Here is a 60,119-nt window from a genome sequence, read left to right as displayed (position 1 = left end):
ATTACTACACCATGCTGTCTGAGGTGTAAAAAATGTCTGAGGTGTAAAAAATAATAGCTCCAGGCAAACCATTGTATTAAAGGAGGTACTGCAAAGCTGAGACACCATAACGGAGAAGGTCATGTTTCTGACATTTGGGACACAGAACAGGGCCTCAGTATTATCTGGGCTGCTAACCTCCAGGTGGGACCTGGAGCTCTCCTGGAATTACAGCTGAGCTCCAGGCTTAGTTCATTAATTCACCAGTTTATTATTAGTTGAGCATAGTTCATATGACATCACATCCCTGCTGAGCCCACTCCCCTTGCAACAGTGAAAAATCCAAAAGAGGTGGAAAACGTACATAGCCACATGGAACAATTAAACCATAACCGGGAAAATGTCAAGAATATTAGTCCAATAATTACGATTCAGCCTCCATCAAAGTCCCATAAACAGCTGTCATTCAAGGCTGAATTGTAATTATTGGACTAAAATTCTTGTTGATAGACATGTTTTGCACTTCTTTATACTATACACTATTGCATTTTAATAAATAATCGCACTAAGAGCTCAAGTCCTTCTTGGCCCCTTCCGCACAAGCAGAATAATGCACATTCAATCCACTTTCACAACTGTTTGAAAGTGGATTTTGCTATTCCGCACAGCAAAATCAAGCTTCAAAGTGCATTGAAAGCAGATTGAAAGTGCATTATTCTGCAGGTGCGGAAAAGGCCCTTGTTAAAAGGCAGCCAGAGTACGGTGGGATCCCTACTTGAAGTAACTTCCCCCATACAGACCTGATAGGGTTGCTCACTCAAGGTTGGGAAACTCCTGGGGATCTGGGGGTAAAGCTGGGAAGGGAAGAAATTATCAAGAGATCCCTGTTTGAAGTAGTTTGCTACACTTTACCCAAGTGGTCTTGTTTGGACTTTCAGTCCCATATGGGGGAAGGCCATCTTTAAAAGATAGGCATTTAATGTTGGAGCTTTAACGGTGAAACCTAGAACTTTAAATTGTGCTCAGAAATGAATTGGCTGGCAAAATATGACAATTCATGGACAATTCGAAACCCTTGATAGAATATCTAAACAAAACAGGGGAAAAATGGACGACTAGATGTTTTGAAGGTTAAGGACTGCTAAAATATGATCCAATAGAGAAACATAAAACCTTTTTTTATCAATAATGACTCTAAAAATTTAATTTCACTGTGATGTTTAATGGCTTCGTGCTGAAAGTTTAGGGTTTAAGAATAAACGTTCAGTGCAGAGGAAACTGGACATCTCTATAAAAAAATCCTGGTCAATGTTTGTTTTTATGTATGTTTTGGATTTTGAATTTAAAGTACAAATTAAAAAAATTGTTCCACAGAAATGAACTGGCCGGCATTGCAGAGAGTTAAAAATGCTCAGGTAATACTTCACAAGGTGTCTTTTGTGGGGAGAGGAAGGGAAAGGAGATCGTAAGCAGCCTTGAGTCTCCTTATAGAAAAGAAAGGTGAGGTATAAATCCAAACTCCGCCTCCTCTTCTTCATGTCCCCAACGAACTCCCTCCCCTCCTCAAGCTCCAGCCTCCCCAGCCTTGGCCCCCAAACACCCATGAATTTCCCAAGCCAGAGTTGGCAACCATAACTGAAGTCTCAGCCTCTCAAACAAAACACACTTGAGGTGCTCTGTGGTTTCCGGGCTGTATGGCCGTGTTCTAGCAGCATTCTCTCCTGACGCTTCACCTGCATCTGTGGCTGGCATCTTCAGAGGATCTGAACACTCATGAGCTTGCTGAGCAGGTTGGGCTGATATGAAAGGTGGACTGGCAAAAAAAGGTGATTAAAGCTAAGGAACTGGCTGCGAGAAGAGTTGGGCTGCACCAGCCTCCAAGAAGTTTGGAAACCTCCTTTGGCTGACAATAGTTTCAAAAGGAATCACTAAGTTCTTCCAGTTAAACATGCAAACGTGCAACTTCCAGTTAAACATGCAACATCCAGCCAGATGAAGAGTTCTGGAGAACTCCAAACCTTGTGATATTTTGGTTGATCTTAATAAAAAGTATTATGTGGCTCATCATCATCATCATCGTCGTCGTCGTCGTCGTCATCATCATGTTATTTTATAAGGTGTACATTTTATAAGGTTATTTTAGAAGGTAGCTACAGAAGTTTTTCACTATAATCCCCTTTCTCCAGAGAAGCCAGAGCGCCTCTCCCCTCCTGCAATTCACCCTCCCTTCAACCCTGCAAGGTAAGTGTGTGTGTGTGTGTGAGAGAGAGAGGTCCATTTCACACAACCCATATAAAACATTTTGAGGCACGAAATGAAACATTTCCTCCATGGACTTCTGCAATGTTTTTTCCCCCTCAGCCTCAATCGGCCTTATTTGCGTGTCGTTCCCTAGCGATTCTTTTTTTCTGGAAACGTTTTGAAGACGTTTTCACTTGCTCGTGCGATCTCCTTGAGATGTTTCCCACGCTTCCTGAACTTCTTCGTTAGTGCCATTTTCTGAGCTTGTACCAGCCCTTGTGCTTTATTTCCATCATTTAAAAAACAAACATTCAGGGGTTGTGTCTTTGAAGCTAAGAAGACGAGACCCAAAGAGAATCGCAGCACGCGGCTTTGAACTTGAAGCCTTATGGCATCAGATCCACTGAGGTTTCTTTAAAAAGGGGAACAGCCACAAAATGGCGGCCGGGAATCATTCTGAGGGGGTGAATGTGAACAAACCGGCAGGAGAGGGAGGTTTAAAATGTTTTGCAAATGTTTTCAAAATGTTCTCAAGGACTTGTGCGGGAGGGGCCGGAGTCCAGATCAAAGCCACTCACCTTCGTGGCATTTTGAACCGAGGTCTCCTCCAGCCCTAGTTCAAATAAAGCACACTTACCTCAACACTCAAGAATACATTCTGCATCGACTGAATTGCCAGATTTTTCCAAGCAGTCCTGTGCCCACATGTACGTGCCCTTCCCCTGAGCCCGCAAAGTAAGCACTACGCCGGGACACGAGTGGCTTCTTCACATGCTACCTTATGTTACGCTTCTCTGGGGGTTTTTTGGGTTTTTTGGCAAAGGGGGTGATCCTCGGAGAAAGCTATCATCTAGACAAGTGGAAATGTGCACTTAAACAGCATCCTCCGGTGGTTCCTGTGACCGGCCCCGTTTCATTAGCCGCACGGAATGAAATACTGCCTGGCCGTTATGGCGAAGCTTGTAGAATAAAATACATGGGAGGCAGTTGATATAATGAAAGCAGTGTGTTGGCTGTCAGCATTTAATTGGGAAAACCTTTCACATACTTGCTGGCCCTGCCAAGAACAACCTTCTGGGGAAGGCATCGCGCTCTCTGAACAGCAGGCCAGGGTAGGCCCAGTCAGGGAACTGGTGCTTCCGCATCTCCCTTGGTATGGTGCATGGCGTTTGCTGTCTGCCTTCCCGATGGCCAGGCTGAGAGGTCCATCAGCTCCCCACCCCTCCAGTTTGCCTTAATAATGGGCAGAGACCACTAGAAAGACTTGGAAACGGGCATAGGAATGGTGAAGCAGCTGACTGAAGGAGGGAGAAAAGAGGACAGGCAGTTGTGGGAGCGAATGTGTGAGAAGCAAAACATGCAGCCCTGAAGTTAGAACATAGAACCTCCTCCTCCACCCTTCGGCCTTGTCCCAATTGTCGTGGCACAGTGCTTAGAGAAGCTGGTTCAGGACTGGGAAACCTGGACCGCATCTACGCATCTTTGCATATCAACACTCTCTTTGTGCTATAGCAGACCTGGGCATTATACTGCCCGGGGGCGGGCCGGATGACCCTGACTGGCCCGTATGACAGACCTGGCCCTGGCCTAAGAAGACCTGTTTAGAATTCTTCCGCTAACCCTCCCCCTTCCCCCCCTCACCTTGCCAATGCACGGGAAAGGACCTCTGAGAAAGGCTACTCCCCTCGCGCAGTGGCTTCTGGGGCGTTCCCCTCCTTTGAAAGCCCCGCAGAAGCCAGTTGCCTTGGCTGCCTGCTTCTGCAGGGCTTTCAAAAGCGCCTCGCGCCCCCCCCCCCCGCCCCCACGAGGTGCCTTTGAAAGTCCTGCAGAAGCTGGCAACCAAGGCAACCGGCTTCTGCGGGGCTTTCAAAAGCACCAGTTGATGAAAAAAGTAGGTCAAGGGTCTTAAGTCTCCCCACTTGCTTGATTGTCACAGTGGACAACTGTGCAGGTAGGTTAAGCCTGTGATTCTTTGCGCCAAATAGTGTTGTATGCAGAACTGTTGCCACTGATTCCGAGTTGATCTGTGCACCTGTCTGTCACTTACCAGCCCCTATTATGCAGAATGGAGTTCAGCCTTTTGGCCCGGCCCTCCACAATATTTTCTGTTTCTTATGCGGCCCCATGGAAAAAATAATTGCCCACCCCTGTGCTATAGCAATCCCTTGTGACTGGATTTGCCTGTGAGGAAATGATGAATGATCGCTTTAGCGTAACAACAACACCATATCGAAGGAAGTGTGGATGCAGTCCACAGCCTTTCAGTTCTTATTGTGCGTTTGGTCTAGTTTCTGCCTCTTGGTGTCAGCTCCCCATCAAAAGTAGCGGATGTGAGGATTGAATTGGAACTCACCCTGCTCAACAGAGGTAAATCTCATGAATATTATCTCTGGAACATGGGGTGGGTGGGGTGGGAAGGAAGTGACAGGAATTGCTACTTAGTGAAAGGACTGAACTGAAAAACCGTGAATGTATTAACTTTCTAGAGGATATTTCAGGTGGGTAATTGTGTTGGTCTGGAGTAGAAGAGCAAGGGCCTTTCCCCACTCTCTTCGCCCCTCCCCTATGCCGCACACGCGGCATCCCAGGCACGTGCCTGGGCGTCCCCACGACCTCGCGCTCTGCGCGGGGTCATCAAAAGGCGCCGTTAAGAAGAGCACCTGGGATGCCGCGCGCTGAGGGGGCGTGACAGCGGCCGCGTCGGGGCGGCTGCGCTGTCGCTGCCCCTCTCGTGGGGAGTGCCGGGGGACCCCACGCTACTCTCCTCAAGTAGCGCAGGGCTTAAGGTAAGTGGGGAAAGGCCCCAAGATTCAAGTCCAGGAACACCTTAAAAAACAAGAATTCCGAGGTATAACCTTTCAAGAGTCCTATCCTATGATGTTGGCAAACAATCCTATGATGTTGGCAAACAATCTCGCTCAGGGTCACCAGCAATGATTCTCCGTTCTACATTCCCTGCCACTGTGCATGCAAAAAAAATCTTCCATTTGGGTTCTTCTGGACATTTTCCTTGATCAGTTGCTATTGTCTCTCCTTTCTTTACCCATTATGCTACTGGGAGGGGTTTAAGAGAAAAAAAAACATGCAATGGTAATTATTATAGAATCACTAATGGAAAAAAAGCATCCCATGACCTCTTCTGGCAGAGAAAATGGCAGAGGCAAAAGACTAAGTGAAGGAAAATGGCATGAACATAGGTAGGACCTGTGGGCACTAGGTCTTGGCCCCCCAGTTGTCACCCCCAGGCTTCTGTTGCTGCTTTGTGGAGCTATGGGAGCAAAAGGAAGGGTGGGTGGAATCGGTGTTGCAGGACCGTCACTTCTGGTGCGAACTTGGACTTGGATATGGTGTCACCAAGCAAGGGTGATGCTGTAGGCTTAATCCGATGCTGTAGGCTTAATCCCAAACTCTATGGTAAAACCACAGAGTTTGGTATAAAACCTATAGGTTTGCCCTAATACAGTGATGCCACTTCTGGGTTTATGCTGAAAATGACATCAGAGCATAGGTAGAAGGCTGATGTTGTAGTTGCCCCCTCCTCCCCAGAGTCTTGTGCCCATAGCTAGTGGTGTTTGGTTGACAATCCTAGTAGGACCCTTGAAAATGTGTACTTTCCTATCCAGAGGGTATGTCACAGTGGTGGCGAACCTATGGCACTCCAGATGTCCGTGGACTACAATTCCCATCAGCTGGCAGGGGCTGATGGGAATTGTAGTCCATGAACATCTGGAGTGCCATAGGTTTGGCAGCACGGGGTATGACATCACACTTGGATTGTGCTGTTCCCCAAAAGTCTGGAAAAAAGCAGAACAGGGAAATAGCACGACTGAACCATGAACAGATCAGTGCATCATGAGGATGCTAAAAAGTGAGGGCTCCAACTGGGTAAATTGTTAGCAAGTACTTGGGAAAATCCAAAGCTAGTGCCATAAATGCACTGCAAACTCCATCCAACCCATTTGATGGCATCCTCTCCACGCCACAGTCAGGAAGACTCACAGCCTCCCCGGCCTTGAAAGTACAACCAGGAGATCAGAAATACTTCATGCTTCTGTTGTTAGGGTCCCACGATGCCTAATATTGGATCATTGGGAAGCGACAAAATCTTTGCTACCCAATAAATAAAAGAAAGCCCGAGGTAACTTTCAGCTCCCTAACCATCTTGGAACCTGCCTGCCCGGCATAGCAGCAATCACATGACGAAAGGAAAAGGGGACTCTCAAATGGCAATCCCAGGTACTAGTGATAGAACACCATGGACCAGAGAGGGCAAGTTGCTTTCCCTGAACAGACAGTCCTTGGCCAAAGTGATCCAAGAAGTGGTCACTCCTACGTAGCAGTGCCGTAGTGGCTAAGAGCAGTGGCTAAGAGCAGGTGCACTCTGATCTGGAGGAACCGGGTTTGATTCCCAGCTCTGCCGCTTAAGTTGTGGAGGCTTATCTGGGAAATTCAAATTAGCCTGTACACTCCCACACACGCCAGTTGGGTGACCTTGGGCTAGTCACAGCTTCTCGGAGCTCTCTCAGCCTCACCCACCTCACAGGGTGTTTGTTGTGAAGGGGGAAGGGCAAGAAGATTGTAAGCCCCTTTGAGTCTCCTACAGGAGAGAAAGGGGGCATATAAATCCAAACTCCTCCTCCTCCTCCTCCTCCTCCTCCTCCCTCTTCTTCTTCTTCTTCTTCTTCTTCTTCTTCTTCTTCTTCTTCTTCTTCTTCTTCTTCATTGTGCAATAGCCAATAGGTATACAGACAAAGCCATCCTGGTCAGCCCAGTCTGCCCCAGGCCCTCAGCAGAGTCTTGAAACACAGTAAGGTGTGATAGAAAACAAACTCCTTGGCTCTGCAAATGCTAGAGCGTCTGGATTTCCTTCTAGAGTTCCAACCAAATACCTAGGAAAGATGTGAGCTAGAGATCTGGAAGTTCATCTCTTTGTTACAGTCCATGGTATTCCGGGAGTGGATTTTAAGTCAAATAAAAATTGGGAATCTTGGTTCACTTTTTTAAAAAACAACCAGAAAAACATCCCTGATTTAAAAGATCATTAATTGTGCTTTGTTTTGGCCTGGGACAGTACAAAAAAAAAAACCCACTGGATTTTTCTGAGCCTCCCCCAAAGAAAAACGATTTATGCCTGTCAGTGCGGGGAAGATCAGGAAGCAGAGAGGAAGGGAATGTTTTCAAATGTATGCTAAAGTCACTGAGGTTGCCAGAATCACTCTGGCAGATATCAGGAGAAAGTAAAATGGGACCAGGACGGCTATAGGGTGTTTTTTTTTAATGGTGTCGATGGCCTGATAGCACCAGAAACGATTCATTATGGCCCCAGAAACTGTTTCACTGCAAAATGCCTGGAGTGAAAAGTTTAGAGCTAGACTTAAGCTCCAGGAACGTCTCAAGCCAGCCCAAATAGCTGGAGGAAAATAGGAAGAGCACATGTGGAACTCATTACTTAAGGGGAGACTCTGACAAAGAACATTTCTGCTGACTTTTCGTGGGGGCTTCACATTCAGGAAGTGGCTGTAATTACTGTGCAAGTCCGAAGCAAGCCTTACTTACGAGTTGCCTGCTCCAAGACAAAAAAGAACCCCCCACCCCTTTCTGAGTCCAAAAGGCCAACAAATGGGGGGGGGGGGAGAAAGAAATCTCAAATTAGAATAATCAAAGGGGAGGGGAATACTGTGTATCGTGCCCTCCCTTAGCCAATATTTACCAAAGAGAATTTTTGTTTTGTTTTGCAGACTTATATTAATTCACTCCGAACTGAACTCGCTGGAGGAAAGCTGCATGTCTTGAGTTTTTACAGCTTTTCCATAGTGGGGCCCACTTCCTGCCCAGTTGAAGAAGAAGGGGGGGGGGGGAGAAAAAAAACCTGGCCTCAAGATGAAATGACTGCTTAACATTACACTAAAACATCTGGTACCATTTTATACACAGACCCATGTCTGAGAGCAGGCAATTCCAGCGGTCTCACCAGCGGCACAGTGCATACCCAAACCTCCCTAGGGTGACATCATCCCATATATGGATGTTCGGGCCCGGCCCTCCCCCCTTCCCCTAGTCCTAAATTCATTGCCAGATCCACAGTCTACTGCAAATGTGCCACGTCAAGACTCGAAATCCGCTGCACTCCAGTTTGCATTTGTGAAAGAAGGCTGCAGAACTCGAAGGGAGGAAAAATGCAGATCCTGAAAAGCGGGAAGGGAGGTTTCTCTCTCTCTCTTTCTCTCTTTTCCCCCCTCTTCTCCCAAAGACTAAAGGAGGATTAATGTAAGATCTGAACCTGATCCTGTTCCGTCGCCCCAGTGTTCAGACTACCTGTTCAGGACAATGCAGTTGTACAGTAGTCTGCACATTGGTTAGACTGGGCAAGGGAACGCAACGGCATGGACACCCCCCCGAGACGGCCAAGCGGAAGACCGAGGGGACTCCTTACAGATCTCATATACCAGTATTTTCCTTCACAGGTTTGGCAAGCTAGGGAATAGGGGACCCTGCCCAGGGGCAATGGAAAAAAAAAGAGGACTTCTGAGTAATGCAAGGAAGATGTTCTGGTAAGGCCTCTGAATTTGGGACGAGCTTCCGGCCTATGTCCTGGAAATAGGCGAAGCTCCTGACCTTGTTCTAAGCAGGCAGGACAAGGTGGGCTAACACACGCGCCAGAGAAAAATCAAAGGTATCGCTCGGTCCAATTGGTCGCATGCTGCAAGCCACTGTTGCCGTTGCCCCTGTTGTATTGAAAACGGAAAGCAATTCTTCGCGTTTAAAAGAATGTAATTATGCATTTTCTTTTGTTGAATTACTAATATGTATGAATGACCTGTTGAACGACTAACAGCAGCGTTTAATTTGATGTGAAGTGAAGGTGCAGGGGAAAAATGTATGTTCAATATTTTATTTTATTTTTTTGCTCTTCAGTGTTTATCTCTAGATTTCAGAATTTTAAGTTCAGTTGAGTGACACGATTGCTATCTGTACAAATGGAAACGATCTATTATATTGGTTCCCAGGCTCCTAAAATACATGCTTATAAGAGGCTACAATATGTCTTTCTCCCTGACATCAAACGACGCAGGAAAAAAATTCTCCGAAATTAACAAAACTTTCTAATAACATCCCTATTGAAAGATACTCACACACCCCAAAGGGCACAGGCGTAGTTTCGTGCATGGAGGTTGCAGGACACGAGCGCACAGATTGTATCTGAGTGCAAAAGCTGAGACCCAAACATTGCTGAAATGAGAGGCACGGTGCCCAGATGGCATCTACATCAATATGTACATTTATGCCTTTGGAGACAGTTCAGGCTTTATGCATTCCTGCAGCCAGATCCCATACCAGGTTGCCGGCACAAAAAGCAGACTTGGAGGTCGGTCCTCCCCCATCCCTCCACCCCTTAAGCACTGCACAAAAAGCCCTCCGCATGCGGATCGAGAGACTCTGGACTGAACAGAACCAGAAGCGTTTTTTACAACAGACCTATTAAACTCTTGGCCGCATTCGACTAGTCGTGAAATGCAACAGGCCAAATGGGAGAGGTTTTTGGAGGATGCTTTTGCTGACCAGCTGTTAGCAGATAGATGAGAAACTGAGATATGAAATGAGAACTTCTGTCCCTCTGAACCATGACGAGTTGCTGAGGGAAATAGCGGCATTGATTGTACAGCCTTTCAGGCCAAGGGCTGGCTGTTCTGGCCCTGGGCCTAGTATCTCGCCGATAAATATGATTTTAGCAAATAGATGCAACATTTTATTTCGGTGTGTTTTCCAGGTATCCTGTATAGGTGGGCAGGAAGAGGCACATATTGAATGAGTAGTCTCTTATGGATAGAATAATGGTGTGTGTGTGAGTGGGAGGGGGAGTTCTGGGCTGTAATTTGATACCATCTGAACTGCACAGGCCATTTCTGTAAACGTAGTATGGGTTAATGGGCGACTACAAATGCAAAGACTTTTAAAGATGTAAAAAGTGTTAAAAGCGGATAGGCTACAACTCAGGATATATTAGGTCATAATTAGCAAAATGGTATACACATGCACATAATAATAACATTGATAACAATAACATTTGAACAAATTACATTTCTCCTTTATTCACTTATTCGATCCTGAATTCCTGCCCACCTCATCTTTCGCAGCCTTCATTTTTTTTTAAAACCAGGAATCTATTCTAAATTACTCTCCTGGTAATCTCATATTGATGAGGTCTATTCCTGAACTTGGGTATCAGCAACGACGTATGCCTGTTTTACTGAGACATAAGTCCCACAGATTTCAACAGGCCCAAATAAGAACGCATAAAATTGTGACCCTCAGATTGGTTTCAAACCATCATGGATTCTGCATCAGGTTTTACTAATATAAAAGCCAGTCTTTTAAAATATTTGGCCGTTTACTGCATTTTACCAATCAGGAAGCAACTTTAAATCCTATAGGAAATTTAAACAAATCCAATGACAAGTAAATAGAAAAGTGTGATTTAAAAAAAAAATTCTTAGGTTACTTCTTTGGATTTGCTTTATAACCAGTCTGTATATTTGTAAACTTTTATGGCATAACGGGAAGGGCAAATGATGGAGAAAAAAACCAAATCAAGTTTCCTAAAAGATTTCAAGAACGAAGGCCAATCATGCAAGTAAACAGTTTTGCAGAATTTTCTCATGAGTCATATAAATCATTTATTTCTACCCATATTTTACTCATTTAAATCAGGAGGAAAATGCAACTAACGTTCCAGTGGAAAATGCAGATTTGCTAAACATTATTGAGCCATGGTAACAGGAGTAAAACTGCCTTTGGCACGTATACTACTGGAAGGAGTATGCAGACATGGTGTCTGTTTACTACAATGTCTATAATTTTCCCTAACCAGAAAGAAAAAGGAAGGACCACTTCTAAAAGAGCAAGAGAACAGGGGGAAAAGAAGTTTGCATTGTTGGCAAACAGGAACATTTCGCCTCTTAACACAGCCATCAAAACATTTTCATTTATATATATAAATTTATATAAATTGATCTTTAAAAATAATCTTTGAAGACTAATTTAGGGTCGAAACAAGCACAGTATGTAAATACGGTTGCTTCCCCTTTCATACCGACTGGCTACATGTGAGCTGTAAGACACGAGAGCTGTAGGAGTCAGGTTATTAAAAACAAACAAACAAACAAAGCATGGCTTCAAAAATGTTGCAATGTAGTTATAGACTACTCAATCACAAAGCTGAAATAATAATAATAACTAAGAAAAGGTGGCTGGAAAAGTGGTTTGATGGAATGCATGAAATGGAACTAATGTTTATAGGTACCAGAACTAACTGTTACCTATTGCAACAAAGGAGTGCGAGTCACCAAGAAAAGTGCCACATTCTAGCACATGCAGCATATGGAATTCTTTAAAATCTCTGCAGTGAAACAGCAGTGTTTTTTTTTTAATGCCATGTAGCGTGTGCTGCTTATCCACAGAAAGGAGAGGCAGACAAAGAAAGTAGGAAACCGTCTGAGGACGGTGGCACAATTTGGATCAGCAAAAAGTCCCGAAACCCCATTTCTTTAATTAAGGAACACACACGGTGGAGGCTGAAATAACCTATGTAATGGATCTCAGCCACCAGCTGCCCAAACCTTGATAAAAAAAAACTCTGGTTAGGTTTGCTCTACACTTTCCCAGTGTTACTTAACTCCCATGACAGGACAATGACCGGCTGTTAATCTTTTGCATTTTAAAAGATTTTCTATTTTCTGTTTCCCTCCGCCACAGAAAACTCAACAGACTGCACAAATATCTTGGTCCTCCTCCAACCTACTCATGCACCCTGCCAGCATTTTTCAAATATGATTTTCAAAAAATTAACAAAGGTTAGTCTATCAGGCTTATAAAAAGTGTGTGTGTGGAGGGGGAGGGGGGAGGGGAGGAGAAACAATACCAGTACATTTTTATGTTCCCTACAGCATCTTGCATAAATCCTCAAAATTCTGTTTGTGCTGTATTTGGCAAAGATTTTACTTACAAAAAAAAAAACACACCACCTCTATGCAAAAAAGAGAGACAAGGGTCCCAAACAACGCAACACAAATGTACTCACTGCAAACTTTTTGATCAACAATTATCAGTTGGATCATTAAGTATGCCTTTGCTAAATCTGTCATCTATAGAAGCATTTTTCCCCATAACCCCCTCCTTTTCTCAGGAGCATGTTATTACCACCAATACCTTTTTCTACAGCACAGAAGCATTTGCAAAAGATGTGCCAGAATTAAAGAAACAAATATAGTTTCAACAGAATCTTGCTGAGTAGGTCATGATCAGTGACAGTTATCATAAAATTGAAAATCTGCTGCGGTAACGAATAAGTTTGATATCGTTTAGATGTTAATAGCCTCTTCCAAGATTGAAGCAATTGGACTAATGACATTCTAACAATGTGCTATTCAGCGTCTTCAGAATTAATAGTTGTTCTTCCGAGCAGAATGTTCAATCAATCCATTTTAACAGTCTAACGAGATATAGAAATATATTTTGAAAGCAAAGCGCAAAACTATTGTTTCCCGCGTAAGGAAAAGAGCCATTCGACAACATTTAAGCATCTCAAAGGAAGCGCTCAAAGCTTTTAGTTTACCCAGGTTCTTTGTTGGTAAGTATTACCTGTCTGCTTGCTTTTAAGATAAAAAATGGCACCCGTCCACCTTAGCTACAAACAAAAGCCTTTGTACAGAATATTTATATTGTTCCACAAGTAATATGTAATAGCAACTCCCATACCTCTCTCCCGCCTGTCCCTAGAAAGTAAACACTAATTTACTGTATATTTCTCAGTCATCACTGTCTAACTTGTTTGTGCATTTCTGGTATGTAAGTCTCATATTTAACTGAGCTGTGACATTACAGTCAGGACAGGTATTCCTCCCATCTCTTTCATGTGTAGCTTATATTGTCAGAAGAACGTAAAGTAAGAATAGTTGTACTCACTGCAAACTTTTTGATCAACAATTAACAGTTGGATCATTAAGGAAATTGCTCCATGCAGGCCCATTCACAATAATAAGCACGAACACTACACCGATACATTGCAATATCCTAGGCCTCTGGGTGAGGCTCAAAGTGTAATGAAAGGCCAACAACCAGCTAAAGAACTGGCAACTGTGATATCAAACACAATTTAAATAATAATAATAATAATAATAATAATAATAATAATAATAATAATAATAATAATAATAATAATAATAATAATAATAATAATAATAATAATAATAATTTTAAGCATGCATATTTGGGGCCTTTACTTTCTTAGCTAGAAAATGTGTCAACACATGCCTTCATTTTGAAACCTGGTATTTCATTGCTTGCAAGAGCCAAACGATGCCATCGCAAGGGATTACTTTGAACGCTAACTTTGAATATGACCAGTTTTATGAACTGCCTTGACTTTTAGGACATGTTACTGTGTCACCTCTCATCTTGTATATCTGGAAGGAAAATAAATGATCACGTTAAAAAAAATGTTTTCTGGATAAAGCAAAATGTCTTCTTTGTTTGACAGCATGCTAAGGTATTAAAGTTTCCTGTGCAAATCTCTCTCCTTTCCCGCCTCCCCCACCCCGTGCAACGAAGTCCTGTAAAACAAAGAGCAGAGAGCCCCAAGCGGGAGCCACGGGGCTGGCTGGACAGAGTTGTCATGTGTCTGCCTGTCTACACTTGCTGTGCAGAACATCCTCTCACCTGTACAGCAGGCACAGACAGGCAGTCACATGACAACCCAGCCTGAGAGACGGCCAGCCAATGAGAGAACAGCTCTGAGTAGAGCGCCTTCACCTTCCGGATCTCAGTTTCTTGGTTCAAGGACTTCATCCATGTGTACGGTTCACCACTCGTTTGTATGACCGGTCGAAACCAACCCAGAGGCGAACGGTTCCGACAAAATGCAATAAAACCCACTGCTGAAATTTTTTCTTACTGTGCTTTTTATAGTTCTCTTCTCCTCATGATTTTGACTAGCTGACTCTGAACGGTAGCATGCTCTCCGCTTTGTGGCTCCACCGCCAAAAGGGACGCGCAATCCTATGTTGTCCTTTTTAAAGGAGCATCTTCTCTGATATTAAAATGGGCAGTCATTTTTTTTAAAAAAGCAGCATAATATTGTTTCCCGCTTTTGGTGCTCGAGATATACATTTAGCGGATACAGATTTAAATTAAAACAAACAAACACACGTGACTTGTAAACTCAGTAGCAAGACGCTTAGAGGGAAACTGCCCTAAAACAATGGCAGAGCTGTCTGCCAGATTTATCATTTCCCCCCAAATTTATAGAAAACGCGCACATACGGAGGTGGGATCCAACCAGTTCTCACCACTTCTCTAGAAGTGGTTACTAATTTTTTCTGAGTGCCGAGAAGGGGTTACTAAAGCAACCTCCCTGCCCAATAGGGACTGGACGTGCGTGTGTGCGGCGGCGCCACTGTTTGAATCCCACCACCATCGGAACCTGTTATTAAAATTTTTGGATCCCACCACTGCGCACATATGTCATTGTTAACGTATAATGAAAGTTCATCCAGATGACTATAGATCTTTCTCCCTTATGCAGAATTATACTTAGGAAGCACATTCTCCTATCTCCCTGTAATGTAGGGAGAATGAGGCCTTGCTCCTGACGTTCTCTACCTCCATGGGGGGAAATAGTTCGCTACCAAAAGGAAGCATTTACACTTGAAAGAAAACCCTAATAAAAATGTTTTTTTAAAAAACAACAACAACAACAACAACAACTGAGCAGCAGAATTTATTTGTAGGGAGGGGTATTTGTGCTACAGGGGTAGAACATAAGGATCACCGGTCTCTGAAATGTTAAACATTTCTTCATGCAATGCGTGATTGGTGTTTGGAATATGCTGCCGCAGGAGGTGGTGATGGCCACTAACCTGGATAGCTTTAAAAGGGCCTTGGACAGATTTATGGAGGAGAAGTCGATCTATGGCTACCAATCTTGATCCTCCTTGATCTCAGATTGCAAATGCTTTAGCAGACCAGGTGTTCAGGAGCAGCAGCAGCAGAAGAAGGCCATTGCTTTCACATCCTGCACGTGAGCTCCCAAAGGCACCTGGTGGGCCACTGCGAGTAGCAGAGTGCTGGACTAGGTGGACTCTGGTCTGATCCAGCAGGCTCTTTCTTAGGAGAGAAAGGAGGGATATAAATCCAAACTCTTCTTCTCTTCTTCTTCTTATGTTCTTAAACAATAACAATGACAAAGGTTCATAACGTGTGGGTACTTTTTGGGAAACTGGAAGCTGCAACACTTGCTCTTGCTGTTGTCACAGGCTGTGTTCTACATTGCCCATGGGTCAGACTAGATGTCCTTTTCAATCTTAAAAGTACCTGTGATGAAGTGGGGAGGGGTTTGTATCAGGGTTAACACCTTGCCATTTTTTCAAATGCAGATTTCCCTCTCAAGCTACTACTTGCCCCACGGGAAAAACATATAACTACGCTGCTTGAGCCTTGACTTGGATAATCCAGATACTGGAAGCTAAGCAGGTTTGGCCCTGGTCAGAATTCACATAAAAGACCACTGAGAAGGTCCAGGCAGGTGCGGAGGCTGACATTTCAAACTATCTCTGTTTTCTCTTGCCTTGAAAACCCCATTGGGTTGCCATAAGTCAGCTGCAACTTCATGGCAAAGTTAAAAAAAGAAGAGATACCTGAATGTTTTTGCTGTGAGGCTGATAGTAACTTGGGAAGGGAGGTAATTTGCATTTGGGAATCAGCCTGAGGGTTACATCCCCCCCCCCCCAACACCGTGTTCCTCACCCAATCCCCCTCCCCAGACTCAATTGCTTTTAAACTTAAAAGCATCCTCAGGGGTTCTGTCCATGGATGGTCTGACATCACAGAATAATAGAGTTGGGAGAGACCCCAAGGGCCATCAAGTCCAACCCCCTGCAATGCAGGAACACATACTCAAAGCACTCCCGACAGATGGCCATCTAGCCTCTGTTTAAAAACCTCCAAAGAAGGAGACGCCACCACACTCCTAGGTAGTGCATTCCACTGTTGAACAGCCTTTACTGTGAGGAAGTTTTTCCTGATGTTTAGGTGGAATCTCTTTTGCTTCACCTTGAACTCATTACTCCTGGTCCTAGTCTCTGGAGCAGCAGAAAACAAGCTTGCTCCCTCAGCAACATGACATCCCTTCAAATATCACATCTGAAACCACTGTACTATCAAGATCCACGGGGCACTAGAAGGGGAGGAAATTGCTGGAAGAAAAATCCCATTTTGCGGGGTCAAGATCTCGCTTTCTGAGGCATAGCGAAAGCCCCAGGCCCCACAATGGAAGCACGACCACGCTGCACCCCAGCAACTTTGCATTACGATGCGTTCATTATGTGTACATGCTGAATGGACATTTACAGAGGTCAAAGAGGTCGGTCTCCGGTTCCCAAAACTCCATAACAACCTGATGCAAATCAGACATGTGAAAAAATTACAGACGCCACAAGAGGAAGCACTTCATTTATCCCAAGACACTCTATAGTAGATGTATAAAGACATAATTTTTTCTACAAAAAAGTTGCTTGGGAAGTTGCCAACCTGAAATGACAGGACTATTCTTCATTAGCAAATTCGACACTGGGTCTACTAGATGAAATGTGTCCGAATCTTATAATCGTAATTCAACAAACATATTGGATGGTAAGATCCTACTAGTGATTTTTTTCCCCCTTTCTTGCTCCTGCGCCATAACACTTTCCAGACGTAGGCTGGGATATTTTTTTTTTTTGGTGGATACTATTAAAATACCTTTTATTATAGGTAGGCTAATATCTCTATAAAATATTTGTGGAACTTGGGGGAGGGGGAGAGCCCATCTGGTCCTGGATATTTTTGTTTTCTTTAAAGGTCTACTTGCATTTCAAAGGCAGTCCCACATAGAGCACATTTCAGCAGCGCCGTCTGGCATTCACCAGGGCGTGCTTAACTGTGACCCCGGCCAGATTTCCCTAGGAAGTGGTAGGTTGGCTTGTCAAAGAGGCATTCCTTGCCATAGTCGGTACCTTAACATCCCAAAAAAAAGGTCGGGTTAAGTCATATGCCCACCCTGTGATGCTAACGTTTCAGAAAAAGGAGACAAAGAAGGAATTCTGGGTACCAGGACGTTTTTTTCTGGCTCAGACTAGGACAACATAAACCCTCCTCCCTCTTCTCATATTCACTTTCGACTTCTCATAGAGAAAGTCCCCTCCCCACTAGCAGCAGAAAGGGGAGCCTGCCACTGCAGCAAAGTTGTTTCAAGCAAATAACCTCTGCTAATGAAAACATACGTAGTCAAGCTGTGAAGCTGGGTGTCCGTTACCCTCCGAGCTGGGTCTACAGCCAAACTTTGTGGGAGGGCAGCTGGAACTTGGCTCCCTGCCCCCCCCCCCAACTGATCCTACTGGTGTCACCTGCACCTCTCTGCCCACCCACTGTTGTTATCTCACCTAGAAATCTGTCACTGAGAGAGAGAGGTGTACTACTCCCAAGTAGTCAGCATAGCTCTGTCGGACAATGATGAGCCAGCGCAATGGGACCACTCAGAGTGGGTCTCACAAAGATCCTGACCTGCAACAGATCATCTTTGGCCTGAGTCCTCCATTATCATTGGCTCTAGTCATCATCCATCATTAACTCTTCAAACTCCAGGATCAGGGGTTTGCCAACTCTGGCCTTCCAGATGTTCGTGGACTACATAAGAACATAAGAACATAAGAACTAGCCTGCTGGATCAGACCAGAGTCCATCTAGTCCAGCATTCTGCTACTCGCAGTGGCCCACCAGGTGCCTTTGGGAGCTCACATGCAGGATGTGAAAGCAATGGCCTTCTGCTGCTGCTGCTGCTCCTGAGCACCTGGTGCAATTCCCGTCAGCGCTGCACAGTGGCCATGTCGGCAGGGGCTGATGGGAATTGTAGTCTGTGAACATCTAGAGCAGCCATTCTCAACCAGGGTACCGTGGTACCCTGGGGTGCCGTGAGCATGTCCCAGGGGTACCGTGGCAACACTACCGCCCCCCTTCATTTTTGTGGTGCCTCCCGCCGGCACCAGCAAGGACATGGAGCTGGCCCATGGGGCAGGGCCTGCAACAAGGTCAGCAGCCACCCCCACCCCCAGTGCTTCCCTTCACCCTGGGAGGGGAAGGTGGGGGGTGTGGCAAGCAGGGGCAATGGGAGGGGAAGGTGGAGGGTGGCGGCAGGGGCACCCTGAGATATGAAGAGTGAGGTCAAGGGTACCCTGACCTCAAAAAGGTTGGGAAACACTGATCTAGAGGGCCAGAGTTTGCAGACTCCTGTCCTTGATGATCCAAGCAGCTGGAACTCTCATGTCAACACTCTGGGTCACCCTTCCCTGCCAGGGCTTTCATAGGTCCACCAGCTGCACCCACTGGAAACTGCCCCCTCCCCATCAGGACACCATTTTGATCCAGCAATGCATAGGTGTCAAACTTGCGGCCCTCCAGATGTCATGGACTACAGTTCCCATCATCCCCTGCCAGCATGATGCTGGCAGGGGGTGATGGGGACTGTAGTCCATGACATCTGGAGGGCCGTGAGTTTGACACCTATGCAGTAATGCCATACGCAGCCTGCTGGGGATGTTCGGTTTGAATAACTGCCTGCACGCAACAATCAACAATGCTCCAAAATCTGAACCAAGTTATTTCTGACATTTGGGAGCAATTGGAAACCTTCTGATGTGACAGCTTCCTGGGGTATCTCATCAGTCTGGTTTCACTTCTCCAGTTGGGGGGAGTGGGGGAGAGGCTTGGGCAGGGAGGGAGCGGAGGGGGCGTGCGGAGAACGTCTCTGCGTTAACAAGAGACGCTTGACAGGGATGGTGGAAATGAAGTCTTCTGAAATGGCGTTTCTGCACTCAGTGTTCCCGTTTCCTGGTCATCGCTGCACCTCTCACTGGCTTACAGAGCAGGTTCTGATGGTTCCCTTATGTTTGGGCAGAAGAGAAGAAGAGTTTGAAAAGTTTTGGATTCATACCCTGCTCTTCTCAATGGCAAGGAGTCTCCAAGCAGCTTAAAAAGGCCTTCCCTTCCTCTCCCTATAGCAGACACCTTGTGAAATGGTGGGGCTAAGAGAGTTCCGAGGGAACTGTGACTAGTCCAAGGTCACTCAGAAGGCTTCCTGTGTAGGAGTGGGGAAACAAATCCAGTTCACCAGATAAGAATCCCATTGCTCATGTTGAGGAGTGGGGAATCGAACCCCATTCTCCAGATTAGAGTCCATCTGCTCTTAACCACTAAGCCATATCGACAGCACTCTCTTTTCTTGTATCCACTGGCAAAGCACATGTGTGGGTGTTAATTGGGGGGGAGATGGTGCTATAGTTTGCTCTCTTTCCAGTAACAGGCAGTCCAAAAACACTGTAAGGGACAAAGGAGAACTACTGTACTTGTGCTAGTAACTGCTCTAGCAGGGATGCAACGATGAGTGAAACAGAGGCAGAGGTGCCCTTCCTTAGCCATCAGCAACCCACCTGCTCGCAGACTGAATGGAAAACACTTTGTCTAATAGTGTATTTATGTTTAGCCCTTCATTGTTTTCTAAGTGGGCAGAAGCAGAAACTTAATGCATCTCCTCCACCAGGCGGCAGAAACCCACCAGTCAGCTGAACAAGATGAGATTAAAAGATTAGCGGTGAGAGAGGATCACAGGATCCTCCACTTGTGAGAAAAGATGCAGGATCCGAGATCTTCCCATGTCTGTAATTGTACAACCAATGCCCCAAACAGCCATATCTTGTTTCTAACCACCACCATCACCGCCGCCACCACTGCCGCCACCGCTGCCACCACTGCCGCCGCCGCCGCCACCGGTTATTTGCCTGGTAGGAAAGTTAACCCCTTCCATTCACACATATAGAGAAAGAGTGTGCATGTGTGTGGAAGGAAGTAAACAGGAGCACAAGATGCAGGGGAATGAATGAAACATGTCCCCGTGCCTTGGGACAAAACTAAACAATACAACGTTCCCCGACGCAACTTGCAGTTACATGAAACGTCAAAGAATTAATGTTTCCAAGATCTCCCGGTACCCATTTGGCTTTGGAACACAGTGTAGGGTGGAGACGGTCTTCAGCTGCCTCTTCAGTGCTGGTTTCCTTAGCTGAAAAGGCTGTGCGTGATCCCTGCTTGCCCTGCTGTGGAACTCCATGTGTACTCTCTGTAGCATGTGGAGTTCCTTATTGGGGCGAGCAGGTCGCCCCTCTGGGAAGTTTTGGCTTAGGAAAATGGTGAAGGAGGGAAGGCAGGGGTACCCCTTGTCCCTGGGCGCCACTCTTCTGGTCAACGTGGGGGGCGCAAAATCGGGCCCCCCACGTGACCGGGAAGTCTTGCTGTCTCGTCGTTTTCACGTGCCTCGACCCGGTCCCGAGGCACGCAAAAAAGCGCCCCTTCCTGGCCCACCCCCTGGCTTCAGTGCTTATAAAAGAAGGTCTCCGAGGCCGGGACTGCAATCTCTTCTGGCCTGCCCAGAGGGGAGGTCAGAAGAGACTGCCGGCTGCTGGCTGGGAGCCCAGCCGGCAGGGGGAGTCTGGGGGGTGGGGGCAGGCATCCTAGACCAGTAGTGGCGAACCTTTGGCACTCCAGATGTTATGGACTACAATTCCCATCAGCCCCTGCCAGCATGGCCAATTGGCCATGCTGGCAGGGGCTGATGGGAATTGTAGTCCATAACATCTGGAGTGCCAAAGGTTCGCCACCACGGCCCTAGACCTTGCCCATGTCCATGGTGACATGGGCGGGGTCGAGGGCAGTGGGGGTGGAGCCTGGAGACATCAGGGGGTGGAGCTGGGGGAGGCAGAGCCTGGGGGGCATCCTGGAGACAATTTGTCTCCGGGCGTCACCCCTGGTACACTTCTGCTTACAACACCCTTATTATCTAGCTTGGTCCTTACTCTGGGGCTTTTTTCTCCCAGTCAGGCTGCAACAGAGGGCCTTTCCCCACTTACCGTTTGCGGCGCGCTACTCTCAGCGTGAGTGATTTCTGCCACGGGTGATTTCTGCCGCAGAGCGCAGGGCAGTCAGAAGGTGCCGTTTCTTCAGCGCCAGAAATGACGCGCGCTGAGGGGACGTGAGAGCGGCAGAGTCGGGGCGGCTGAGTTGTCGCCGCCCAGACTCGTGGGGAGCGCCGCTGGACCACGCACTATTTGGGGAGAGTAATGTGCAGCAAACGGTAAGTGGGGAAAGGGCCAGAGGTAGGCTTCTGAGCAAGGAGAAAGATGCTGAAAGAAATGTAGTGCAATGAGATGAAGTAATGGGAGGGATGCAGGGTTTACATTTAAATGTAGATTAATATAAGCCACGGCACATAGAAAGAGGGACAGAGGAACTGAGTTTTTATATGTATTGTCGAAGGCTTTCATGGCCGGATTCAACTGGTTCTGGTGGGTTTCCCGGGCTGCGTGGCCGTGGTCTGGTGTATCTTGTTCCTAACGTTTCGCCTGCATCTGTGGCTGGCATCTTCAGAGGTGTATCACAGAGGGAAGTCTGTTACACACTGTGTCCAGAGAGAAGGAGATGTTTGGGGTATATTGTCCATGTTCCAGGGTGGGGAACCAATCAGTAAGTGTTTGGGTGGAACTTGTTATGCAAAGATGTGGTTGATAGTATTGCATTGCGGGTGGGGCTTATCAGTCCAGGGAGCGATTCACATTTTCATGCTTTTTTTAATACTTGAGTTTTTATACTTTTCCGTCAGATTCTTTGCTGTGCTAACAGTATGTGTGTGGGGTGGGCTTGCTCTTTTTAATATATGTTCCATAACTTTTAATGCAGGTTGCTGCTTTCTGTACCTCTACAGTTTGACGTGCTGTTTTAAAACATGCACTAGAAGGGGAGGAAAAGTCAATTGGAAAGTTGCTACTGCCCCAGTGGTGCGTGCGTGCAGTAAGCTTGTCCCCATGGTAACCAGATGCTGGGTAACAGGAAACACAGACATAAAAAGAGACCTTAGAGACGGGCAACGCAGGGAAGAGAAGCTGGGAGCCTTGGTCCTCTCAACAGGTAATTCCTACAAAGGCCAGGTGGTGGCAGCAGTAGAAACAAACAGGAGATAAAAGGCCTCCAAGTGTTGGGAAAGCCAGGTAAGGTGGCACATGCCAGGTAGGAACCTTGGATGGCCACTGGTGCCCAAAATCTCAGAGGGCATTGCAGAAGAGCGCCTGCGGGTCAGTGAGGCTGTTCTGTCACAGCTACCATGGGGGTGGCTTGCCAGCTCAGCACTGGAACCCAGCAGGTACTTTATAGGGTGGGGATATTTTAACCTGCGTAGCTCCAACAGTGCAACATCACTTCTGGCATGAACCCAGAAGTGGTCTCACCCAGGCATGATGACATCACTTCCAGGTTTGTGCCGGAATTGATGTCGTGGCAACGAAGGGACACTGTTCCTCCCCTCCCCCATTTTTTTCTTGCCACTCGATCAAGCAGTGGCGGATGGCCAGATAAGTGTACATGGGGGGACAGGGACCAATCCCAAAATGGTGGGAGGCTGCAAGCCAAATGTCCTGCTATGATGGTGCTCCTCAGCAGACTCAAAGGCAATGCTACCACCTGAGCTCTTCTGAGGCACCTCCTGGCTCTAACAAGGTGGAGGGAAGTCAGAACTGGCTCTTTGCTGAGGGGGAAGAAATGATTTGTCAAAGACGGAAATCCCTGTCAGAAGGCACCAAGTGGGAGAGATCTGCTTTGCTGCCTTTCCAGGTACCTTCCCCTCAGGATACAGATGTTTATCCCAGATCTATGACCTCCCATGTCTAGGCTGCAGAAGTACGGGGCAGTAGAGGACTGTGAGCACACGCTTTTCTGCTTCTGAGCACATCTCCTGGCATGCTTCCTTGTTCCTGGAGGGAGCAGATGTGCCAAGCGTCTTTGATCGGTACTGGGCCTTTTGCTGCACCAACGGTACCAACACCTGACACACACAGAAATGCATTTCCATTCGACTTAAAAGAAATTACTATCAAATGAGTAGGTAATGGGGAAAAAACTGCCCAGTTTCCTAGTTAACACTATATTTATTTGTGATAATAAAGAATCGTATCCAACGTTTCTAAAACAAAGCAACGCATCATCTGATTCCGAATCCAGCTTTTTCTTTTTTGCACATCCCTAATTGCCGGGTAGAAACAGCAGCAAAAGATTTAAACAACAAAAAGTGGGAGAAATTTTAAATCAGTAAACAAATAACCAGAAATACTTTATTCTCCTAATCATGAGAAGCTCTGGGAAGAGATGGGAAACCTCCCCCTCCTCTGGGGACACACACATACCCACCTTCTTCACACCAACCAACAGCCCTGTTTCTCCCTAGGTGTGAGAGGTGATTCCCATATAGTAGCTGCAAGGACTTTCAACCAGATGTGTGCTGGGCGTGTGCTGCTCTGAATTTAATTCCCAGTTTGGACCAGGGCCATAGTGAACAGAGAGGGGAGGGGGTTAATTAGGCTTGCTAACTCTGGATTGGGAAACTCCAGGAGATTTTGTGGGGGTAGACCCTGAAGACCGCAGGGTTTGGGGAGGGGAGGGACTTCGATGGGGTATAAAGTCAGAGTCCACCTTCCATAGCAGCTGTTTTCTCCAGGGAAACTGATTTCTATTACCTGATTTCTCTTGCTGTAATCCTGGGACAGGGATGTCCAACCTTGGCCCTCCAGATGTGCAAGGACTACAAGTCCCACCAGCCCCTGCCAGCACTGCGCTGGCAGGGGCTGATGGGACTTGTAGTCCTTGAACATCTGGAGGACCAAGGTTGGACACCCCTGCCCTGGGAGATCTCCGGCCACCACCTGGTGGTCAGAAACCCTAGACTTAAATTATCTCCATCCGAAGCTGTTTTCCCAACCTGAAGCTGCCCTGGGCAACTGCTGTTTGCCTGGTTGTACTGGCAGGCTAACTTTTTCCTGTGCTCCATGGTCCCAACCCAACTTGGGCCTGAGTAGGCATCAGAATTATGTGGCAAGAATGGAACTTCCAGCGAACACCTGATCGAAAATCTTCACGGTGACCCTGAGGGAGACACAAGAACTCCGTAATATGTGACAGAGGTCTTGATGCCTTTCAAAGCATTCTGCAACACCGCATCTCTGTTAGCTTAAGGTGAAGAAAGAACAGACAAAACCCCATAGTTTCTGTCCCCTCCCCTCTCATCAGCTTCCACCTCTCTCCATATGCAACGTTCCTTTAGGGTGCTGATGTCAGTCATAAGAACATAAGTACTAGCCTGCTGGATCAGACCAGAGTCCATCTAGTCCAGCACTCTGCTACTCGCAGTGGCCCACCAGGTGCCTTTGGGAGCTCACCTGCAGGATGTGAAAGCAATGGCCTTCTGCTGCTGCTGCTCCTGAGCACCTGGACTGCTAAGGCATTCGCAATCTGAGATCAAGGAGGATCAAGATTGGTAGCCATAGATCGACTTCTCCTCCATAAATCTGTTCAAGCCCTTTTTAAAGCTATCCAGGTTAGTGGCCATCACCACCTCCTGTGGCAGCATATTCCAAACACCAATCACACGTTGTGTGAAGAACTGTTTCCTTTTATTAGTCCTAATTCTTCCCCCCAGCATTTTCAATGGATGCCCCCTGGTTCTAGTATTGTGAGAAAGAGAGAAAAATTTCTCTCTGTCAACATTTTCTACCCCATGCATAATTTTATAGACTTCAATCATATTCCCCCTCAGACGTCTCCTCTCCAAACTAAAGAGTGTCCTCTCTGTCCTCTCACCTTTTATTCATACGCCGTCCTCTCACCTTTTATTCATATGTCTGTCTACAATATTCAGACAAACCCTTCTACTGCTTCCAGCTTCTTCCTCAGTCCCCCATTCTATCTAACCTTCCCATCATCCCTGCCACCATCATGGCAACCAGAGCGTAGCTAGGGAAAATGGAGCCCGGTGCAAAATCTGAGTTTTGCTGGCCCCCCCCCCCATGTTTGTTTGTGTTGTTTGTATTTTTTAGTGTTTTTTTCAGTTTTAGGCCTGCAGGGGGTGCAGGGTTTAGGCTAGCAGCATCACAATTTCAGGGTATCTTTCGGAGACTATCCTGATGATACCAGCCAGGTTTGGTGAAGTTTGGTTCAGGGGGTCCAAAGTTATGGACTCTCAAAGATGTAGCCCCCATCCCCTATTAGCTCCCATTGGAAACAATGGGGGATGGGGGCAGCCCCTTTGGGAGTCCATAACTTTGGACCCCCTGAACCAAACCTCACCTAACATGGGTGGTATCATCAGGAGAGTCCCCCGAAAACTCCCTGAAATTTTGGTGATGCTAGCCTAACAGCACCCCCTGCAGGCAAAAACTGAAAAACAATAACAAATTTAAAAAACAAACCTGAAATTTTTGCTGCCACAGGCGCGCTCCCGGTGCAATGTGCACCCTCCAGCCCCCTTGTAGCTCCGCCTCTGATGGTAACTCTGCAAACCGGCTAGGAAAGGCTCGCAGACTATGAGCAACGGAGTTACAGCCAACCCATTTTTCCGCTGGAGAAAACAGAATGAGAGCCCTCCCACCTTGGTGTCCACCCAAACAGGGGATCGATCGTGGGGCTGGTCTTTACAAAAGCCACGTGGGATAGGTATGCAGTACGGAGAACTGGGTGAGACTGAATGAAGAACCTGGCTGGATCCAACCCTGCATTTGGCTGAAAGTTTTAAAAACCTTTTAAGAACTTCTGGCAAATAAGAAAAAAAAACCCACCCCACCATCCTAGCTAGTCTACATCTGCGTTGGATTGGATATCTATTTGGTCTCTCAACAATCACTGTCAACAGCAGCCGCACAAGTGCCCTTAAATGTGCATCTCTCTCTCTATAAATCACACACACACACATATGTATACACATACACACTATAGACACACACACAAATATATACCGCACATATTCCAAAATCCCACCAGTTAAAGCTCCTGTGTTGCTCTTGAATTGCAATATTGGCAAGACCAAGCCATACACCAGCCTTTTATTTCAGCCCCATCTTGTGGAATCTAAGGAGATCAGATTTCAAAATGGTTTAAACATTCCGTTACTATACGTACACAGAAGCGTTCAGCAACTAAAAACCCAACAAGGTTTGCACCTTAAGCTGGGGAAACCTGAAACGCCTGGTAAGACTCAGCAAGGCAGTGGCTTCTGACCAGAAAGGAATGACAAAGACGTTCTGTTTTCTGTATGATTGTGTGCCAAGGAACTTCTCCAGCCCCTTATTTTGCTTATTTGATGGACATGGCCAACTGCGGAGCTTGCCCGGCTGTGTGCGCATGGATAATCTCACTTCCTTTATGAAGATTAAAATTCATGGTGAAGCAGCATAATCAGAACACGAGCTTGGGAACCGGACTGCAAGCTTTGAGGAGGGGGAGGGAAAAGGATTGTTTGTTCAAGGTTTGGCTTAGAGAGACCTCCTTTAGTATCAGCTACACACCCAAAAGCGAGAGATCCCACTTAGTCGCCAGCCCAGCAACAGTTAAAAGCACATCTCTGGCTTCCTTTTGGCTGGCAGTCACAGCTCATCTGTGTCCGATTCAAACCAATGACAATTTCTGGAGAAAATCAATGAACTGAAGCACATTATGACTATCAGAAGAGACTACTCTACTGATTTTTTCCCCCTACGCATCAATACAGCTACAATTTTTTATCTGGTTTGGGAAACAGAACATTGAATTGTGCAAATAAAGACCCCTACATCAGAAGACACAGATCTCACAATAGGAGTTCTTTACATAGGTACTAGCAGGATTCCCATGCTTCGCTATGAAGATTATAAAAAATGCCCCCTCCCCTTCCTTCCCCTCCCTTGCATGCCACCCCTCACTTCCTCCCCTCCCCTTGCATGGCAAAAAAACTGAAACTACTGAAATACTAAAAATATGAAACGTACCTGATTAAAATTACCCTTCAAGTTTGAAATGGCATGAATTCATAAAAATATACATACTGGAAAAATACTGAAAATATAAAACGTACGGCATAAAAATACCCTTAAAGGTTGCAATTTAAGGAATTCCTAAAAATAAAGATCCTTTAAAAACACTGAAAATACTAAAACATAGTGAAAATATAAAAGTTACCTGATAAAAATACCGTGAAAGTTTCAAATGTAATGAATTCATAAACACTATTAACTATTTACAAATGAAACGATGAGTTTCTGTCACAGGATAAAACATTAAAAGGCAAATAATCACCACCGCTAGCTTTGTGGTCTACGTAGCCATACTAACTTGTTCAGCATACAGTTTTCATTTCTCCCTCAGATTAAGTGCTCAAAACTTCCCTGTAAACAATATTCTTGGTTTTTCTCTCTGGTTGAAGGATGACCAAGCTGTCAGGTGAACTAACTCTGGAGCACTCTGAATGTCCCTCTCATTGTTATCATCCCAACAAAGTAAATCTGAAGAAGTGACGGCTGCTGCTGGGGTCCTGTCATGAGGCTTCCTATCCTGTGGCAGACCTGTCCCTGCACTTTGAATGTTGGCATGAAATTGCTCTCTTTCACCTCTCGGGCTCCAAAAGACGTCATTTGGAAGCATCCATTGTATTTCCTGGAAGCAGAAAAAAAGTGTTCTGCCATTGGATGCTGGTGAGATGAGATGCTGATGAGTGAGAAGGCTGTGAAGAGGTTCAGGGTAGGGTTGAATGGCAGGGAGCTGAGCTTTACCGCCACTGCAGCACGTTCCTGGGGGCTCATCCCGCCACTTCAAAGCATGACACCAAGCACAGGGCGATCGAAGTCCGAGATCAATCACCTTGTCTCCACAGTAATCAATGTGAGATCCATATTCAAAACCCGACAAATATTTTTTAGTCTGATTTGTAATCTTTTTAAATTGTATTTGACTGTAGCGGTCTGGTTAACATGAGGGTTGTTAGAGGAATATTTTTTCACAGCCTCTCTATGAACTTTGGGGTGACATTCAGCATACTTCATCACAGCCTCTCTGTGAACTTCGGGGTGACATTCAGCATACTTTTTCACAGCCTCTTTATGAACATCTGGGTTGTTTTTTGCATATTTTGCAGCAGCTTCCTGTAGTTGCCTTTTTCTAACCAAATCTGTAAATTGCTTTCTGCATTTAATCCCTCTCCTCCCTTTAGCTGTTTCAACAGAAGGAACAGGTTCGTATGCAGTGAGGAGGTCAGTGGTAGAATCCAGTTGGGCCACCATTGGCAAAATTGTGCTTGTTGTTTGGTGGGCATTATCAGAACTTGTCGATTTGACACATGGAAGTAGAGCGTCAAAATGCCCTTCATTAAAATCTCCTGTGAAATGAATCATTTTTACTCCCCGTACTGCATTCTTTAGCTTGGCAAGGAGGTTTTTAACTGTCACCTTTAGAATGTTGCCGCAGATGGCCAGAGTTCAACAGTAAATGTGTAATAACTCGAGTAAAACTGAATATTTTGAAAAATCCTTTGTTAGTGAGCACCTAAACCACATAATGAACTGGTGTGCCAAATTTCAACTTTGTAGGTTCTGTGGTTTTTGAGTTCTTTTGATGAATCAGTGAATCAGTCAGTGGTATTTCATGTTTATAGATATAGATTACAGGTAATCAATATAACTAAGTAATGCAATCCAACCTGGCTGCTGTTGACAAGCCACCAAAGTGTATCGACTAAAATTATTCTTCATCTTTGTGATTGCAAGGACTATCATATTTTTCTAGAACAAAATTCAAGCGCAATAGAACCTTAAAGACCAACATTTCCCAGGGTATATGCTTTTGTGAGTCATAGCTCACTTTGTCACACAGCTTACACCCTGGAAAATATTGCCAGTCTTGAAGCTGCTACCAGACTTGAATTTTACTAATACAGACTAACTTGTTTATCTGACGCCAAAGAAAAGGGGATTACAGACCACAAGGTTAACAGATAGCACAAATGCTGTAATGAGACTACTCTTTTAAATTTCACTATTACAAAAAGTGTTTTAATATTATACTAGATGCCACTCTCCCTTTAAATATTGAACAATGCACAATATACAATGTACAACAGACAGTGTATACTATATTGCAATTTTCACAGATTAATACAATCCTAGGGTTGCGCTAATCTGTGGGAATTGCAGTATATACAAAAGTGCTTTAATATTATTTTTATTTTATTTATTTACAATATTTGTATCCTGCCTCACAATAGTGCCTCTAGGCAGCTTACAAAAGTAAAAAATAAAAATAAAAACCACAATAAAAATGCCATGAACAAAATATCACAATTAAAACAACAACAAAAATCACATGAAAATAACCCCCCCCCCCCAACCAACAACTGTAGAGTGGGTTTCCAGGAAGGCTTACCAAATGCCTGGGCAAAAAGGAAGGTCTTTGCCATGTGCCTAAACCCATAAATGGCGACTCTCTGAGAGGAGATTGGGGGCAATCACAGAGAAAGTCCTCCCATGTCACCTCCCCCCCCCCCCGGCAGGGGGAAGTACCACCAGGAGTGCCTTTCCCTGTGACCTTAGTGCCCGGGCAGGTACATATGGGTGCAGGTGTTCATTCAGGTAGACAATGTCCAAGCCGTTTATTTTTATTATTTTTTAAAATTTATATCCCGCCCTTCCCAATAGGGCTCAGGGCGGCGAACAACATAAATCAGATAAAAGTACAATAAAACAATGTAAACATTCAGCCGCAGAAGTTAAAACTTACAACAATAAAAGCAATAAGATAAACAGATGGCGATAAAAACCCTTAAAAGACACCCCTGGGAGATCATGATGTTCCAATCAGGCCGGCTGGCAAGATCTAAAAGCCTGGCGGAAGAGCTCGGTCTTACAGGCCCTGTGGAACTCCCCAATGTCCCGCAGGGTCCTGATCTCGGATGGGAGCTCATTCCACCAGGTAGAAGCCAGGGCCAAGAAAGCCCTGGCCCTAGTAGTAGCCAGCCGGACCTCCAGCAGATCCCCCCCCCGACAATCGGAGGGGTCTAGAGGGGCAATATGGGTTTAGAGCTTTGTACATCAATGCCAGGATCTTGAATTGGGCCCAGGAGCAAAGCAGGAGCCAGTGCTGTTGCTTAAGGACCGGCATGATGTGTGTGCAGGCCTGTGTACCAGCTAACAGTCTTGCTGCCGCATGCTGCACCGACTCCAGCTTCCAAACCATCTTCAATACCACTGTCCCTGTAAATCTCCCATGATGTGTAATATTACAGTGTCCGACATACAATGTATAGTATATCTCCTACAATTGCACTAGTCTGTGGAGATTGCAATTTTAATTTATTTATTAAAAGTATTTCTATTCCGCCGTTCTGTAGCCATATTCAAGGCAGCTTACAAAATGCAATAAAATACGATTGTAGAATGATAAAACTAAGAACAATGAAACTGAATTACAATACAATGCAGTCGTACCAGATCATTAAAGAAGTCACTAAAATACACTATATACATTATACATTGTATATTGCGCATCGTTGGGGATTTAAAGGGACAATGGTATTTAGTATAATATTAAAGCACTTTTTTGTAATAGTGATATTACAACATTTGTGGTATCAGGCTACCTGCCTGATATTATCCTCATATATATATTTTTTGCCACGATCAGTCTTAAAGGTAAAGTTTCCCCTTCAGTCGTGTTCGACCTTGGGGTACCACTGCAAGCAGTGATTTCATAGGCAAGCCGTTTTTGCGGGGTAGTTTGCCATTGCTTTCCCCGGCTATTCTTTACCCTCAGCTATGAGCTAGTCTGCAATTGGCCATGCTGGCAGGGGCTGATGGGAATTGAAGTCCATGAACATCTGGAGAGCCGCAGGTTGCAGACCCCTGTGCTAGGTACTCATTTACCGACCAAGGAATGGATGGATGGCTGAGTTGACCATGAGCCAGCTGCCAGGTTATCTGACCCACAGGGGGCTCGAACTCCTGCCCGTGTGAGTGGCAGTGCAAGCACTTAACCACTACGCCACGCAGCTCCTAACACTATCAGTCTTACAGGGACTGTTTGTGCGACTGCTGGGAGCTAGTAATTCTATGGAGGGTTAGCTGCATGAAGACTTTGGTTCACGCAAGCCATCTGCTCCCTAGCAGCGCCCACTGCCTACTGCTGCTGTATATCTGGCATAAGGCAGCACAACTTCGACGGGGTAAAGAGAATGTTTCATTTTGTGACTTCAGAGCAGATCCTGAACCACAGGGGGAGAGAAAGTGGGGAAGTTTTTGCAGAGTCGGTAAGAGTAACTGCATTCATGTATCTAGTCTGCGAATACTAAGGCTTCCTGAATACCGCTTAGCAACTCAGCCAGCATATTAGAAACTGCACCAGACTGGGTGTCCTTTATATTTCCTCTTGAGGCAGATAAGGTTTTTTTGGCAGTAAGGGTAGTGGTCTTCACAGAGTCTGTGCCTGCTCTTTGGTTAGAACTTGTATAAGAGTGTAGAAATCATACCTGGCACTGGATTTATGAAAGCATTTTAAGTGTTCTAAAGCACAGTGTAGATGTTATTAGATGTTATCATTGCTGGATCTTTATGTGGCACAGATTAGATGCTGGGTGTACATGTCTCCAACCCATTTGCTTGCCCTGACTGCATTACTAATGTCCATTTAGCAACCAAGCTGGCTAAGGGCTGCCTGATTTAAGATAGGCATGATGTGAACTTGGTAGCAGACGTACCTCATTTGAGCTCCCTCAGTTGTATGGAAGCCGAGCTCCTGATTGGATGGCTTCGCTGTTCCCTGGCGAAGTTCATCTCGGATTTCAGGCCTGCTCAGCTGCTGCTTGGTTTGGCGCCTGCTTTTCTCCAGTCCAGGAACAGAATCATCTCATTTCCGGGAGAACAGGCAGTATCCCGCAGAGTCATGATCGTTCAGGTTACCACACTGACAGTCTGGTACAAGGCACAGAATCGCTGGCAGTTGATCGCTCTTTGTGCAGGCATGGTTGGACGCAACATTAGCTAGAGTGCAGCGCCTGTTTGTTGCACCTGTACATCAGTGGTATAATTCTAGAACTGACTGCAAGTTGAACTGGGTTGATGGGCAAGAGACGCTCAGAGGTGGTTGGCTATTGCCTGCCTCCATGTCATGAGCCTAGTTTTCCTTGGAGGACTCCCATCCAAATACTAGCCAGGGTCAGGGCTGAGTGTTTTAACTGGCCCAAAGTCACCCAGCAAGCTCAGCGGCTCCAGTGGGAATCTGAATCTGAGCGTCCCAGGTCCTGGTTGCGAACCTATGGCACTCCTGATGTTCATGGACTACAATTCCCATCAGCCCCTGCCAGCATGGCCAATTGGCCATGTAGTCCATGAACATCTGGAGAGGCCATGTAGTCCATGAACATCTGGAGTGCCATAGGTTCGCCATCACTAGTTTGATCCCTTACACTCCACACCACAAAACAATAGAGCCGGTGTGGTATACTCCCCCTCCCTTGCATGCACTCCTCCCTCCCTCCCCTCCCTTTGCATGCCACCCCTTCCCCTCCCTCCATTAGGGTGGGTGGGCCATGTCCAGATGCCGGGTCCCCTCCCCTTCCTTTGCATGCCCCCTCTCTCCCACCCCCAGCAACCATCCTGGTCCACAGATCACCTGATCCATGGGTCGCACAAGCCCTTCCCATCTTGCATGTCACCCTTCGCTCCCCTCCCCTCCCCCTCCCTCTGCTAGGGTGGGTGGGCCAGGTCCAGATGCCGGGCCCCCTCCCCTTCCCATGTCCATAGCAGGTGGATTCTAATCTGGAGAACCCACTCCTCCACCTGAGTGGCAGAGGCTTATCTGGTGAACCGGATGTGTTTCTGCACTCCCACATTCCTGCTGGGTGACCTTGGGCTAGTCACGGTTCTCTCAGACCTCTCTCAGCCCCACCTACCTCACAAGGAGTCTGTCGTGGGGAGAGGAAGGAAAAGGAGCTTATAAGCCACCTTGAGTCTCCTTACAGGAGAGAAAGGTGGGGTATAAATCCAAACAACAACAATAACAACTCTTCCTCCTCCTCCTCCTAGAAAGCAACACAACCATGCAAATGGCCATGTCAAATTCAGACGCACTCACAACAGCTTGCTGAAGAACTGGCTCCCCGCTGGTGAATGTCAAATCTGACATGAGCTGAACCATGGTGCGTTTGACCACAATTAGGGGAAGCGGGCAATAAATATTTCAGTTGTCGGAAACAGTATTCATTTTTTTTTAATTTTTCCTTTATCAGAACACTTTTCTGGAGCGGGGCTGCTCAGCAGCGGTGCACAGAGTGCGGGCTCCCTTAAATAATCTGGACAGAAGATATTTAATTACATCTCAAAGAAAACATGTAAACACTCGGAAACGGTCAAAATACAGTCAAGACGGGCAGTGCTAACGTTATGTCATCAGGGCAGACAGATGGAGACTGGCCGGGTGAGCGCGGTCGGCTCTCAACTAGATCCATGGCTCAACCAGTTGAAAGTGCAAAGCGATACGTTTGGTCTTCAGACAGAGTCGCTGTCTTTGCATACTCTATGACAAGCTTCAAGTTTTGATACGGGTTTTTTTAAAAAACCCTTCTGCCTGAAAATGTGCTCAAAAATCTGGTCCCCCCCACCCCCAGCTAGATAAGGATCGGCTCTACAGTGTGTTGTCACAATAAGCAAGAGAGCAAGGTCAGGCAAGTCAGCGGGAGAAGATGGAGAACCATCAGAGGACACCTGAAATGATGCTGGGAAGATCCCACACAAATTCAGGGTCACCTTTGAAATAAAGTCTCCGCCTAAAGAAGCGTTTTAGAGGCGCCAAAGCTGTCCAGTGCAAGCCCACGTGGAACTAAAAACACACCGGCTCCCGCGAGAAAGGGTTCTGCACACTGCAAGAAATGGCTGGAAGTCACAGCTGGGAGCCACGGAAAATTTCCACGGGCAGAAAGGATCTCTGTAAACACAGCACGAGTTTCTCGCCTCCCCCTCTTCTATTGCAATCCCCAAATGCCTCCCAACGCTACTCCCAGTATGAGGAGAGAATTGGAAAATGGGCGTAGAGAGTGGGGGGGGGGTGGTAAGGCAAAAATCACCCCCCTTTCCATCTATGGAAACCTTCTGCCTGGATCCAACCCTAGTAGGGCAAGCAGTACCTTTTCTGGTACTTTGCCTAGCTAAGTGTACATACATCTTTACCCCAGATCCCCTGCTTTTAGGACAGATGTTCTGCACTTGGAATAAGACACTTTTCTACAATAAATGTCTGCTTTTTCTGTCGCTAAGATGCTCAGAAGAGCCTCCTTGCAAGCTTAGGGCAATCACGCTTGTAAGGCTTGGCCGGGTTTCTAATCTTGTTCCTCAATATCCGGAGAAGTCAATTTGGCTGTTTCCTTGTCAGGGACTGGTAACGCAAACAGCTCCAGTGAGGCTTCACCGAAACTTTAAGACGACAACAACCTTCTACGTCACCTTTTGGTACTTCTTGCTTCTGAGGCGTCTCAAACGTCACCACTATGAGAAGACCTAAAAGTCTGCTTGCTTTTAAATTCCTGTATCCGTTGCGCATTTAGAAGTCCAGGTATCGCAGAGTTAACCGAGGAAAAGGGGGCAGGCAGAGTTGGCGTTCATCAAAGCGAAAACAAGACCTATCGGAGTCGCTTTTGCGAATCACAAAATGCAAGAGCGGAGGCGCAGGTTCCAGCTCTTGGGGGTGGGGAAAGACAACCACTCGGGCAAAGCCAGGCGGGCAGGGGAACGCTCCCCCACTCCTGACTGCAGCTGCAGACTAAAGCACCACTTGGTACACGTATCCCCTCCGATAGGCACTCAGTGGGTAGAAGGTCGCCACAACAAACTTGTCGTCAAACCTCTTCCCGGTCAGGGCTCGTTGGGCTGCTTTGGAATCACCAGCGTTTGCATACTCAACAAAGACCTAAAATGAGACCGGGGTGGGGTGGGGGTGGGGAAGAAGATGGGCATATTGAATCTCCTTGCATTTTGCATAATGATCCGCCCTTTATCTTTTACACTTAACGGATTCAAATTTAAGAAAAGCATTCACCAGGTTAAGATTTCACACTTTCCCATCAAATTATCTCTTTGGTAGATATAATAAGCGTCCCAAGGAACAACATATTTGTGATTGTGGCATAAACCAAATAGAAGATGTAAAACATTATATTTTGCATTGCCCTATGTTTGATCACATTAGGAACTTATATCTTGAAAATATTCTTGACAACGTTATCTGGTACTGAGGAGAATAAAGTGTGTTTCTTGTTGGTGGATGTTTTTGAGGAAGTTACACATAGGGTTGCAGCATTTATGTTCCTTTCTACTGAACTTAGAATGCAGAAAGGTTATAGCTTAAAGAATAAGTTGGAAGATTTGAAACTTGGTAAGAAATGATGTAAGAGCTGAAAAGTTGTAAATTCTTAAGGTCATGTTGCCACAAATTGTGAATATAATGTGGTTTCAATATGGTTTCTGTTTTAATTTGTTGATCTGTCATGTAATTTGAAAGGCCTATGGCTAACAAATAAAGACTGATAGTAGAAAGTGCATAATGATCCAGCCGAGACATCTGCCTTCTTATTCCGAAATGGGCAAGGGATTGGGTTAACTTACTGATTCAGATGCCACGATTTCTGCCATGCAAAGTTCTCCCCACCTGAATTGCAGTGGGGGAAAAGAGTTGGGGGGAGGGGGAGGGTTTCTGAACACCACCACTGCTATTTTTCTCAAACCTGCCTTAGTATGACTTTTCCTGAAAGCCCAAAATGGTGCTCTTAAAGTATACTGCATGCAGATATTATTTGCTAGTCTCTATATACAAAATTGAAACGTTAGGGGAAAATATTAAAATAATGCTCATACCGCTCCACACTCCGTGTACTTACTTGGCCTTTGCCTGGATTCTCCTTTGGAACAAACAAGGAAACTATTTGCCCGTATTTGCTACATTCTTCTCTGATATCATCCACTATATCTGTGGAATCAGAAAGACAGTGTAAGAGTCGAACCAAAGAACTGACGGGTTGGATCTGAGAACTCAAACCAGTGAAATATTTGCCTTTCACCACTGCAACAAACTGCTCTGGAGGAACAGCATCTTTAATCAGAAAAAGGCCCTAGAAAGACTCCACAACTAGCTGAGCAGAACGGCTAGACCCAACCTCCTGCACATAGCAGAGGAAGAGTTGTCTTAGGATGCAAGAACCCCACGTCCAGATGCCCACTCAGGAATGAAACTCACTATACTCTGTCTCAGACAAAGATGTTAGTACGGTCAGTTGAGGTGCAACCGTTGAGAAACTTGTATGCTTCCACAATAGAATACAGTCCCGAACAAATATGAGACTTATTCATTTTTACGCGTTGCCTTTATCAAAACGCATTGCCTTTGTCAAAAAATGTTGGGCATTACTGAACATGGTGCTTTGATACAAGAGCATTGAATGACTATCACCAAACTTTAAAACGGATGGGGCTAGGTAGGCACTAAGACCCAGGGCTAGGTAGGCACTAAGACCCAGGTGTAGTAATGCACTGCTGATCCAGCAGCACCGTGGTAGAACGTTGGGACGCCAACGGACCTACGGCCTTGCTGGTCGCACCGCACCCCCACTCCTCATCCCCCCATGAGTCACGGGTCATGAACTGCCTGGCTCAATCACCGGGCGCAGGGACAATGGTCTTGCCCCCAGGTGAGGATTAGGCTCAGACGCCGCCTCTCCGCCAGACGTAGCTAGATGAGATCATGCATCAAGCATGATGATCTCCCCGACTCCTCGGCCTCCCGGAACTCCCCCCCCGTCCTCCTCCTCCCACACGCCTCAATAGGGGCTGGACCTCCGTCTCCCGGGCTGCTGGCGATCTCCACCAGATGCTATCTCCGCCTCGCTCGTTTCTACGCTGACCGTAATGACAACAAGCTGGTGTCAAACCCGGGAATCCTCAACCTCCACCTCTGCTCACCGTCAGCTTCTGGGAAAGGGGTCAGTCATGATACCGGTCCGCTGATCAGCGAGATCCAGGGACCACTGCTTTCGGTATCGCTTCGTCCTTCTGATCGGCAAGATCCAGAGACACGGGCCCTAGGACACTCTCTCGGTCCGGGACGGAACACCGGTGAGTATGGGAGCTTGCAAAGCAGGGCTTATGACAAGCATCGTGCTGGATCAACTGAAAGCGCTAACGAAATGCAGGGTCCCTCAGAAGAGAAGCGGGAGCTGCGAAATTGGTTGAGGAGATTGAAGCTCTCAGTGTCCATGGTACCCAAGTAGAGGGGGACATTGGAATTTAAGGACTGGAAAACATCGGCGACTCTTCGCGACAGAGCCTCGCCGATGTCGCCAAGCTACCGACGGGAGACAATGTTTTGTCGCCATCAGCCTGCAGACCTATGGCTCCCTTGCTGTAGGTCAGCCTCCTTCGATCTTTCACCTTCAATTTCTAACCCTGAATTTTCTATCCACTAAATTGGACGCTCGTCCCCTTCTGCCCTCGCCTCTTCACCCACTCAAACTTCCTCACGTTCAGCCGCCTCCCCTTGCTCCGCCTTCTCTCATTTTCCAAGCCACTGCACTGGCCAGCCATCGTGAATAATGGCGCTGGTTTCAAACTCTCTCTAGAACGATAGAAGCCACGATCTGCAGAAGAAGAAACCCTGACGGAAGACGAGATGTCGTAGATTCTTGCATTGTGCCCCGGCCCCACAGATACTGAGGGGAAGGTGGCGTCATTCGGCGGGTTGTCGAGTACCGCCTTTAAGCTATAACATCCTCACTGAGCTCCGCGAAAGCAACGCGGGACGAGTCACTAGCCCCTACGTGGAGAGGTGCATGCTGGAGGTTATCGCAAGGAACCACCAATGGTTCCAGATTCACTGGAAGACCACCTTTCGTGATGCTCCTGAGCCCTGCACAATTTGTGGTCTGGGGGAAAGTGAGTTCCGCCAGCAGTGCTTCAACAGAGCAGTTGCCACCAAGGCGCGCCACACCACAAGCAGCTTTACGGCTTCGATGCTTTCGGCCAACCTCTAACGGTCAGATTGTCCTGCCTGAGGCCACCCTACGGTCGCCTTCGAGTGCTCTATAAGGCATTTGTGCTAAGGTCCCCAACGCTGCCAGCCAACCCAGAGTGCCTCCCATCCGCAAAACCCCTAAGAGCTCCTATGCCGAAGTTTGTGAACAGGCTCCAGGAAGCCTCAAGAGGCAGGCGGTAGATAGCGAGGAGGCTTCCAAAACGAAGCTCCTCATGCCTTCGCAAAAGAGAACGTCTTCCCACGGAGTGCCGCAGGGCGACATCACGTGGCCTGGGCAAAAATCCCAACCGCCGACACATGCTGCATAGGCTTCGCCAGGACATCGGGTCCCTCACTTCACTTGCTAGCCTCCTCACGCAGCACTCTCCACCAAGCGGGAGGCAAGCCTCAGGATAACTGTTTTAACTGCGCAGACCCGACACTTCCTCGGGCGGGAGTGTAGGGTGAGTCTCGGGTGGGGGGGCCTACAACTCGGGATGGGAGGGGAGGGTCCTCCCCAGGGAGGAGAAGGCCACGGCTAAGACCCGTGCCCACGCTAAGCCAGAAAGGCTTCCACTGGAGAAACGACTCGCCCGTCAAAACTTCCCGCCTCGGGCCTCCCAGCCCAGACCGGGCGAGGAGAGTACTGTGAGCAGACTCCAAACGCCAAGGCCTCCCTGCCAAAACCACCCCTTCTCGTGGCATCTCGGCCAAAGCATGCACTCCAGCCCATCTCCTTGCTCCCCACGTGAGGTTCTTTTGTTGCCCCCAACTCCAGTATGACAGTGCTTCCATCCCTACCGGGACAATTAAGCAGGTTGCTAGCATTCTGCCGCTGAACAGGGACTGTTCATCGCCCCCGGAGGATCGACTTCCACGCACTAAGCGCTGACCCATCCATCTCCAGGTCTGGGATGTCATCCTGGCTGGTGGAGTTGTCAGTGTCGGAGCCAGCCAAGCGCCAGCTGGATTCTTCTAGCTCCCATGCGCTGCCCGGGCTAAGCCGTAACCCAAGTAATAGGCTACATTTGCAGCCCCAGCAGCCAACATGGCGCAGGCTCTACACCACCGCCGCAGCGAGTGGAGACGCTTTATCGGGAGCTCCCCGCCCATACCTGGAGCTCGCCATAGAAGGGATGTAAGTTCAAGGGCCTGGTGGACACCGGGCGCTTGGATGTTATCAGCTGGTCAGAGCAGCCGAGTGGCCCGGACCAGTGGCCGCACCGAGGCTTGCCCCGCACATCTGGGGTGGGAGACAAACCGCGAGGCGGAGCATCCGGCCAAGCCACGGTCAACAGCCCAGGGCTCGAAGCGCAGCGCTCGATAGTCCGGCCTATCGCTGACATCCATGTCAATCTCTGGGAAGGGACCCCATGAGTCAGGTTAAAAACGCACTCTGGTCTGGGATGGGTAAAGTCAGCCACAGACCACTGGATCCCAATCAGGCCTTCCAAAGACTCATCACTTGCTACTTCCGTAAGAAAACCGTTTCCTCCTCCCTCCTTTCTCTTTCTGTTTTTTCGACTAGTAGAGGCGCTGGGAGGGCCACCTGGCTTTGACTCTCCTGGCCTCCCTCCCTTTGATTAAAATCTGGGCCTGTCCTGGTACCGCAGCACTGCCAGTGACAGGCCCCAACTTAGGGGTTGCTGCAAACACAGATCCACTCCCCATGATTTGGGTGGGTGGCTGGCCAAGGTGAGCCGCAGGGCAGCTGTGTATGAATTCAGCTTGCAGGCTCCCAAGGCCAGTCGGGCCGTTGCCCTTAAGGAGCGGGGTCTCCCGGACGGCAATTCCCCAAGATAATTCGGGTCAAAAATTTAGCACCATCCAGCTTCCCAAGCTTAGCCACCAAGGTCACGGTAAGTGCAACTCCCTTTGCAAAGAACCCCTCTTTTCCTTTGTGTGGTGCAGGAATCTGCCTCTAATCACGTTTATTGCTTCATTCCCCGGATGCCCCATCCCCCCAAAAGGCTTCCAAAGCCCCTTTGTGTTGCTGATTACATGCATACCCACAATCCCCCCAGGACCCTCGCTTCTGGTTCTCCTCGAGGCTTCGGACCCTCAGCCTTCTTGACGCACCTCTGATGACGCTTCTGAAGCTAATTTCCCAGGGTCGCCTACCTCCTGCCTCCTCCCCTGTCAAACAATCTAAAGAAAGAGGAGTAGGGCGGCCTCAGGAGGATTGCATTAAAAGCAACTCCTTCACAGGCTGCAAAACAAGCTCTTCTTCCTTCTTATACTAAATCCTAAACACTAAACTCCTGATCCTCATCTCCCGCCATCCGCTTCTTTAAAACTGAGGCCTGGATGGGACCTCGCCCCCCCCCCCCCCCATAACCTGGGAAAAAAGGTGTGTTTCAGTCCCTCTTCCTACAGGTCCTCAGTGGACTCCGGGATCTGCCCATGACAGGCCTAACCCATGGAATGGCGCTTTAGGAGGAAATCCAACCCCATCCCCGGAGATGGAAAACACATTCTCTAGAGGATCCCGCCCCAGCGACCTCTTTAACAGGAACGCTACGCCTAACGCCTCTAAAGACTCCGAATGACCTGGGGAGACGCTAAGGCCACTCACCAACCAAGCCTCCTAGAGTCGCTGCGCCCAGCAAAGACCACCCCCGGTATCACCTCGGTGAACTCTTCTGTGCCTGACATCTTATGATCATTACCGCCTAACTCCTAAGCAATTAACAACTCATCCTTTGCCTGCTCTACTGCTTCCCTGCCGGCTATGCATCGCTCCTGACGCAGCCACCAGACCAACATCTGGGGAGCAGTTTGCCTGCCGCTGCCAACGCCTCATCCTTCTGCCTGGGCTAGTACTCTAGGAGTCGGGAGCCTGCTAAGCTCCTGCTCTGCCCCTGGCCTGGTAAAGCCTCGAGACTCCCCCCTCCTAGCGGGAGTCTGGGCTAAGCCCCTTCTATGAATGCCTTCTATCCATCAGGGTAATTCTATGAGCGCCGACTGGGGACCTTGCTCGCCCAAACCCTCCCGCCGGGCAGCCTCCCTTTGTCACCAAGACTGTCAAGCTAACCATCAATTCCAACACCTGCGCTCGCATCACCGGGCGCAGAGCAAGCGGCTGAACCGGTAATTCTGGCTCCATTCATCGCTCGCCGCTAATTGAACTGCACACACACATCGGAGTGACATTCCCTCTCGTGCAGTTCGAAACATCCTGCTCCCCAGGGGCTGGTCTTGGACCCGCGGGAGAGAACGCTTTAATTATATTCCCGCTCGACTCTCTGCCGTGGAACTCTTGTTGCCTCAGTCAGCCTCACCATCGCCCTGTACCCCAGGCTCCACTCCCGGAGCTCCTGGATGCCGCCTGGCCCGGGCTTCTGCCTTTCGGACCCTCCTTGTCGGATGACGCTGGGTCGCCTCTCTCTAAGCAGAGTGCTCCGCCTCCCTCCTCGTGAACTTCCTAGTGGGGAGTCCCCCTGGACTCCGCTTCTTACAATAATGTTAAGAGACTATTGGCCTGGCTGGCCTGTGCCTCTTAAGGTAAGTCCATCAACTCCACTCTCCACTGGGGCTCTTGGACGCCCCTGGCCTCCTAGGAGCAGCAGGAACTTCTCAAGGCCAAGCGACTCCTAGACAATCGTGTCAGCTATTGATTACTTGTTGCTGTTGGCACCACCAAGGTTGTGGGAGAATGTACATAATATGTGTTGTTTTAATCTTTCTGATAAATTCCCAGTTGATTCACATGAAAGTGCGTGGAGCTGCAAGAAGTTGTATCTAATCTTAAAGCAAGTGCATGATGTTTTGTCTTATTGGTGGTCAGCCCTCTGGAGCTGGCTGCCGGGAGGGGATGGCTTAAGTGCTATTGCAGGCCAGCTCCTTTGGCATTGGTTTACCCTTTTGTGTGGCTCCCACATCGGATCTTGTTTCGCTCAATGCGTGTCTAATATTGCCTGTAACGTGTGTAAGTAGCTCCCTCGAATTTTCCCCTTACCCCGCAGCCAAGTTCTTACTGTTACACAAACAGCTTGGTCAGCTTGACCAGACGTATGCGGAGGAGACAAGCCGCCCCTTTAAATCGGCCTTTACAAGCTGGCCCCCCTTTTCTGGGTAAAATGTAAAAGGGAGGAGATGTAGTAATGCACTGGCTGATCCAGCAGCACCGGTAGAACGTTAGACGCCTAACGGACTCCACGGCCTTGCTGCTGGTCGCGACCAAGCACTCCCACTCCTCATCCCCCCCATGAGTCACGGGTCATGAACTGCCTGGCTCAATCTTCACCGGGCTTAGGGACAATGGTCTTGCCCCCAGGTGAGGATTTTCATAGGGCTCAGACGCTTACGCCCTTCTCCGCACGTAGCCAGATGTGAGATCATGCATCACATGATGATCTCTCCACCTCCCCGGCCTCCCCGAACTCCCCGTCCCTCCCTCCTACACGCCTCCCCAATAGCGATAATAATAAAAGGTGCCAGGAACCGCAGACGGGAGACTCACAAGGAACACGGACTCTCCTCGGGTCTCCAGGGCTGCTGGCGATCTCCACCAGATGTTATCTCCGCGTCTCGTCTCGTTCTTACGCTGACCGCGTGGGTCGACAACACCCAGGTGAAGCATTCTACAACAAAGATGGTCCGGCATTGAGTTCTGTGGTGGAGGAAGAATCTACGAACATCTTTTTGTGAAATAGAGCATAGCTGACTTTGGAGCAGCAGTGGCGTAGGAGGTTAAGAGCTCATGTATCTAATCTGGAGGAACCGGGTTTGATTCCCAGCTCCGCCGCCTGGAGGCTTATCTGGGGAATTCAGATTAGCCCATGACTCCCACACACACGCCAGCTGGGTGACTCGCTTGAAGTAGAGCCTCACACAGCTCTTCTGAGCTCTCTCAGCCCCACCCACCTCACAGGGTGTTTGTTGTGAGGGGGGAAGGGCAAGGAGATTGTAAACCCCTTTGAGTCTCCTGCAGGAGAGAAAGGGGGGATATAAATCCAAACTCCTCCTCCTCCTCCTCCTCCTCCTTCATCATCATCATCATCATCATCATCATCATCATCATCATCATCATCTCCATCTAAAATAGCTCAGTGGCTAAGAGACTAGACCAGGGGTTCCCAACATGGTGCCCACTGAAACCTTTCCTAGCAGGGCTTTTACCCAATAGAACACTGATTGGCTGTGCAGATCTGATGGACCACTGGAGATTTGACTGGCTGTGCAGATTTAAAAAAAAAACTCGGGTGGGAAAAGCTGTGCCAGGAGCACAAGAGCCTTCTCTGTTTGACTGAAGTTAAGCTGTGCATGCAGGATAAATTATTTTTAAACAATACATTTATTTTGAAAAGCATCCGGTTATCCCAGCCCCTTCCTGAAATGTTTAAGGGTCGTGTTGCATTTTCGCATAGCCTCACTCCTGACATTTTGAGGTTGGCTCTGCCACCGGGGCAGCCAGGCTGAGGTCGGGCCAACCTGCCCCTGCCAGGATTCCAAAGGCGCCTGCAGGCTCAGAAAGGCTGGGGATTTCTGGATCAGACCACTGGCAAAATAAAGGTCGCTGGAGATGAGCCTGATACAACAGCTAATTGGCAAATATGTAAAACGGATTATGAAAACCTACATGCTCAAAATAATTACGTGCACACAGACTAAGGCCAAGGCCGGTGGTGGAAAACAAGGTAAACATATATTTTATCACTCAGCTCAAATTCCCTACACGTTTCGCCCAAGAGGGTTCTTCTGAGGAATCTGGAGAGCCAGTGTGGTTTAGTAACAGTGGCGTATCTAGGAGGGAGACAGAGAGGGCTGATGCCCCCAGTGCCACTCACAGGGGTCACATGGGGGGCACATTTGTTCGGTCGCCCTCCTGCCCACCCCCCCACAAGCCAGGAAGGGGGCTGGAGCCATGAAGCTTGGCCCTTAGGTTGGGCAGGCAGGGGAGTGACAGAGTGGGCAGCCAGAGCAGGCAAGCAAGCGAGCCATAGAGTACCCCACCCCGACTAATCTATGATCACCCGCCTGCCTGGCCCGCCTTCTCTCTCTCTACCAATGCACAGAGAGAGGGGCAGTCAGGGAAAAGAAGGGGCGGAGACAATGCCAACCTGGCCAATCCCACATCCTCTTGTCCAATCAGGAACTGACCATGTGAGGCAAAAGTTGTTTGTTTGCTGCTGTTCTAGATGAGGAAGGTGCACAATGTGCAGCCGGGCGTGGAAGTGAGAGTCCAGCAAATGAGGTGAGGCAGGCTGGGGTAGTGCCTGCCACTGCTGCTCCTAGAAGAATTCGGCCTCCTGATGGGTAGAAGCTGCATCTCTTTGGGGAGATGGAAGTTTCCCCTTTCATTCAGACTTGTCCCCCACACACTGTAGTTATCGCTCTTCTTGGTGCAAACTCACCTTTGAGATCCACCTTGCAATTGTCCTACAAACGAGAGGCAGGGCAGGAAGCAGCTTTCGCCATTGTTTCATGAGGTCTTCCTAGGAAGCCACGTTCTCTCCCTTCAACAGGTAGGTTGAATCCCCACCCCCACCCAAACGCTCGGAAGCACTTTCCACCAGCATTCAAAATGGTGCAAAACTGTGTACAAGCTTAACGTTCTCCAGAAATCTTCAGCAAGGTAGATGTTTTTCAAAGAGTCTGTGTGTATATTGTTTCCTGGCCAGATCTCTAGGGCTTCTTGTCTGCATGATGCCACTTCCTGGTTGAGCAGACAATGAATATCTGTCTATACACGTTTATAGAGGTATTTCAGGGAACAGGGGGCATTGCTTTATCTAAAAATAGGTGTCTGATTTTTTGGGGGGGGGGCGCAACTTCAGTTCTTGCCCTGGGGTGCCATTTTATGTAGGTACGCCCCTGTTTAGTGGTTAAGAGTAGCAAATTCTAATCTGGAAAACAAGGTTTGATTCCCTGCTCCTCCACCTGAGCAGCAGACTCTAATCTGGTGAACAAGGTTTGTTTCCCAGCTCCTACACATGAAGCCTGCTTGGGTTACCTTGGGTCACAATTCGTTGAAAACTCTCTCAGCACCTCACAAGGTGTCTGTTGTGGGGAGAGTAAGGGATTAGAATAGTAAGCTGCTTTGAGACTCTTTACTGTAAAGAAAAAGGGGGCATAAAAACCAACTCTTCTTCTTCATCTTCTGTGAGTCTTGCAGGGTTTTTTTTTTTAAAAAAAATTTATATATGGCCCCTCCCCTTCCAGGCTTTTAAAGAAGAGTATAAGATCATCTTACACTGTTTTTTGAAAAACCACTGCAAGAAGTAACAGACTGGCCGGAAGAAGCCTCTTGGGTGAAGCACATAGAGAACTTCAACTGAGTAACAAAACATATTTTTACCTTATTTTGAACTTTGGCCTTCCTTATTTTTTATCTTGTGCTTACACAGGTATAAGGTCAGAGTAGTGTAGCAGGCCTTGCATGTGCTTCCAGGAGCGATATTGAAAGAAAAAGCTTTAAGCTTTAAGCAACAGAGAACACAGTTAACACCACTGACCTACACCAAATATGGTACAGCAAAGGTGTCAAACTTGCGGCCCTCCAGATGTTATGGACTACAGTTCCCATCATCCCCTGCCAGCATGACAGCAAAGACACATCAACTGCTCAGCGCTGCTGGCAGTATGAACCCCTCTGCTATAGACAGTAGGAGCTTATAACTAGCGCACTCAGGATTTCTGCAGATAGGAAGAGGGTTCAGGGCTAGAGAGCAGATATTAGAAAACTGAATATGGACTAAGAGCCGGCTAACATGCTAGGGAGGCCCTTCTTCCAAAACCCGATTCATTCAAAAGGTTGCAAACATATCTGCTTTGTCATCTGGCCATTCCTTGAACGCTCTTGCACAGAAATGGTTTGTTTCACCCATCCCACTCCAACATGTCACTCTGAGTTGGAAAAGCCGCAATCTTCTTTTAGAAAACTGCCCTATGGGGCAGGCCATTCTTGGAAGCATTCTCTGACTCATCTGAACCCACCTTCCTTGCTACTCTACTCTGTGGCATACTTCGCAGCCAGTACCTATTCGAAAAAGGGTGGGATACGAACCTTCAAATTCTTTGTCATTTTGAAGAGCAGCATCGTCCAAAATATTTAGCAGCCTTAACACGGGAGTTGGAAGCAACACCAGGTCCTCAATGTGGGGAGCTGGAAACAGTAGATAGTTTCAAAGAGCAGAAGGTTATTTCATGAAAGGAAGACAGCAACTGGTTGACAGAGTGGCTAAAACTTATCAGCTCTACCCTTAATAATATTAAAACCTTCCTCTATTTTCTACCATGCTTTTCATCATGAGCAAGTCATTACAGCTAACTTCTATAATTACGTTTGGACAAACTGTTCACACATTTTTGGGGGTCACCAATGTCAGAGGAGTAGTCATGTTCAACTGCTGTGGGCACATAACCTTTGTAGCCTGCTTCATAATGTAGGTTTGACTACAAAAAAATTCCCTTCTCACTGGACACAGTGTGTAACAGACTTCCCTCTGTGATACACCTCTGAAGATGCCAGCCACAGATGCAGGCGAAATGTTAGGAACAAGATCCACCAGACCACGGCAAACACAGCCTGGAAAACCCACCACAACCAGTTGAATCCAGCCGTGAAAGCCTTTGACAATACACTGACTACAAAAGTTCATTCCGCTGTACATTTTTTAGTTTTTAAGGTGTTCCAGGACTCCAGCACGTTTTGATAGGTCACTGTCATTAACTGAGGCTTCAATAAAAGGTAAGCCACATTCCCCATGACTCACTCCTTAAAGTGAAGGACTCTGGGAGATGTAGTCCCGATGGCACCATTTCCCAAGCAAAAAGGGGCCGACCGAACTACACCTCCCACGATCTTTCGCTTTAGCAACACAGTAATCATCAATACGCCTTCCCACCCCACCCCTTGAAAAATGCAATTCTCTCTCTCATGTGCAAAACCTCAGGCCCACTCACATGCCCTTCCAAAAGCCCTCGTTGGTCTCCTCAGCTGCTTGTGGTCGAGCCTCCTGGCAGTGGCCGTTCAAAGCCGCCACTCTGGTGCCCCGTGGCTTGAAAGGAGACCACTAGAAGCAGCATGCTCTCTGCCCTCTGCCACCTATCATGACCATCAACAGTTTTCCAGAGTCCATTGTACTTTTTCTCACAATAGGCTTTATTGCTAGTGTTTATAAAAAACACCTTGGATTAACTCTACCTCATGCTGCTTCTCATTAGTTTTAATCAGATAACTAAAATATAGAAAACGTGTGAATAGCTGCACAAATCAATCACAAGGGCATAAAATTTCACCAATGAAAGCGTGACAGGTTTACTGTCTTCCAATAAAAGAGGGAACGTCTCCAACTTGAACTGTATTTCGGAGTAAAGGAAAAATTAAAAAGATCTCTAGTCTCAATAAAATAATTGCAAGTGATGCAGACTATCTACATGACCCGCACCTGGGATTAACAGTGTGCCCAGAAGAAACTATAAAAAGTCCAGAAAGTGACCATTATGGGCAAAACAGTTCTTTAAAGAATGAAGGCTGTTGGCTACCTTGGCAAGAGAGATGGGATAGATTTTTTTTTAAAATGCAGGCTAATACAAAAAACCTCAACATTTTATACAACTTACCAAAAGGAATGCTGAAGAAGGGACTGTACAAGGTCTCTGCAGCAGAAGCTCTTTTCTCCTGCTCCTCGTGAAGCATGCTAGAAAACAAAGGCATCCTTTATTTTACACGGCAACCTAACACCAATCCTCGGAATAGGAAAAAAAAAACAATCTGCCAGAAAGACACAAATGAAATCTCAGAGGGATTTTGTTCAGGCATTCAGGCCAAAAACGGTCAGCTCAACAATAGCAAGCCAGCCAGCCTTTGTTAGCATAAAGATCAATAAAATAAATACAATAGTAAAAACTGGAAAAAACATAGGTCCCTTCCGCACATGCAGAATAATGCACTTTCAATCCATTTTCAATTCACTTTGCAGCTGGATTTTGCTGTGCGGAATAGCAAAACCCACTTGCAAACAATTGTGAAAGCGGATTGAAAGTGCATTATTCTGCGTGTGTGGAAGGGGCCATAGATACACGAAACAGGAAATAAAATGGTGAGTAAAAAGAAATCCACTGACTTTTAATAACTTCCAAGAAGAAAGTGTGCCACTATCATACAGACAGAAGGATCAGGATTGTTCAGCTCAACAATAGGAGAAACCTCACTGAACAACTCTGAGCTTCCTCCTGGCTGAATCTTCCCCTGGAGCGGCCCACTCAGAGTCATACTACAAGTGATGGAGGCCACGGATCCATCTCATGGCCACTGGCACGATTAAAATTGCTGGGATGCCCCAGTGTGGCAGCTCCTGGAGCTCTTGGACCTGCCCCCCGCCGCACCTTTTCAGGTACAAAAACAAAGCACGGGGGGGGGGGGGGGGGGGGCTTCTGGCATCATTGGATCCACACATGATCCAAACTCGGGGCCTCAGGCAAATTCTTAAAAACTACAACTGCTTCCAACGTGGCGCCAGCAGCCACAGGATGGGTCCACGGCCACTTAGTTATTTCCTCAGACACTGGATTGGCTCTTTTCCAGTGATGGCTCCAACATCAAGGAATGCCTAGTTGTGTCGGTCCTCAATGCTGTCTGCCTTCCATGATAAAATCAAGGCTGTTCTTTTTAAGTGGGCCTTCTCCACCTAATTTCATAAGGAGAATATTATTACCTGTGGATAATTTTTGGGAGGGGTGCAAGCTGTCAATAAATAGGCAAACAAATGGAGGAGGCATTCAATAACAGTATTGAATGGTGGGTGTGGGAGGATGGTAAAATTAAGGTAAACTGCCTTTGGATCTCTGGATGAGCCTCTGCTCAGGAGTTCATTCCTTGAAAAGGATTTATACCACAGGCAATCAGGACCGCAAGCTGAGTCAGGTTTCTTCTAACCCTACTCCAGCAGATCCCCAACAGGGAAAATATCTCCCCATTCAGCTCAAGAAAACCACAGGGGGACTGGTTTGAGCTGGGCCCTGAAGTACTTGGGGAAATATTTCCCACAGCTGACCTTGACTAGTTCAGGCTTGATAAAGTAGCCAGAAAAAAACTACCCCAACCAAGGTGCCCCAGCCATCTCTAAAATTAGGGTACAGGAATGGGAGGTGACACAGTGGTTCCTCTACTCACTAATGCACAGCCTAAACAAACTCTGTCAGATGGTTTGTGGCAGATAGGCAAGGGAAAAAATGGAGGTTGGGAAGAGTCATCCTGTTACTTCCAACGCAAACCTGGAAGTGATGTCATGGCATGACATCCTTTCCCCATCTTACCACCCGCCCTCTCCCTGACCCTGGGGTCAGCATACCTTTTGAGGAGGTCTCGGAGATGATAAGCTGGGATGGCTGAATTTTCCACACTTTTGCTGACAAAAATGTGATCAATAATGGCAGCATTATTTGCCTAGAAAGGAGAGGAAAGGGGAACAAAATTTACTCCTAATAGTTGGTCTGTAAAGCAACACAGAGCTATACCTAAGAAAGCACTGAAAATCTCAGAATAATATCAAACTGGTATTGTTGAAGGCTTTCACAGCCGGAATCACTGGGGTGTGGTGTGATTTCCGGGCTGTAAGGCCGTGTTCTATATGTGGCTGTATGGGCAGCCACAGATGCAGGCGAATCGTCAGGAGCGAAGGCTGCTAGAACATGGCCATACAGCCCGGAAACCACACAGCACCCCAATATCAAACATGGCTTACTAGCATTTTTAAATACTTGCAATATGAAAGCAATAAAAATGGCAGCTGACAGAAGGTGTTTCCACATTAGACCTTATAACCACGGGGACCTGTGCAAATTGCCCCCTCCCCCATTAAGGTTAGCCAGAAACCTCTCCCTCTTAAATGTAAATTCTCGCCTTAGAAATTACCCAGGCAACTGGCACTAGCTCTTCATGGCATTATAGTGCCAATGGAAACAATATTGTGGTGGAAAGGTAATGGTTGGTGTTTAGGAGGATTTTTTTGTTTGTTTTCACTACATCTATGTGAATGCAGACCAGAGTCCCTTTTAATATTCCATTTCTCCAGCATCCATCTCTCAAGCCATGCAGAATGCCACCTGCCTTCGAGAAAGATGCAATTTTGAAAGCACATGAAGAGCAACTCCCACCAAAACTGTAAGACATCTTCATTGGAGACTGGTGGAATGCTCTGTCAGATGAGAATCAGGCCCTGTGGGACCTGATGCAATTCCTCATGAGAACCAGCATGGGGTAGTGGTCAAGAGCAGGTGCACTCTAATCTGGAGAACTGAACTTGATTCCCTGCTCTGCCACTTGAGCTGGAGGCTTATCTGGTGAACTAGATTAGCTTGTGTACTCCAACACATGCCAGCTGGGTGACCTTGGGTTAGTCACAGTTCTTCAGAGCTGTCTCAGCCCCACCCACCTCACAGGGTGTTTGTTGTGTGTGTGGGGGGGGGGGGAGAGAGAAAGGAGATTGTAAGCCCCTCTGAGTCTCCTTACAGGAGAGAAAGGGGGGATATAAATATAAATCCAAACTCTTCTTTTTCTCAGGGCCTGTAAGGAGGAGATGTTTCACCAAACCTATGGTTGAGGCAGCAATGGTTTTCCATCTAGTGTCCTCCCCCCCTTCCCCTTCTATTTTTCTGTTTATATATGACAGGGAATATATTGGATTTTAATACATTGGTTCAGCGCCATCTGGAAGTCTATCTTGGACAGAAAATGGTATTGGCGTAAGTAATCATACTGTTTTATTCCCACACTGGAAGCCTCCCTGAGCCTGCAAGGGAAAGGGTGGTCTAGAAACAGAACTAAGTAACTAAAACCCTCAAAAGAATAATGGTTTCCCCTCTCCAAAGTTCACCACTCACCTTCCATTCCCTAGACTGGACAATGTGTTTCAGTTTAATTCCTGAGAACATCTCTACCAACACGACTCCTAGACTCCAGAGATCGACAGCAGAAGTGCATTGGGTTCCAACTTGCAGTCCAGCCTGAGACAGGTAATTCTGCAGCTCGGCCTCAGGGGCCCGATATCCATCTGTCTGAATATATTTCACATCCTACGGAAAATCAAAAACTGCTTTAGAAAGTTGAATCGTAACCCAACATCGCTTGTATGTTTTGCAAGGATACCTGAGCTTCTCATGAACAGGGATCCACAGCTAAGCGGCTTGTTTAGGTTGCTTCACATGGTGAATGATACGAAAAGTACAACCACACTGTCAACATTATATTGCTTCCTCTTTGAATTAATCAGACAATTGTTACTAAACTACCATATATACTCGTGTATAAGCTGACTTTTTCAGCACATTTTTAATGCTGAAAAAGCTGCCCTCGGCTTATACTCGAATCACCCTCCTCACCCAAAGGCAAATCAAGCAAATGGCTACAGCAGAAGGTAACAGTGCGTATGTAACAGTCCCCATGACTTGTAACTGATGGCTAGCACTCTCCCTTCCTCCTCAGCCAGCTCCACCAACGCTGCCACATTGGCAACCCAGCTCTTCACTTATTACCGTATATACTCGAGTATAAATATTCAAAAACATTTAACCTACGGATGCCTCAATTAATGTAATTTTATTGGTATCTATTTTTATTTTTGAAATTTACCAGTAGCTGCTGCATTTCCCACCCTAGGCTTATACTCGAGTCAATAAGTTTTCCCAGTTTTTTTGTGGTAAAATCAGGTGCCTCAGCTTATATTCGGGTCAGCTTATACTCAAGTATATAGGTAGTTTGAAGTTATCCTCTTACCAAATAAAATTCCAGAGCGGCACAGAGGCTCTGTGCTGTGAGTTGATCTTTGCAAAGAGAAAACAAACAGGAATCTTTGCTTGCTCCTGGATGCCCCCTTTTTAGTTTTTAAGCTTTTTGTTTCCTTATAATATTTATGTTCGTATCTCATTCCCTTTACGTTTCTATGCCTTTCTTGTGTTCCCACTTTTTCCCCCCCAGCAGATTCTTTTAGGGATATATTTATTGTTTTAATATACCTTACCTTATCTTTTAATTGGTTTTATTTTATCTTCCCTATGCTGGTCTATGGCCATAATAAAGGTTGACTGACTGAGCGACCGGCCCCTGGATATACTCAAATAAGTGAGAATTGGATGAACTCTCCATTGAAGTAGAACGACTGAAAGAGATGTGATCTCTGAAATGGTGACATCAGTGTTTTCAACCTGGAAGTTTTATAGTAGGCTGAGAGCAAAAGCTCAATCGAGGGCATCTCCTCGGGAAGAAGCCGACTTAACAAGCTTATTAGTAAATAATTTACAAGCAGTCAAAAATAAGGGAGCAGGAAGGAGCTACAAACTGAAATATCTGAGAAGTCAGACGTAGTTAACTGCTACTGTGGCATTTAAGTCACTACACTCTAGGGCAGCGATGGCAAACCTTTTCGAGTGCGCAACTGCAACCCAAAACTCACTTATGTATTGCAAAGTGCCAACATGGCAATTTAACCTGAATACTGAGGTTTTAGTTGAGAAAAAACGGCTGGCTCCAAGGTGCGTGTTACTTGGGAGTAAGCTTGGTGGTAGTCGGTGGCTTTGCTTTAAAGCAACTGTGCAACCTTTTGAACGGAGCACAGGCACCAGGCCCGCCAGCTGAGGCCTCCCTGGTTGCCATGGTGCATGCACGCTGTGCCCAGCAGCCCAGCCCAGATGTGGGGAAGGGACGATTTTCCACCTCCCCACATGACAAACTCTGTGCATGTGTGCCCAAAGAGAGGGCACTGAGTGCTGCCTCTGGCACGCTTGCCATAGGTTCGCTACTAGGGCTCTAGGGTCCCTTCCACACAGCACAGGTAGAGTGGGTTGCAGTAACCCGCTCTCCTGTTTCCGCATTTGCGTGCCTCTGTGCAGGCAGCGACTGGAGCCTGCAGAAATAATGTGGGTTGCTGTAGCACACTGAGGCGTGTCTTTTTTCCCTGACTTTCCTCCTTCCGCTGCGTAGCTATGTGGGCAGGCAGGCATGGACCACCACAGCCATGCTGACGTCTCGTGATGGCACGAGATGTCTCTGTGACCCTGCATGACTACGCAGCTGCGAGGCGGGGACTTTAAAAAAAGGGAAGTGTGGGCGATTTAAAGCGCCTCCTGGCCAGCTGTTCGCTCGTGAGCGGATGCAACCCGGGTTTAAACAAAAGAATTGCGGATAGTGCAATTTTAGAAAAACCCAGTTCGGGGGACTTAGGGCAGCCTTGCTTTAGGGGCGAGAGCTGTGCCAAGTTCCCCCCGAAAAGGGTTTTTTTACCGTCCCTCTCCCGGGTTTATTGGCCCGTGCGGAAGGAGCCTAGATTTTGACTTCCATCCAAAGACAAGGACCAACATAATAATATTCCAGTTCTGACTATCACTGAAGTCTGGCCGACAGCTAGAGTACTGGAGCACCGAGCCTTCCCCCAGAAGCAGTAGGATAACTTGCAGGCCGTAAAGTTGCTGCATGTCACAAACTTAGCTCTCCACCTACAAAAAGAGGATCTTAATGATATAATTTAGTAAAAGAAAATCCGGAATAGTAATGGATATATTATTAATGATACGTGGTGAAGAATAGCGATAATTAGTTCACAGGAAGAGCTCCACTGGTTTACATAACATCCAACAACCTTAACAAATAAACTTAATTAGTCTAATAAAACGCCACCTTCCGCGTCTTCACCTCATTGTTAAAGTATCGATTATTATTCTGGATTTTCTTTCACTTGACAAGGAGGAGGAGGAGAGTGCTATAAGACCCACCAACTACATCGGCTGGAGCCTTTCTAAACTATCTTCGCAAATAAGCTTCATCACTCTAACAGTACACATCAATGCTCACGTGAATTAATTAATAATCTCTTTCACCCCACTGTTTAATAACTACCAAGTGTGGAATGATGATGGCCTAAAATGATCACACACAATAAAATATCATACATCTTAACCATCCGCATGGCTCATTAGGGATAAGAACAGCCCGGAGAGAAAGTATTTTGTCCCTTTAATGAGGCGCTATTTATCAAGAGGTGTCACTTAAAACCATGCCATGAAAAGATTCATTAGCTGGTTTTCATACAGGAAGCCTCTATTAAAGGAATGGGATTTTTTTTCCCTCCAGGTCTGCATGTCCATTCACAGTGATGGAAAAGCAGATGTACAATTCCTGTCTTTTTGCACAAAGGATTCAGGAGATGTTTTAAATGAAACCACACACGCAAAACAGAATGGAGGCTCCCGGCCTCTAGTTCATGGAGTGGTGTAAACAGTTTCACGGCTGGAGACACTTATTTGGTTTCACACCAAGCTGAAAGTGTTCTGAGAGAAGTATCGCTGCTCATGGCATACACGTTTATTTTGTGCAACTGCTCTTTTGGGATAAAACAGGGCTGCAGGTTTTTGAAACAAAATGCAAAGCCAACACAATCTGTTGGGAGAAGTATACATACCACGAGCAGTAATTCATCTTTCAAGCTTTTTTGGGGGGGGAAGGGGAGTTGGCAAATGCCAGGATGTTGGGCTATAGCAAGGGCCGCCTAAAAGAATCCAGCAGGCTGACTTTCTGAAGCAGTTCTGGTTACTGGGTGGACCCCTTGCCTTCAGAAAGGGAGAAAATTAATTAATTAATTAATTAATTAATTAATTAATTAATTAATTATTTGCTTTAATATACCGCCCTATCCCCGAAGGGCTCAGGGCGGTGAACAATATAATATCATGTATAAAAACATAACATATAATTTAAAACAATTACGTTCTAAAACAGTGTCCCACGAAACCCTCCCAGAAAAGAATAATGGGTCCCGATGATGTTAGGGACCCCTGTAGACCCGGGGGGGGGGGGGGCAGGGCACCCTCAGCGGCTGGTCTCTCCAAAGGCCCGGTGGAACAACTCGGTTTTACAGGCCCTGCGGAACTTTCCAAGGTCCCGCAGGGCCCGGACAGCTGGTGGTAGAGTGTTCCACCAGGCCGGCGCCAGAGCCGTAAAGGCCCTGGCCCGAGTGGAGGCCAGCTGCATCATTGAGGGGCCAGGGATCTCCAGTAAATTGGGGGGTAATGTCAGAAACTGGCTTTTAAAAGATTGCCTACAGAGTTTCAGAGTTGCTCAGCAAACCTGATTCCCTTCTTTGAAGCTGAGTCCAAAGTCAATGAGCTTGAAACACTCCTGCTCGGCGCTCCAGAGGATGTTGCGTGGCTTCAGGTCGGCGTGCACATAACCTTTGTGGTGGAGAAAGGCCAGGGCTTCCAGCACATCCCGGGCACAATGTTGGGTCATCCACATGGAGCAGCCGTGTTGACTGGAATGCACGAGGAGCTCCGACACGCTGATGTCCAGCAGCTCCAACAGAAGAGAGTGAGACGGGCCTTTGATAGAAGAGCAGCTTGTAAACACCCCATACAGGGTAACTGCAACCAGAGAAAATTAAAAAGAAAATCAATAAGAGCTGTTACACCTTGTACAAAAGTAAAATGGAAGTCCAGCGGCACCTTATGACTAACGGAAGGCCCCTTCCGCACATGCAAAATAATGCAGTTTCAATCCACTTTCACAACTGTGTGCAAGTGGATTTTGCTATTCTACACAGTAAAATCTGGCTGCAAAGTGCATTGAAAGTGCATTATTCTGCAGGTGCGGAAGGAGCCAAAGTCTTGACCTTTCTATGATGAGTCAGAACTCACTTCTTTGGAACATGGAAGCAGTCAGCATTGAAGCAATTCCCATAGTGTTACTCAGGCACTCTTCCTTGCGGCTTTCTTGGGCGCTTGCCTACCCACTGACAACCAACCACCCTCTGCTTCTGCAAGACAGATCATCTTTCCCGGAGAAGGATCCCCGCCCTTCACTCCCTGATCCTGTCAAAACATAACTGACAAAGCATTGCAAGAACTTGATCCCCTTCTCCTGATTTCCCTGGAACATTTGGGTTTGATTACACAGAAGGTCATTGCTAACATTAATATGGCAAAATATCAGAACTCACTGAGTCATTTGCACAGATCCAACACATTCCAAGATGAATGCCTGCAGCAACATGGTGTTCCCACCATTTGGGAATCACTGATCCAAGTCATTCTTTTCCCGTAGCCTTCATAAACTGCATAAACTACTTTCCCATGGCCTTCGTATACTGCAGTCATATTATTGCAAGTAACTTTTGGTACAATGGATAATTTCCCCTGCAACATACATGATTATCTCACTGTTGCTGTTGGCTATTACATAGCAGGGAATGTTTCACACTCGAGCCTCTGCCATTCTGCATGCTGTTTGGAATTACCTTTCTCTTGAGGACTGCACAAATGAGGCTGAAGAAACCAGCATTTATCCTAAGTGACCTATTAGAGATCGCCACAGATAGAACATGGGGTACTTTGTAGCTTGGGAAGATCAGGTTAACTGTATCAGAACTCCTTACTCCCCTGCACAGATGCTTCCTGACATAACTATTTCTTACGCCTTGGCTTGGGTACCAAAGATGCAGCAGGTATTGATCAGCTATGAAACAAATGTCAATTCCTGAATTGGGGAAAAAATGAGGCAAAAACCTTACTATTTCCAGATTTTTCAAGTGGATAGAAAACGTGTGGATTCCAGGCAGTTTGGGGACTGGTTCCAACGCATGACAAGAAGTTTTTGCTCCATGACTGCTGTACTAGTGATACAAGTATATATCACCAGGAAGATGGGAGTTAGTGTCTGATTGTTGTGAAGCTCAGGGACACCCACACCCACACCGACACCCACACCCACCCACCCTTGATTTCTGCTGTTCAGTGGAGCAAATGAAGAATCCCAGTAAAAGAAATAGAACAGTATACGTACGGACTGGGAGATAGGGTGACAAGCTGTCTCCACGTCCTGGAGTGTGAAGAACATTTTGCATCCTCTTTTCCTTGGCATGTCAGCATGTCTGGAAGCCTTCTCTGAGTCTCAAAGGCATAGGCCATTTGTGCACGCACTGCTTACCCTGAAGTTCTTTGCTACGCAGTGGGTTTTCCCACTTTTTTTGTTTGCATGGGGATTTTCCTCCCGCAGAGTGTCACTAGTCGATCCGCCTGCCCCTTCCTTGCAGTTTTCATGCAACCTCCATTTGGGGAGGTTGTCTGCTGCCTTTTCCTCCCTGCCACTCTTGGGCTAGTGTTACGTCGCTAGACCACGTGGTGAGTTCTAAATATGTGCGTCATCAAGAACCAAACTTTAAGGGAATGTACACTCAATGAGAAGGAGACCACAGTTGTGTAGATGGAAACAGCCATCGTTGTGATTTTCTTTCAGTGATGGAGGAGCAAGGCTTATTCTGTGTATTCCTCACATTCTGAGACAGAGGCAGTGGTGGCCACACATAAAGTACCTACTCTCATAAGTGGACCTTAATATCCTGCCATATAAAAAACACAATTGCCATAAAAGCTGGCACATTTACATGTTTGAGATCAAGTCTGAGTCACTAACTGTTCTTCTGAGGAGATGCCGTGGCTCAGTGTGACATCTTTGCATGCTGAAAACCCCAAGTTCAATTCCTGATATATCCAGTTCAAAGGATCAGAGAGTGAGTTTGAAGAAGAAGAAAAGTTTGGATTTATATCCCCCCTTTCTCTCCTGAAAGGAGACTTAAAGGGGCTTACAATCTCCTTTCCCTACCCCCCTCTCACAAACACCCTGTGAGGTGGGTGGGGCTGAGAGAGCTCCAAAGAACTGTGACTAGCCCAAGGTCACCCAGCTGGCATGTGTTGGAAGTGCACAAGCTAATCTGGTTCACCAGATAAGCCCCCACAGCTCAAGTGGCAGAGCGGGGAATCAAACCCGGTTCTCCAGATTAGAGTGCACCTGCTCTTAACTGCTACACCAAGCTGGGTGATATGCAAGACCTCCATTCAAGACCTTGGGAAGCCGCTTCCAGACAAGGATCAGGCAAGACCAACCTTGCTAGACCAGCAGTCTGACCCGGCAAGACAATTTCATGTGTGGCTGCATGTAAATCCCACCTCACTTGGCAAGGGGCTTCCTGCGGCCTGTTCTACAGGAGAATCAAGGGCAATTTCTGAACGCATCCTTATGTAAAAATCCCTCATAACAGAAATGCAGGGATATATCCACTAAAGATGGTGACCAGGGTATGTACTGCCCAGCGTTTGGCTGCACTCTCCCACCCCAAACTCCATATGAAGTTGGGCCGGGGCCAGTTCAAGGCTGAGCTTGGCTCTACCTCCGAAGCCTGCAGTTTAAAGCTGGATCCAGCCCTGCTGAGCCCAGCCTTGCACTGTGGGCTCTGCCCTGGCCAGCCGAGCTTCATACTGCTGGCTCCCCTTCCGAAGTTACATGGACTATAAAATGATATAAAGCCAGGCCCAACCAGGCTGAGCCTGCAGTTCAAACCCAGCTGGGTCTAGCTTTACACTGTGTGTTTCGAGAAAGAGCTCACGAATTAAAGCTAGTGGTTCTCAACCTTCCTAATGCCGCGACTCTTTAATACAGTTCCTCATGTTGTGGTGACCCCCAACCCTAACATTGGTCCGTTTTACAGATGGAGAACACTGATGCAGAGTGTCTTAGGTGACCCCTGTGAAAGGGTCGTTCCACCACCCAACGGGGTCGCGACCCACAGGTTGAGAACCGCTGGACTAGACCCTGCTAAGCCTAGCCTTGAACGGAATGCAATAACACCAATTCCAGTGGAGTCCAGAAGCAGAGGCCCAGGTTATGAACCTAAATATGCCTTTGCAGAAACGTGTCAGTCTCGGGAGATGAGTTCTAATCCTGCCCACTTTCTGCCATGCCCGTGTGTAGGAGATTTAAACACAATTTAAACCCCCCTACCCTAAATACATCTTTGCAGAAAATATCAGGCTGGGGAGACGAGTTCCAGTCCTGCCTGCTTTCTGCCATAGGAGATTTACACATAATTTAGAGCACTTCCTCACAGTGCAAGCCCTCCCCACATGGGTTTGAATTGATCCCCCCCCTTCATTTGCCCCCTCAATTCCTGCGCTTGCCCCCCCCCCCCCCCGTCCTCCTTCCTGCAAACCGGCCCTCCAAAGCAGCCCTCTGCATCGCCCCCGCCATTTCGCAGCGGCGCTCTGCACATGCTCGCGGCCCCTCACCGATGCTGCGGTGGCCCCGCAGGTCCTCCAGCGCGGCCCGCTCCTTGCGGAAGCCATAGTCGCCTCCACCGCCTGCCCGCGCAGAGGCCGGTGGCAGGAACTCCTTGACGGCAGCCGGCGGGGCGCGGGGATGCCCGAGGCAGCGCGCCCGGAAGACGGCGGCGGAGGAGCCGCGGCCTAAAGGGGCCTCCACCTGCCACAGCCGCCCGGCGGCCGCCACCACCGGCAGCCCCGCTGCCATCCTCAGTCCGGGGACGAGCCAGTCACATCGTCAGGCGCTCGGCCTCCGTGACGCGGCCTAGTCCGCCGCCCTCCTCTTCCCCCGGGCTGCTGTTGCTAGGCAACGGCGGGACCAGGCCCGGATCCTCCGTGTGCAGATTTAAACCCATCAATTGCAACTAGCTTCGATCAGATCTCTGTATACTAGGCTTGCTGCCTGGTCCCCCTGGCTGTGGGGCTGGCCTGGCCCGCCCTTTCCCTTCTCAACTGGGAAACGGGGGTGTAAGACATCGCACCACCCACAATGGAGGTTTAAGGGGTTTTGGCAGGCAAAGCAAGCTGCACCCCTCACCTCTTCTAGTGCCACCTGGAGGGGGTTTGTCAATGCAAACCTATGCAGGATCCTGCAGCAAAAGCAATGCAACACGACTTTAATTAAAAGATGAATTAAAATACCCACACCGGAAGCAGTGCAATAGCACTTTTAAAAAACGATGACTCAAAATACCCACACCAGAAGCAATGCAATAGTGCTTAAAAGATGAATCAAAATGCCCACACCAAAGCAATAGCGCTTAAAAAGATGAAGCGAAATGCCACACGCTTCCAAGTTATCTGGAACTCTTCACCTGGCTGCATGTTTCAAAGCACACTCACAGAAA

The 60,119-nt window shown here is 47.3% G+C and overlaps 1 protein-coding gene and 1 long non-coding RNA gene across 3 annotated transcripts; one reads left to right on the top strand and one right to left on the bottom strand.

The window, feature by feature from the left end:
• Nucleotides 1-8,331: 8,331 nt before the first annotated feature.
• LOC125432380 lies at nt 8,332-14,159 on the top strand. The gene is made up of 2 exons (XR_007244461.1): nt 8,332-8,990; nt 11,974-14,159. It is a non-coding gene; the product is annotated as an uncharacterized LOC125432380 (long non-coding RNA).
• A 19,227-nt stretch (nt 14,160-33,386) lies between these two features.
• On the bottom strand, nt 33,387-59,738 carry UHMK1 (U2AF homology motif kinase 1). 2 transcript variants are annotated; one of them, XM_048498354.1, is made up of 8 exons: nt 59,239-59,738; nt 55,250-55,542; nt 51,016-51,207; nt 49,485-49,579; nt 47,755-47,831; nt 46,196-46,294; nt 36,062-36,150; nt 33,387-35,094 (listed from the first exon to the last, which is right to left on the bottom strand). In XM_048498354.1, exons 1-8 carry the CDS (start codon nt 59,477-59,479, stop codon nt 34,948-34,950), a joined length of 1,233 nt encoding a protein of 410 aa, XP_048354311.1. In that variant the 5' UTR covers nt 59,480-59,738; the 3' UTR covers nt 33,387-34,947. The 2 variants fall into 2 exon arrangements, with proteins under 2 accessions (XP_048354311.1, XP_048354312.1); XM_048498355.1 differs by lacking the exon at nt 59,239-59,738 and adding an exon at nt 56,960-57,756.
• Between the last annotated feature and the right edge of the window lie 381 nt (nt 59,739-60,119).

Source organism: Sphaerodactylus townsendi, linkage group LG05 (genome assembly GCF_021028975.2).
Source record: "Sphaerodactylus townsendi isolate TG3544 linkage group LG05, MPM_Stown_v2.3, whole genome shotgun sequence".
NCBI classification, from domain to species: Eukaryota; Metazoa; Chordata; class Lepidosauria; order Squamata; family Sphaerodactylidae; genus Sphaerodactylus; species Sphaerodactylus townsendi.
Note: the sequence above shows the minus strand (reverse complement) of the source record. Positions and strands in the feature narration are given on the sequence as shown.

Excerpts from the sequence above, each read along its gene's own strand:
- UHMK1 (XM_048498354.1), bottom strand. The coding sequence starts at position 59,479 with ATGGCAGCGGGGCTGCCGGTGGTGGCGGCCGCCGGGCGGCTGTGGCAG. Across the intron at positions 49,580-51,015 it reads TCCAGTCTAGGGAATGGAAG|GCAAATAATGCTGCCATTAT; the intron begins GTGAGTGGTGAA and ends TCTCCTTTCTAG. Across the intron at positions 46,295-47,754 it reads CTTCTTCAGCATTCCTTTTG|CTCCCCACATTGAGGACCTG; the intron begins GTAAGTTGTATA and ends TACTGTTTCCAG.